Raw genomic sequence first — 72,089 nt, forward strand, 5'->3', positions numbered from 1 at the left:
AAACCAAGAGTTGGATTCCTTACCAACTGTGCCACCATGATGCCCCTATTTTCTCTCTTGAAAAGGTCTGGGTTCTGGTATCACTACATAAAGGTAAATTCATGACTTCTGTTTCATAATTATTCCCCAACTGCCCCTGACCTTTCCCTGGTAGTATGCAATTCCCTCTCTCTCCATTACGGAAAAGCAAGAGAGTTACATTTCAGGTAAATTATGTACTAATTATGTGAGTTGTTGTTGCAACCATTCTCAGTGACAAATTACTAATAATAAACCTTGCATTTTTCCTACTCACTGCCCAACCATGGAGAATCTCAGCAGGGACTCAGCATCTGTTTTGATGGTCTTGTTTTTCTATGCTTTATGCATAAACAGTTTTTGGATGAGTCAGGAAATACTGGCTTTCATAGTAGTGGGTTGAACATGGGTAACTGTCAGAAATGTTCTAGAACTCTTATAGTTTATGAATTAGATTTATAATTATGAAAACTTAGGAATATATCACATGAAATAATTTTAACATGTGCCATGTTGGAGAAAAATGTTGAAACAATGGTTTCTGGACTTGTAAATATAATAAATGCCCATTTATTCTTTTTTTGTATTCATTTCATTATACTTGTTATCTATGACTTGGAATGGTCTTTCCCAAATTTAGAATAAAGCTATGCAGACTTGTAGAAATATCCATGACATAGCATCTGCTCTCTCATCAGAATTAGAATAGCATAACCAGTATCTCCTAGGATGCAATGGGAATCACAAGTCGAATGAGGCATCAATCTTATGCTCATGCTTCAGTGATCAGCCATACTGGCTGAACAAAGCAAACATTCCAAATTAAACATCATAGACATTGATTTGTGACTTAATGCAAAAATTTCCCTTGGAAAGGTTATGTTTTGTTTTGTTTTGTTTGTTTGTGTTTAGCAATTCCTTTTGACATAGGAATTCTCATTATGAACAAGGAAAATTTAAACAACAAAATTCATTTTCCTTCCCATAATGTACAAATTTGGGGAGCTGTTCCTCTAGTATATTTCCTTTCACTTGCCATGTTTGGTTCCTGGTTTCTCCACCATGATAAAAATATGTGCCATCTTTTGAAAGAGTTGGGACATTCCTATAAGAAGTAAACAATAATTACTGCCCCTTATCTTAAAAAGAATTTTGGCTATTACAACAATTAAAAATGAAAGCCAACTTCTAAATACAGAAGTTTTACAATTTTTTCCTGGTTATAATTGCAATGATATGCCTTGGAAAATCTTGAGAAAATCTATTCTTCAGCAATTTAGATTGTTTACAAAAGCTCCATGATTTCAACTGTGAACATACATCTGGCTGACAAAGATTTTGTCATATTTTTAGATCCCTTTACTCAAAGTAGGTCAATAGGATATTTTCAGAAACCTTTACTTCTGACTTAATATAAATTGCAAGAGATCTTTCCAGAAAATGCAATAACAGGCACAGAAGATGATTTTTCTTTTCTTACCAAATATCATTGATGCCAAAGTATTAGTATTGGCAAGCCTGGCACTCTTGCTATACACAGTTTTGAGCTGGGCAGTAAGTTAGTCTCTGCAAGGAGGCCACACAATCCCCAAATACTGAGGTCACAAACTATACAGGAAGGCAAGGTAATACTTGAAAACAATGCTATTTCAGGAATGTTAGATTTTGTCTTGCAAGCACTATGAGGAATTGAAGTAATCATCTCAAGGACAAAGCTCAAATGACAAACCCTTTTCTTTTCCTTGTATCTGTTTCTAAATGGCAGGAGTCATAGAAACTGAAATAAATTTAGCAATTTAAAATTTGAAATGTTTTGTTGAATTGTATGGAAAGGGATTGTTAATTTTTGACACTATCTGAAATGTTCTTAATTACAAAACAAGAGAGAGAATTTTAATATTTGGAAAATAGATTACACTGCAAATTCTATAATACCAGAAAACTGGTTGGGTTCCAAAATACTCTGAGAAATCACAGATTGGAGCTATGGCTTAAAACAATCAGTATAAACAGTGACACTGTAAATAATGTTCTCTCCAAAAATATCCCCCAAATACACATAAATTTAATCTCATGCAAAAGAACCCTAATCTTAAATTTTATTTAATAAAAAACAAATAGTTTATTGCAGAATTTTTTGGAACAATCAGGGATGGGGCATATTGGAACAGAGGAATGTGGAATGATGATCTATTTTATAAGCAGAAGACTGAATAATGTGAATTATGTACAAGTACACTTTTCTACCTCCCAAATAAAGAATAAATGTGAAGATTTTCATGTAACAATGTTTTATTTTTAAAATCCTTACCATAATCAAATTATTTCACATGACTTTTAAAAATAGCCTTCTAACTGGTATTATGTTTTGGCTCTTTTTTTCCTCCAACCAATCCTCTTTTGGGTGGCCAGAGTCATCTGTCCAAAAACATAAACATCTGCCATGTTTGTGTACTTCAAAACTTTCAATGGATGACTACTTCTGAGAGGACTAAGTTCAATATTTAGGGCACAAAAAAGAGGCCCATGGTATAGTCTCTGCTCACCCTTCTACTTTATCTTTTACCATAACCTACACTTAGACAATCTCAGCCATATCTTTCAAGATAATACCTACATTGCTTATCCTCAAATGCAAGTTCTTCCATAGTAAACAAACTTCCGCATTTCTCATACCTCTCCATTCTTTGGTCTTTACACTTTAGCCATAGCAAATAAGAGCTGTTTTTCCATCACCATGCTATTTCATTCCTCTGGGACTTTGTTCATGTTCTCCCTGTATATGTTCAACCTATCCTGTTTTCCACCTGGCTACCTCATAATCTTGTCACCCCCCAGGAACTTCTATCTTCCTCTACCATTTAACTTTTTAATTCATGCACTCCCACAACACCCAGGCCCAACTGATGACAGAAAGCTTGCTTTCATTATATCAAACGTATCCTTTCAAGTCTACTTCCCTTACTAGAATAAAAGCTAGATGAAGGCAAGGACTTATTCATCTACCTTTGTATTCCTAGCTTCTAGCAAAATGCCTGGCAAGTTAAAAGGTCTCCATTTTTATATCTTGGAATGAATGTTATCTTTTACAAGGAGGAAAATCATTTGGGACCATACATTGGACAAACAATATTTTTAGAAAAAAGTAATCTGGCAGAGCTTCATAATGGTTTATAATGTCTGCAATTTTTATTTCTATACAAAGATATAAATTCTGGCCACAGTTCCTGTAAATTGCTAAAACGTTAAAATTATCTAACCATTTGGAATTCTATTACCTTGACAAACAAATAGCATTACAAATCATCTGAAAACTTGGTTTTGCATTTGAAATGTTGTAAAAATGTTGTGTAAGGCTGGTGTCCTACAACAAGTTCAACACTGAAATTTGAAGTGTAGGGAAGGCAAACGTGATTCTTGAACCAAGTCTGCTTGTAGAAATTTAAAGGGATGTAGTTGGGCTGGACTCAGATTAAAAGGAAAAGATCAATGTCTCTTAGAGAGAAACACAAATGGGTAGATCTCTCCAACCTCATCCTCCAGCTCCAAGAACAACCCAATTGAAAACAGAGGAGAGTAAATCAAAGCCCTGCTGGGGAAGTGCGGATGAGCCATCCTGGTGGTCTAGGAATCACCTCCTAGAGACAAACAACACCATGGTAAAGAGAACCCATCAACAGGTAGTACGAGTAGAATGGAGTGATCTACCCCTGCAGATAGACAACTCTGACGGTTCATTCATGCAACAAATATCTCTGTGTACCAGGAGCTGTGCCAACCTTTGGTCATATGGATGTGAAGACAGAGAGATCCTTTTCTTTTATAGAACTCACTGGGGAACATAGAGAAGCAGGAGCATATAGTGATCATAAATGACCTGCAGTGGAAGTTGCACTACTTTCCTCTTCACTGTATTGACCAAGTGATACTGACTTGTGAAATCCTGGTAACACAAATTGTACATTAATTTTCCCATAACCATGTGATGGCTCTTTGGGCCCCTAAGAATGGGAAATAATCCAGAAAAATAATGCTGAGATAAAACCAATGAGTAAACCCTTTATTGAGAGATGCAAACCCAAGACAGCCAGAGTGGGGAGAAAGGAGAGTAAGATGAGATCAGGAAGGGGAAAATCAAGTACAGGTGGCCCCTTATCAAAGTGGCCCCAGCCTTCCAATAGAAAACAACTATGACTGGTTATTTGGTTCTGTAAGATGACTCCAGAGAGGTGCCTCAGAACTTCCTCTATATATCTGGTGACTTTCCTTTCTTTTTTCCTTCCTTCCTTTCTTCCTTCTTTCTTTCCTTCCTCTTTCTTCTCCTCCTTTCTTCTTCTTCTTCTTCTTCTTCTTCTTCTTCTTCTTCTTCTTCTTCTTCTTCTTCTTCTTCTTCTCTCTTCCTCTCTCTCCTTCCTTCCTTCCTCCTCCACCTTTCTTGGCAGCTACCTCTCAATGTTCGAAGTCTTCCCAATGGGTGTTAACTCTCAGAGTTCCTAGACCCACTCCCTCGTGGCAGGCACTAGGAAAGCACAGCTACTGCAGGTCCAGCTAGTTCAGCCTTCAGCCTCAGACAAGGTTTATGCCATTGGTAGCCTCTGAAGACAAGTCAGGAGGGGCTGGGAATTCACCACCACAGGAGTAGACAGGGGGTGGTGCATAAACAGCCCAACACGGGTGGGATATGTCCCACTGTTAGAACAGGTGGTACTCAGTGGTCTGTGAACAAGGTGTCAGGTAACATGCAACATAGTGTATTTTACCTTTGTAATCCTTCCCACTACATTAGGAAGAAAATCTCAGCTGGTGCTATTCTAAAACACTTCTCCAACACTTACCTTTAAAAAAAAACAAGCAAGAACAATTTTATTCAAGATTATTGCAATAGGGGAAAAAGATTGAACTCACATTGGAATATAGTTGAGACAGCTGGGGATTTGTAGCCAATGGCAGGGTGAAAGGAAAGAGTAGAAAATCATTAAGAGGAACTCAGTTGATGTGGGGAAAGAGAAGCTTGACTGGCTACCAAGGTCAGAGGGATTGCCTCTAAACTGACTTACCAGGATTCTCCTTAAAACTAGGCTCAGCACTCAACCTTTTTGCAAATGAAAAGAGGGCAGGTGAGTAGAATCTAGCTGGAGTTTAATTACATTACTATACTTTGATAATATTTCTAGCATATTTTGTATGTTAATGTGTGTATTTCACCTGTTTCAGCTCTGTTGCTCTTATGGAAAGTAGGATGGGTGTATATTAATATCATGAAGGAAGATTTCCTTTCAAAATGAAATATTTGGATATAAACCCCACCAGGCTAAAGAAAAAAATGTCCAAATCATCATATTGATGGTGATAGATAGATGAGAAAAAAAGATCCAAAAGGAACAAAACAAACAAGAAACTGTTAGAAAACGCTACCTTCCTGTGTTTGGACCTGATGTATGCCTGAGCATACATATGAGAACTTGGTCCCAATGAGTTTTCTAATTAATTTTCTTGCTCTTAAATTAAATCTGTGTGCAAAAATATCAGGACTCATAGACCTACAAATGGAATCGACTTTATAAAACAACTAGTGTGCTTCCAAGTGTATAGTTGGCATTCTATAAATACTTTTGTCATTTGGCTTTTACTAGCAATAGAAGTGTCCTTAATTTAGGAAATAAAGAAGAAAAGGATGAGCAAACAATCTGGTACTGCGACAACAGCATTTTTCTTCCAGGAGCCCTGAGAAATGTGTCACTTTAGATTTGCAGGTTTTCAGAACCAAAAAGACATTGAGAGACCATCAAACCAATCCTCTCTTTGGACAAAGGAAGCACCAATAGACCAAGGGGTTTCCCAAGTCCACACAGTTAGTGTAAAAAGTTTGAACTAAAACCTTATCTCCTGAGGTCTAGTTGGGATTTTTTTGGAACATACACAGGGGTATGGCATAGTAAGATCACCTCTTAACTAGGCTTCTAAGCCCAGATGTTCTAGGAAGCAGACACATTTAATCCACTTTACTTTCCTACACAAGCGGAAGGCTGCAAGGGAGTTAGTCCTTCTGAAACATTTAATGGTATTTGTCATTTCCCTCTTCTCCAATACTTAATTCCTTGTATTCTAGGACACCATTGCTTTCTGGTTTCCCTCTCATTTCTCTGGTCTCCAATTATTTGTCTACTTTATTACTCCCTCTTTTTCTTCCTGACCTTTAGATTTGTTTTTCGATTTTTTTCTGACCTTATTCTAAATATTTGAGGACTTCAGCTATATAGCGGGGATAATACCCTTTAAAATACTTAGTGATTTATCCATCTTTACCTATTTATCTATCTTGTGATTTATCCATCTTTATCTATGTATCTATCAATTATTATATATCTTATGCTATTACCTATTTATCACTTTCTTTTGCGTTTTATTTTTTAAAGATTTTATTTATTTATTTATTTATTTATTTATTTATTTATTTATGAGAAAGAGTGAGTGAGCAAGACACAGACACTATATGCAGGGAAGTGGGAGAAATAGACTCCCCATTACAAGGGAGCCCAATGCAAGGCTTGATCCTAGGACCCTGGGAAGTGGAATCAGATGCTTAACTGACTGAGCCAGCCAGGCACTCCTCCTTTGTTTTATTTTATGCATGCAGGCATCACTATTATGAAACCATGAGTTTAGTAATAAGTTAGTAACATGAGGAAGGGGAGGATTGTATCTCACAAAACAAAGCCAGTCAGTGAAGAAGGGAGAAAGCTGCAAACCAGTGGTTCTCACTGTTCAGGAAGGGAAAGTAGCTTTTTTTGGTGGGGGTGGAGGCCAGAGTCTTGAGGAAAGATAATAGTTTCAAGATGTTGTAAGGGTTTTTCTGGTCTCTAGTTCCCTCATCTCTTTGAGCCCTGTTCTAGACTGGATGTGGTTGGAAGATGGTGTGAGTGTATGGTGGGTGAGGAAGTGGGGGTATCTTTGGGAAGATTAAAAACCTCAAGTAAGTTGAGAGGGAATCCAAATGATGAGGGTGTTTTTCAGTTATATCTCTGGGAATTTTTCAGCATGGTTCTGTAAGAGACTGAACTATTTGAAGAAGATGAACCCATGACTGTCCCAGAGGAAAGCCTCCCAGAGTCTTAGATATTCTCCAGTGGTGCAGAGAAAGCAGCTAAGATTCACCAGGCCTCCACAGAGATCCTAAAAGAACCAGTAACCTTAAGAGATGTGCAGTCATGACTGCCATATCCAGGAACATCCCAAAGTTAAAAATAAGGTTGAAACCAAAGATTTCACTACTGTCCAATGGGATACTCCAAATGATAATATTTTACCAATAGTACCAGAATGGGCAAAGTACAGAAAAACTAGAAATCAAGCCTGAACAACTCCATGACACTAGAAACCAGAGGGACCCCCAAAGAATGCATGTAAAGTGGGGGTTCCTCCTAACTACCTATGTAATGAAGAATGGAAATTTCTTTCTGCACACAACTATAAGTCTAAAGAAATCTTAATAGAAAATATAATCTTTAAACTGGTTGTATAAACAACCCAATTAATCTATTCACTCAAAAGTAACTTAAACCTGAAACATTACTCTTGCCCTTAATTGGTGTCTCCCTCCCTCCTCCTCTCTCATAAGCATTGGCAACCTTTGCCAATTGATGGGAGTCTAGACTATAAGAAGCATATAATACAGACAATGCTAAAAATTACTTTTTTGGAGTATTGTGTACATTTAGTTACCACGATTCATCTAATGTTCATTATCTAAAGACACATTTTAAAACTGTAAGTGGCATGATGGAAATTCAGAAAAGTAAACCATGCCAACCATATGTTCCATAAGCCTTGTGTTAGGCCCCGGTGGGTTTCCTTTGCATGGTTGTTCCACAAGAACCTCACATTCAAAGTGTCCAATGCTAAACTTATCTCCATCCCTTCTTTATTTTCTCATGCTAATGACATCCAAAATTGGGATAGAATCCTCAGAACAATGTTTCTTGTTGATGTTAGATCAAAAAATGGTGAATAAATAAACACTGCCCCAACAACTGTCAAGGTACCATTATTGGAGTTCAAATAGCCCAGCTCTAACGCAGTGTGACATTGGGGAAGTTTCAATGAGACCCAGCTTCTTCATATATATAAAGTGAAGCAAATAAAAACAATTACAGAGATCCTATGAAAAAGAAATAAGACAGTGTAGTTCGATGTTTCCTAGCATTTAAATTTTTTAAATTCTTTTTTAGAGAAAGCTTGTTTAGCTAACGATTCAAGATAATGCTCTTCCAACTGATTTGTCCAATTTATCCTTTATTTATATGAATTCAATTTAAGCAGGATAAGAGGGGAATTTGAGGTAGCAAACATAGGGATGATTCAGTTCATCAATTTATATAATTAGCGAAATATTGCTGAGACTTTGTAAAATGCCATCACATAGACTTTAAAAATAAATGTGCTTGAGACATTGTTATTTAAATAGGAAAAAATTTGATACTCCCTCACAAAGTATATCCAAATAAATTTCAAATGGCTCAGAGATTTAAATTGAGAAAGAAGAAAAAAAAAGCTATGCAAACACTAAAATAAAATGTGAGTGAATTTCTTTATGCTCTGGGAAGAGGGAAGGTTTCCTAACTATGACTTCAGTTCCAGAAGAAATAAAAGAAAAAATAAACGCTTTTTACTATATTTTTTAAGTGCATGATGAAAGATAAGTGACAAAGCAAGTAAAAATTATTTGCAACTTACATCAAAGGGATGATATCTTAATATACAAAAATTTCTAAAAATCAGGAAGAAAAAGATAGTACGCCAATAAAAAATGGGCAAATGATACAATGGTGGGGGGGGAGCCTTGTTTTGAATATTGCTATTTTGTACACCGTCATGGGCTAATGAATTTAGGCACTAAGCATCAGGTAATCTTTTTTTTTTTTTAAATTTTATTTATTTATTAACGAGACACATACAAAGAGAGAGAGGCAGAGATACAGGCAGAGGGAGAAGCAGGCTCCATGCAGGGAGCCCGACGCGGGACTCGATCCAGAGACTCCAGGATCACGCCCCAGGCCTAAGGCGGCGCTAAACCGCTGAGCCACCAGAGCTGCCCAGCATCAGGGAATCTTAACATAACAAAAAAAAGAAATGAGACAACCTATGTCTTCAAACAGAAGTATACAATGCTACCAATGAAATGTTCTTTCCAAAACAAAAGCAAAGCAAAACAAATACCTCTCTGCCAAACCCTGCCAAGGTATTTGCCAGTCATAATCACGGTGGTTGCTAGTGTAGAAGAACCTGGAATGGCTTGAGCAGAAGCCACACCTCCCTGGAAAGCACTTCTCAGATCCTTATTATCTCGGATGTTCAAACTGTGATCCTTTTCTCTGGGAATCACCAGATCCATTATCACGAGAAAATAAAGAAGGGATGGAAATGAGTTGAGCATTGGACATGTCATGATAATGACATCCCAAATCAGGATAGACCCGGGAACCCAAAATGCCCAGCAGTTTTGGAAATAGAAGCCTTCCTTTCTGAAATTACTCTGCTTATAATACTTAAGATGTACTCATTTAAGTGTATCTTTAATAGGTTTCTTTTTTAATTAAAGATTATTTATTTATTTATTTATTTGAGAGAGAGGGAGAGAGCACAAATAGGGGGAGGAGCAGAGGGAGAAGGAGAAGCAGGCTCCCCACTGAGCAGGGACCGCCCCCCCCCCCACAATGATCATGACCTGAGCTGAAGATAGACACTTAACCGACTGAGCCACCTAGTGCCCTTCAGCAGGTTTTAAAAGGAATTTTGAGAAATCTTTTCTATTTCTTTCCTTTGGAATGTTGGCTATTTGATTTTAAAGCCATCTTAGACCACCTATCTCTATTTGATTTACTCATCCTTTTTGATAGAGTTAAGATTTTTGTTATATCCGCTGGAGGTTGAGGTGGTGCAGCTGAGCCCCTCCCTCTAGCTTCATTTCATTTTAATAAGTCAAAGAAAACCATAATGTTCTCTTTTCTCCTCAGTAATTCAGGTTCACATCATTTCAGCTACATTTCTATGCCCTTTTAATCATCCTCGATCTCTCTAAGTCTATTGATCTATCTGTTGCTTTGTTGCCTTTTAAAAGTTTTTCAAGACCATTTCTCTTCTCACCTTATATAAATCAATCTGAAAATGTGCATATCGGAAAAGCAAAATGGAGGAATGTCTATGACTCTTAGGTTCTAACTTGAGCTTGAATTTCAATTTCTCTAACTTTTCAAAAGGTATGCTTGTAAGAAAATGTTCATATTCTGTTTGCTCCATTTCTTAAGACTTTTCTACCCATGAATCATCATTCTTTGGACGATCTTAGCTGGATCACTAATCAGACTTTTTTATTGGCAATATTATCACCAGTACACATAATAATAATAATAATAATAATAATAATAACAGTCCTGATGTACTGAGTGCATTGAAGTGCCAGGTACTCTCTTGGAGCTCTACAATCAATAACTTAGTCAAGTTTTCATCACCACTCTCCAAGTGGAACAAGAGAGGCCCACATTGTAGAGGTGAAGATCTGAGACTTGGAAAATTTATGGAGCATAATTCCTTCACACTGCCTGAAAAACTCAAAATCAAATCCAGGTCTATCTGAATAAAAGCTGTGCTTTTAAGGACTGTACTTTTAGTTGCTTCTCATGATTAGTCTTAAAAATTGCTTTTTGCTTTGTTTGGGGTTTTTTGTTTCTTTTTTTTTTTCTTTTGTTTTTTCAGATTGTCAGCTCAATTAGAATATGAAGCATGATTAAAGAAAGTTGTATGAAGAGCATATGAAAATACTGCCACATAGGGGAGAAAGCAAAGATTCTAAGGAGGGCACAGCATGCATTTCCAAGCACTAGAAAAGTCATCAACTATGTATCCTTTTCATTTTTTTAAGATTTTATTTATTTATTCATGAGAGACACAGAGAGAGAGAGAGAGAGAGAGGCAGAAACACAGGCAGAGGGAGAAGCAGGCTCCATGCAGGGAGCCAAACGTGGGACTCGGTCCCAGGACTCCAGGATCACACCCTGGGTCAAAGGCAGGCACTAAACCGCTGAACCACCCAGGGATCCCCTCATCAACTATATACCCTATTTGTGTCACTTCAGAGAAGACATTTGGGACAGGTCAGTCCCTGTGGGAAATGGATAATAGGGAGAAGAAAGGAGCTATGACTTTAAGGCTATTTTTTGAAGTCAATGTACACTACTAGGCAACAAAGACAAAGAAATTAGAAGGCAGGGTTTATATTAGCTAGATGCCGCTTTCAGCCTGTAGCAAGAGATACCTTTTTGCAATACTTTAAACAGGCAAGACTTTAGTCTCTCATGTCAGAGCATTCTGAGAGAGGAAGTCCAAGGCTGTTTTGGTGGCTCCACAGAGTCCCTTAAGGGCTTAGACTTCTTACAGTTTTCCACTTCTACACCCATGCTTTCTGTTATCCAAATTGCCTCATAGTCCACAATGGCTGCAGAGACTCCAGCCATTGTGTTTGCAATCCAGTCAGCAGGAAAATAGAAGGTAGAGAGTATAAAGGAGTACTCTTCCTAGGTCTGGTGGCCTTCCAAGAAGGATCAAGAGGCTTCCACTTAGATTTCATCAACAAGACTCTTAGTCACATGGACAAAATTGTTGAAAGAGAATCTGAGAAATGTATTCTTTTAGCTGGGCTCACTGTCCCTTTAAAGAAAATGGAGGGTTGCCTGCAGGGAAAAAAAAGTAAAAGGAGGAAAATTAATATTATTAGCGTTTAGCAATCTCTGTCATAAGCCAGGCCTGGGTGGAGAAAAAGAAAAAAATGAAAAACAGTTTTCAGCCAGCAGGGCAAAGTCCAAACAATGTGAATCTCACTGAAGCAAATGAGAAGAAGGCAGGACAGTCCAGTTGGCAAGCCTGTCTTGGGTTCAGGACTCATTCTTAACCACATATTTTTTAAATGTGGTTGTTTTCAAGCTTCTAATATATAGTTTATATTTGCCCTTATGGATTTAATTATCTGCCTTTTCCTACCACTAACAACAAATAACTCAGTATGAGATAGACAAATGTTCCAAATAAGTCAATACTGGCCCATGATGAGGATGAATTAACTTTTTTAAAAAATAAAAATCTCTGCCTCCAGGGGCACCTGGCTGGGTCAGTCAGTGAAGCACCCTACTCTTGATTTCCACTCAGGTCATGGTCTCAGGGTTGTGAGATCCAGCTCCATGCTTTGGCGTGGAGCCTGCTTAAGAGTCTCTCTCTCTCTCTCTCTCTCTCTTAAAAAAAAAAAAAAAAATCTGACTCCAAATTTCAATATCCCAGGGCATTTTGTGTCTTCAACCAAACTTTTTTTTCTCCTATTTTGAACTTCTTTTCTTGGCTAGTTTTCCTGCTTTCTTTCCACATAGTGAACTGATTGGACACAGTGCCATAATACACCCACCTGGACTCTGGTAGGTATTTTGGTTAAGATCTAGATTAAATGAACCCTACTACATGTAGTTACCTAAGCCAACAGATGCATATTATCTAGAGATGGTATACTGAGGCCCAAATAGGGGCAGCATTAACTATTCAGTACCCCTAACAGAACCCTTGGGTAGGAAGACTCAAAACACCGTAATTCATTTGCAGGCTTTTGTTCCTATGAACTTTATGCATTATTTCAACATTATACATAAAAGTTATGACTTGCATTTTTATTACTGCTTTTGGCCCCCAAAATTTTCATCTTTACTTAGAGTAGCTAAAATTTTAGGGGAATGACTTTATACTTGTTGACAAGTATGAAGCAGAAGGAGTCCAAAAAGAAGCCAGAAGCAAGGGAACATGAGAAGTGTACTGAAGATGGAAAAGGTCAAGGAGAATCCTTTTGAGGAGCTCAGAAAACAGTAGCTTAATCTGTAATTAAAGTTTAGTCTTTAACTTTGGGAAAAATTAGGTCATCTACAATGTTTGGGCTCAAAAAATAAGCAAAAGAAGAGCAACTCCACTATGACTGTCTCTTCCTTACTTCTAGCTGCCTTACCCAATACTTAACTCTACTCTAAGTCTGGCCCTAGAGAAATAAGGTTCATTTTGTTGGGTATGAGCTGTAGAGCTCACGTTTTGCCAACAGTATGATCGTAGGAGTTTCATTTTGCTTTCCAAAGCAACCTGAATCCTCCTCCTCACCCATGTGAACCTTCCTCAGGAACAAAGAGACCTGCTTTTTGGTACTTAGGAGAACGGGTCAGATGATGAATATTTCAACTACCCTAAGAAAACACAGTGAGGCCAAAACACAGAATTGAGATGCTTCAGGAAAAAGCAAACTACTTGATATGCAAACACAAGCATTTCTCAGATCCAGAAGTGGGAAGTGAATTTTCCTGCCTCAAAGTCATTCTTCAGGAGGAAAACAGTTGGAAGAAAAGAGAAGCCAACATATGGCAGGTGTGACCAACAGAGATGTGAGTGTTGCCAATCCAAAAGTCCAAAATAGAGTGTCCTTGCTTCTTCTCGTCTCTTAAAATATTTCTACATGTAAATCACCCATAACTATGTCAGATCCCAAGACAGTTGAAATTACATTTAATTATATTTAGGTACAACCATGATGAACAGTATTTAGAAAGACATGTCAGCGATAAAGTACATTTTGTTCACAACCACATTTCTTGTCAAAGCATGGAGCTCTTAATAGCATTCAAACTAAGAAAAATTAGTTCTTTACTAGAGAATATGTTTTTACCTAGAGAATAAGTATTATTACAAAATACAATGTTGGAAAACTATAGTTTAGGGAAAAATGCAAAAATTTTATTGTCAAACAAGATATCTTATGCACTGTTCTTTAATAACTAATAGAAATGAAGCAGATTCCAGTAACATACTACTAAATTACCATCAAGATTCATATTTCATATATATATGTGGCATTTTCTACGAGAGTAAGGGCTAGAAACTCAAAATAAGTAAGGGGTTCAGTCTCTATCATGTTAAAATATGTTTTATTATTATGTAAGTATGGAAAGACCAACAGATCAAGAGACAATTGCCCTTGAAAACATAGTTCGTTATACTCACAGATTCCCAAGAGAAGGGGCATACTGTGTCATGCAGGGCCCCGAGGGGAGGCATAGAGGTCTGCTGGGACACAGAGGGAGTAGAAAGAAAATTGCATGAGAGACTTTATTGTGGTTTCTTTGGGAAGGAACTAGAATAGGGGAAGCAAGGTAAGTAGATTTCGGATTGGTTAGTTTAAAAAAAACCTTTAGTAGAGGGTACCTGGGTGATGGTTAAGGGTCTGCTTTTGGCTCATGTTATAGAATCAGAGTTCTCGGGGCCCTGGGTGGCTCAGTTAATGAAGCATCTGCCTTTGGATCAGGCCATGATCCCAGGGATCCAGCCCCACATCAAGCTCCCTACTCAGTAAGAAACCTGCTTTTCCCTCTCCTTCTGCTGCTCCCTCTGCTTCTGCTATCTCTCTCTGTCAAATAAATAAATAAAATCTTAAAAAAGAAAAAAAAGAATTGCCTTTCAATTGCTGCCCTGGCATGCTGCGCTGTATATCATGTTGTCCAGAGTTAAGGAAAATAAACAAACAAACCTCATCTCTGGAATCTTCCAGAGCAATTCACAACAGCCATTGAGGAAATGCATTAGGTCACAACACACCTCCTGGGTTTACCACCCTTCTAACATTCAATTTAGTTGGCTCTTTCTAGTAGCAAGCATGTCACGTGGGCCTTTGCAAGCATAATTTGGTTTCCCCTATGAGCTTCTGTCCATTCTATCTAGATGAATCGGTCTATTTACTACTACTTCTGGGGAAAGCCAAGCAACATGAGCCCACGGAGGCTTCCCAACATGGTTAATGCTCTATGTGACACTGTAGGGCTCATCACACTTCTTGATTTCTGTTGGAAGAAAACGAAAGTATATTTTAAAGATTTATTTTCAGGCACTCCAATGACCCTCATTCTTCAATTCCAATGCCCTTGGTAGGGTGACAAATAGCCAAATCAGAGTAAGAGAAATTAAAACCCAAGGGAAATAAATAATCCCTGCTCTAAGATATCATCTGATATGCCAGGGCACTAAAATATAAAGGTACCAATAAGTAGCCATCCATGTTGTTTACTTCTCAAAGTACATTTTTCTTTGTTTATTATAGTCATTTCATAAATTACAAGGAAATGGACAAATTATGAGAAAAAAACGAAGATAAAGAATAAAAGATTATCCAATGCAACCCATTTTTGAAAATAATTTATCTATAGAGTTTATAAATAAAAGCATTATTAGTTCATGTTACTTTAGGAGAAAAAAATAATATTACCTAAAGTCAACAATCATATTAAATAAAAAGATACTCATTTGAAAGAGAACAGATAATATTCTCCTACTCAAAATTCCTCTTCTGTTATATACAGACACATGGCCTAACAGTTTATACTGTGTAATTCTGTAGGTCATAGTCTAGAATGCATCACTTAAAATGTAATGGTAACCAATTAGACCATGAATCAGACTCTTCTTATGCACCAACCACTTCAGATTTTGTCCCTCTTGTTCATGTTGTTCCAACTACTGCCATGGGCCCTATTCTATATGAGTTCCAACTCTTGTCAGGAAAGTACAACTTGACCTCACATCACCTCCTGTTCATGCTACATAAATAACCCCAACCCCTCTAACCTCCCTACTGATGCCAAAGAGTGGGTAGCAGCAAGTTAGACCCTATTGACACCCGCACCACCTCAACTTGAAAGTGGTACAGACTATGTCCAGTGGGATGAAACTTTGACCAGTGGAAGATAGGAACAAGAGGTTACGCCTTTGCTTCACCTGTTCCATTAAACTGAGAAGAGACTTTTTAGACAATGATCCTTAAGAATCAGCAACCATCCACATTCTCTAATTGCTCCTCTCTTCTTCCTTGCCTCACTCTCTATGTCCCTCACTATTGTTCCCTAAGATTATGCTCCTTAGTCAAGCAGTAGAAAAAAAACACTTGCCCTCAGGCTCTGCTTTCTGGAGAATCTAGACTAAAAGAGACATTTCCATGAATATCTTAGTATAGTTATCTCTGCTTATGTAGTGTTTGATGGTTCACCAAAGCACTTTCAGAATAATATCTCATCGAAACTTTTAATATGAGCTTTTGGAAACAAAGAAAATGAGAATAACTAATTCATTCTCTTGATAAAGTATGAACCAATTATGCAAAACAGATAACTTCAAACTTTTCAAAGCTATATCTTTATGTCTCTAATCCAGACAGTTTTCACTGGGCTTTAATCACTAAGACTTTATTTTTTAGGGATTTAATTGAGGTCTCATCCAACTTGTGATTAAACAAGAATTTCCGTCCATTCCTCATCCTGTTGTTTTCATATGTTCTCTTCTCTGCATTTGTGTCAAGGAGCTTGACATTACCTGTTTTTATACTCAGGTATCCTGGACATAATTCTTATCTTAAGGGTATATATGGTGGTTATGGCTATGGGCATAAAGACAGACTATCTGGGCTCATAATTCCAGCTCTGTGACTTAGGAACTTTGTGGACATCTGCAAGTTGCTTGATTTACCTGGACTTTTGCTCATATATAAAATTAGGATAAAAATAATACCTACATCATAAGATTATATAAAAGATTAAATGAATAAATTTAATTTGAGCAATGCCTGGCAAATATTAAGCATATAACCATAAATTTGTTTACTTCTTTTTCTTCTGCTACTGTAATTCTTTGGAGGGAAGGAAGAATCACAAAGTTAAAGTCAGAAAGACTTGAATTTAAGTCTTGGGTTTACAATGGAAGAGTTGCTTGACCTGAGTAAGTCACTTGGCTAACTCTGCAAGTCTACTTGTTGTCTTAGTCCCTTTGTGAACTTCCTTATGTCCATAATTCCTTCTCTTAAGCCCTCAGAATTAGGATATGTTCACACACTAAAAATTTGTCATATTTTAGAAATGTAATAAGGTACCTACAGTGTATTTTAATAACACCCCCTGCTGGAGATTGGTACAGCACTAGTAATCAAACACATTAACATTTTTACCGAAAAACTTAGAAAAATTTATAGGAGATGGAGTAAATCTAAAAACCTAAAAAACCAGTGGAATCAGATCAGGTTTTACCACTAAACAAGCCCGACATATGTTTACAGTCCCTTTGTTTTTCTGAATTGCATAAAATGGCAGTGCAAAACTGAATTTTCAATGGTCACCAAGACACAAGCACCTTTGAAGGACATGATTTTCATCCAAAGCCCTTTCTTTCCTTCCTGTATTTCCCATCATGCTCCAGAGGTAGGATTCTGGCCCTGTATTTGCACTACTGCTCCACCAAGAAATTCCCCCTTTTCTTAACTCATATTCTTCATCTTGTCCATATAAAAATATTTATGAAGTACCTATACCAGGTAGATGATAACCAAAAGAGGAACATCATTTCATAAGACCTAGTTTATTGTCTAGGAAGCAGAAACATATAAAAATGTTGAAAGAATCCAGATATTCTATAGAGATCCTCTGATACCAATAGGTAGGTGTTTTATATGTCTTCTCTACTCTCATATAATTAGACTAAGCCATTTGAGAAATGGGATGGTCTTACTTATAAATAGGCACTAAATAATTGTCACAAAACTGCAGACAGTTCCTTCTTTTAAAATGCTATAAATATTCAAGTAAGGTTCCTTTTAAAATGTCTCTAGGGTTCTACATTTTAACAAATAAAAAATATTACCTATTAAATTACTTGCTAAAACTTACTTTTCAATTGCCATGAAAATCTGTGTTTCTCTAAGCATGAATCTGAAGTTAGATTCTGTTGACAATGGAAAATCCTTTATATCTGAAAAGACAAATTGTTCATGGTCAAATTTCTCTCTAGAATATTTTTGCATTATCTCATTATATGACATATTTCATGAATGTTCTTAAGGACAAAATTAAAACTCCATTTGACCCCCTAAAAAAGATTAGTCAAATCCATTACTTGGCATCTGTTAGAGGTGATGACCACTCTCTGAGGCTATCATATTTAGTCTCCTCTCCATCTCTCCACCAAGTTTTCTATGGTGCTAAAACCTATTCTTTGGATTTGATTTTTCTTTTTTTGCATCAATAAACATTTACCTCTCTGTATGACTCTCACCTCAGAGGTGTTCAAATATTTGCTCCATCATTATCGCCCTTAGTCATTATTTATTGAGCACATCACCCTGTCCCTGCAGTGTCCCCTAGTTCCAGGCATGCCTCACAGCTGGGCAATGTATCTCTCAATGCAATCCTATTTGTTTCCTTCTTTCAATACTCATACATTGGACAACACAAATAATCTTTGAAATCCGAGGCTAGTGTCATTATTGAAATAGAAAAGATGGACATCTTTTCAATAATCTTTTTTTCCCATTTTTTTCTCCCATCTCATGTGAACCAGTTCAAAACCATTTAAGTTTGTTAAGTTGAGTAAATAAAAAGGGAATAGAGTCCTATCCGTGAAGCAGCTCAATTCCATTTTTTTTTTCAAATTGAAAAGTCAACCCTGCTATTGCAGCATTTCTTTCCAGCCTTTCCTTCTGAAACTCCATGGAAAAAAAAAAAAAAACAGAGTAGCATAGACACATATTGCACATTTATCTTGTTTTAGACCCTGAACGTCAAGGTGATGCCTGGAGCAAATATTTAGCCAGGCAAATGGTAATCTTATCAAAAGAAGGATTTATAAGAGAAATACTAGCACAAAGCTCCCTGCAATGGGTGAATGGCTTTGGGTAATCATCACTATTCTTTGCACTGATATTTGACAACATCCTTCTCGGCAACAGCTGCTTTATCACTGCCTTTAATGACCATAAACCAGAAAATCTTGCATAATTCAGCGAGAGTATTCTGAAGGCCCTCCGTCTGCCTGAGGATGTCTGCTTTGCTGAACAGTTTCTTTCTTGGGGATTTCTTGACTAACAGGTGCATCATTATACACACCAACAATTGGCAGAGTGAGGAGTGCAGTAATTCAGTGTGCAGTGCCTTCTGATAACTACATAAAGAAATGAACTTCCTTAAGGAAGAAAAAAATGGAGAACCATTTAACTTGTCCAAATGCATTTAAGCTGATGTTTTAGGGAAGACAATTTAGATTCTGAACAAGTATTTGTGGCTCAATCTCAATCTTCTTTCCACACAGCTCTGAGTTTTGCTCACAAACAGAACTACTTTGGGCAATGTTATTTTCCCTTTGTAGGCTTGCACTATTTCTGAGTTCATACAGACTAAGAGTGCTCAAAATACTGATCAAGTTAAAATAGGGTCTTGAGAAATTCCATTCAGCCAGAAAGGAAATAAAATAAAAGTTTCACCTATGGAAAAGTTACCACAGCTACAATGAGGACAAATTCCAACCTTGATTTAAAATCCAGTTAAGTGTCCAGTCCATGACCTTTGGAATGCATCTTCATATCTCTGAACTTTTATTACTGAAACTAAAAGCTGGAATTGCCAAATGCTTCCTTAGACATGGGCTTTGGAGAAATTGGGGAAGGTTGTATGGACATATATTAAGCTTTTAATACACACAGAATGCGAAAGAGTACAGAGTGCACAGATTGTTAGAGTATCCAGAAAATGTGAAGTGTTAGGTTGGAAAGCCTCATAACAATCAAGAGGTCTAGGGTTCTGACCCACAACAGACTACGTGACCTCAGACTCATCCCCTGGATTCAATAACAATGATAATGGTCAACTTAAGGAACTTAGGAAAGAATAATGTGCTATACAATTATGGAGTAAAGCCACTATTGATGAAGTTGATATTTTATTGAGGAGCAAAGTTGCCATGATGGCTAAGGATCTTTCACATAAAGTCCTTCTTTGAGTAGAAAGCCACCACCAGCATTAGACCTCATTATCCTTTGTGCTGACTCTTGTGATAGTCCCTCCTGGGTTCTCTCTCTCTCTGATCCTCTAATACTTTAAGTCTTTCTAAATTATAATCACTGGATATTATAGTCACATCACTCTTTTTCTTAAAACACTTCTGAAGATTCCCCATTGCCAGGTCCAGCTGCTTACCTTAGAACCCACACTAAGAGAAAGCATGAAAATTCCATCAATCAGGAGTAAATGACATGCTCACAGATCAGGAACTAATCACTGGGCACCAGACAACCCTAGCAAAGCCCTCAGCTGCTTTTCTATCTTGTGCTCATTTTTCCCCCTCAGACACCTGCAGCTTCCAGCTGCTTAAAGATCTGGTTGCTTCTTAACCTGTTAACTCATAACCCTCAAGCAGTTAGCCATTGTCTCCTTTATTTCTCTAGAAGGCAATGTGTCTCCATCTCAGCACTTGAATTTTAATTCTTTATCTCTGAGACTGCCCTCCATGCAAAGTCACAGGGCAAAATTTCCCCCCTCTGTCAGTGTGATTAGTTTGAAAAGGACTGGCACAAAATAATTAGTGTTTGTTGAATGAATGGACCTGCCATCCACCATTAGCTTCTGCTGCTTACAGTGCCCAGAAGTTACTATAGATACAGATGATACCTTAATTCCAGTCATGCTCTTTTCTCACTGGATGCTCAAAGTCAAAGTAAGACTCAAATAAGTCTTTTTAAAACTCCATATCAGGGGATCCCTGGGTGGCTCAGGGGTTTAGCGCCTGCCTTTGGCCCAGGGCGCTGTCCTGGAGTCCCGGAATTGAGTCCCACGTCGGGCTCCCGGCATGGAGCCTGCTTCTCGCTCTGCCTGTGTCTCTGCCTCTCTCTGTGTCTCTCATGAATAAATAAATAAAATCTTAAAAAAAACTCCATATCATAGATTTTCCATGATTATATATAAATTAATGAATAAAAATGGCTCTAAACAACTGACCTTCTTTCTTTCCCAATTTAATTTAATTTCTAAAAAAAATTTATTCTGCTCCTACTTTCAAAATATTTTATGTTTTCACATTTTAAAACCTTTCAAAGTTTATTAGTTCTGTTAACAACAACCAAGCATTTCCTTTGTCCTGCAGCTCATTCTCTTGCTTAGATGTTGTATTTGAGCATTAACCTTACAACCTGCTCTGGTCTACCCTATTTTTTTTTTTTTTTTCCTTTTCCAAATGGGGCAACAGGACCTGAGTAAACACTATATCTACTTTTTCTTTGTTGGACAATTTTACAGCATAAGATACCAGAGAAAAATATTGACCTTGCTTTTGGAACACCTGATTTCATTCCTCTTTACAGAACCAGCTACATAATTTTCAGGATCCAATCCAAAATAAAAATGAAAATTTTTTCATTCTTTGATCAAAACACAGGGGGAAAAAAGCTTTTCCTTTTTTTCAGTGGTCTCTCTGCTTTTCATTCTCTAATAGATCTATGGGATAGATCGATTTAATGCTGCACTACCTCAGATGTGAAGCCACTCCCCGAGTGAGTGCAGAATCTTACAGATATCTCAGCTCCACAGTTCACTACTGACACACACCCAATCCTGACCCTCCCCAGTACCAATGCCCAGAGCCCTGCTTGTGGGCCAAGACTCCAGTGACTATTGGGTTGGGGAGAAGGGAAACAGAAAGCTGAAATCCAATCCTAGAGAGGTGACGAGGAGGCAGGATGGGGAATCACATATGAACACAAGTTCCAAGCCCCCTGCATTGTACCATCGGACTAAATTTACAAAATAGAACTTCAAATAGAAAATTATTATGGGGTTCAAGATGGCAACTGCAGAGCAGAAGGTCCTGTGGGACTGTCCTAATTGCACACAAGATAGCCTTGCCTCTTCACTTTCAATACTGTCTACTCTCAGGGAGAAAATACTCCCTGTGCCTCCGTCTATAAGACTTCTCTCACAATTTTCTTGTAGGGTTAAATCGAATAATGTTTGTAACTTGCTGCATCAGTTGTGAATAATCATCCATAACAAATGCTTAATGTGCCAATAGTTTGGAGCACAGCCTGGCTTCTTGAGTTCCAGTCCCGAATTTGTTTCTTGCTTGTGAGAGAGACTTGAGAACATGATACTTGACATTTACTTTAGAATACACCAGTCTGTACATTGAGATAGCACGTGCATGTCACTTAAGTTAGTACAGTGCCCAGGTGCTACCCTAAAAAGTGCATTTGAGAAATGATCAGCCAATACGTGAATGCACAGTCCAGAAGGCAGCCAGCTATCCTTCAGAAAAGACACATTCCTGGTACCACTACAAACATCCCTATACCTGATGATTTGCTGATTTTTCTACTGATGGTCAAAATATATGACTTTTTAAAATTATTAAAAATAAAGGTATGTCAATCAACAATTCCTTGGTAGAATTAAATGCATATAAGATAGTTGAACTGTCTAAAGTAATTTAGGAATACTCCTTACTCTTGATTGTCAAGATACTGAAGTCTAGTGCAACTTGCACACTTAGAAATAGCACATTAGGCTGAATCCCTCAACTGTCTGGTGTCCAGCAACAAACTCTGGAATTGTGAGCTATATGCGTGGGCTCTTGGAATCTGCTTCAGGAAACCTTTCCTGCAAAGTCAGAATTGGATCATGCAGAAGGACAGAGAGTTGGGATATCTTTTAGCCAACAGAACAGATCCTATGAATTGACTTTTTTTTAGTGCATGTGAATAATTGTTGAATTAATACGTGACATGTGTATCAACATTTGATCTAAGACTTGTGCCTTCATTGGCCAGGGCTGCCCTAACAAAGTACTCACAGACTGAGTGGGTTACAGGAATGTATTTTCTCACAATTTTGGAGTCCAGAAATCTGAAATCACGTGTTGGTAGGTTTGGATTCTTCTGAAGCTTCTCTCTTTGGCTTATATGTAGATGCCTGTCTTTTATTGTGTTCTTACATCATTTTCCTTTTGTGCAAGTCTGTGTCCAAATTTCCCTTTTTTATAAGGACACTGGTTAGATTGGATTAGGGCCCCACCCTATTGACCCCATTTTAACTAAAGTACCTCTTTTAAGTTCCTATCTCAAAATACAGTCACATACTGACATACTAGGAGTTGGAACATCAACATAAAGTTTTGAGGAACATAACTCAGCCTGTAATGACTTATTTTCATTACAAAGTAGCAAGAGGCTCGAAAAATAGGTAATTTTCAGTACTCCAAATTTTTGGCCACTACTATGATATACCAAAAACAACCTAAGAAATATGCAAGTCTAAACTGGCATCAGTCATTTCACAGTCCTTAGAAAATCTACTTTCTGTCTCTATTCCTCAGTATCCTCTTGGGATAATAAAAGTATGTGCTTCATAGATTGCTTTAACGATTAAATATGTTAAGGAATAGAAGATATTTAAAACAAGTGCCTGGTGAATAGTGTTTACCATTATTAATATTATTATGAATTATCAAATCAATGATGAAATTAACAAAAATGAGGGAAAAAAATGAATGAGTCAATCAGTAAGACTAGTTTTACAGAAGAGTAAGTTAAAAGCCAGCAAGTTTCAATAACATTCTCATTGCCACCCAGCTTTTCAGAGATACAACCTGCATAAGAACTTAGACCTGACTCAAAATTCAATTTTCTTTCCCTTCACTGTTTCACATGAATCCTCTTAGGGGTCAACTTCACAAATGTCCATTGAGGTACGATTTCCACTTAGTCATACCAAAAGAATATCTCTCTGACATTTTTTGAGCTAAAATGAACTAAGAAGATTCTATTTCAATTGTTGACATCTGTGTATATCTGTATATGATTTTAATTTAGTTTGAACTATTATTTGATTTAATTAAGTATTTAACAAATATTAATTGGGCCAAGCATGCTATTGAAAGAATGTCACATAACTGTCCCTGAAAAGAACTTATCATGAGCTACTTTAAGCCAATTTGGTCACACACATCTATCAGGCCCCATTTGGTGGACTTTAGTAGCTGCCAATAATTACAGGTTAGTTACCTCTTTACATAACCTGTACCTATTACTTTTGTAAACTCCACGGAGTCCCAGATCTCTTGTGTCTATAGTTCCCAAAATTGCCCAAGAATCACAATACAAGATTAAGCTAAACCATTCTCAGAGTCAGGCAACTAAGAGTCTTCCACACCTTTGGTAGGACACAGGACTATTCAGGGGTTAAGGCCAAGGGACCATTTTTAAGGACAAAGGGCAAAAGGTCTACTAGATTTTATACCTTCCCTGTTAATGCAAAGCAGAAATTTCTCTAAGATATTTTGACAATCAAAATATTTTTAATACAGCTAATTTCAATTATGTGGCCTCTTTCAACATTCATTGTACTGATTATTAAAGTCTCTAGTGATCCAGTAAAGGAGTTCCAAAAAGCTCCATCAGAGTAGCTGCTTCTGAGTACATCCATTCTCATTAACAGGAGAGAGGGCCTTTCGTGGGATATGAATGCTGCATAAGGATAGCTGACTAACCTCAGGGTGTAGATTGAAACCAGTACACACACATTTTATAACACTTCCCACGTTAAAATGTTCTAAAGTAAATTACAGACATAATAACTACCATGCTATTAGCTGGCCTATCTGAAAGCACAGAGGTGGCCTTTCTAGAAAAAGCACAAAATGCAGCCATGCTGAATGATTCTCCTACAGAAGAGGTTCACTAACAAATTTGCTCCATGCAGAGCAGATGAAAACATATTTTAAGATACAAAATTTCTCCCAAAGATGATATATATACATTTACACACACAAACACATGTATATGTATATACATACATACGCAATATGTATCCACACACATGTGATTTTCTGTATAGAACTGAATATCATTAATTGCAACTAATTTTTTTTTCAGCTTCATTGGTTTGTAGAACGCTGGGCTTCAAGGTATGTACTCCCTTCACACAAAATATATTTAGAAATCTAGAAAAAGATAGTTACTCCCAAAGATCTAGGTGCAGTATTTATTAACTAATTATACAATTCTAGATCTATTATATGCTAGATATGAGGGATTGCCTAGTATATTATTTAAATGCTCATAGATACTTAGATACCCAACAAGGGATTAAAAAGTATTTGACTTTAAAAAAAAAAAAAAAACAACAGTCCATTTAACAAAGAAAACTTGCATAATCCTTTCAGTTATATAATAAGCACATCAAAACCTCCCACTCTTGTAGGAGGAATGCATTATGGGCATATTCTAAAAACAGGGGAGGCATTGTTAATGCATAGCTCTATGATACCTCTTTGAAATATCACAAGAACACTGTTATTATTGCAAATAAGGGATGGAGATGACTCAAGTTCTACCAGAATATGGCTCTTTTAGACTGGAACCATTTTAGACAGATGCACATATACCCAATAGGGTCCAGCACAATGCCTCCCACATAAGAATTACAGATTCTTGTTTAATAACTTGATGATAACATTACATTCTAATGTCCCACAAGGTTTCTGTAGAGGTATGAAAAACCCAAAGAGAAGGATATATGTGTGATTATATGAGCTGAAGTAAGGCACTGTAGGGAACCCATGATTATGGTTATGTTGTCATTTTCTTGTTCCCAACAAGGATGTGGATTTTCAAACACTACAATGGAAGAGTATTTAAAATTGTCCAGTCAACTATTTTATCATTTGCCTTATTTTATTTTATTTTATTTTATTTTATTTTATTTTATTTTATTGGCCATGAAAATCTTTTAAATAAAGCAGAAGCTCCATAATAGTAATTAAATATTTAAATCAGTATTCTGGTGGCTCCTGGAGGGCTGATCAAAGGGGAGAGATTGGAGGAAGATAGTTCACTAGAGAGATACGATGAGAACCATAACTCAAGTAGTGAGAATGAATAAAAGAATACAAATTCAAGAGATATTTAGAAGTTAGACTCAGCATGTGGGGATAAAGGAGAGAAAGTTGTTGAGTTTGAATTCTAGGCTTCCAGCATGGGTACCTGAGGTAATAGAGAAGTAAATTTCCACAAGAAGGAAATCCATTTGGAAGAAGAAATTTGAGGGGAAAGATCAGGTGTTGGATCCATCTATGTTGATTGTGAAAAATGTAATGACAGTAAATGAAGCAATCTCTGTCTTCACACATGCATCTTTTGTTCTGATTTGCAGACATTCATTGATTTCACCTCATAGTAAGTACCTTGTTATGAGAAACTGTCAATTGGAAAAATTAAGAACCAGAATAGGTGATTTCTCTCCAAAACTCTCTCCTGAGTAACATGCAGTCTGGTTTCCCAACATTTCCATAGCTGTATGATCCCAGAAAATTGGGGGACATGATTGATTGACATGACTGCCTCTTTTGTGAGATTGTGTGTATATGTATGTGTTCTAAATTTTTCTCACTTTTCTCATTCCCAGGAGTAAGTCTTAGATTTTTACACACTTCCTAGGATTATCTGAAATCTACTCCTTAGCTAATAACAAACTCTTTCCACTCACTAACAGCCGAAGAATCGACCATAAACACCTATCCTAAACCCTGTCCAAATGTGTACTATCATTTTGCGTAAGAGCTCCAAATTCTATAAAAACTAGAAAAATAAGTTGACCAATGTTTTTTTTTTTTTTTCTTTTGAAGTCATCAAAGCAGGAAATTCTATTCACACTATTTGGCCAGCAAGGCCACAGCCCCTAATCCCTTCTGCAAGCTATACTTTCAGTCTGAAGAGGCACTATGCAGGCATGAGAGAAGAAGATTGCTAAACCCATATGGTTGGTTGAATTACTGGGATGTCACTCCTTGACCCTGGTCAAAGCAGTGGTAATTTTTTGTAAAGCATTATTTTGTGTTCCTTTATTTATATGTTAGGTGACTAGAATTGTTGCTTTTGTCATTTTTTTTATCACTCGTGGTCAGAAAAATATTACTTACATTTGCCTGAAGAAAAAGAAGTAGGTCAGATATCCAGGCTGGGTCATAAGCCCATTGCAGTATGACAAGATTCAAGAAAAATGGGCTTGGGGAAGGGAATCTGTGCTTTTCTTAAAGATTTTTAAATGGCCAGAAAGAAAGGATGAAATGTAGAAGACAGTGAGAATTTCAGGAACAGTCTTGGCCTACAGCTATGTAGATTGTTCTTTTCAAGGTAAAAATAGTTGCAAAATTAAAGGAAAGGGCAAGATCACCCAGAGATATATTGTAAGGTCTGGAGAGAAGAAAACTCAAGATAAAACCTTAGGTGATACCAACATTTTAAAGTGTGGCATAAGGCCACCAGAAAAAGGAAACCAGGAAAAAGTGGCAAGAGGTAAAAGTGAACTGGAAAAGAATAGTATTATGAAAACCAAAAGAGAGAGAGTTTCAGGATCTAGAGAACAATAAACAAACCAAAGTTTGTATAAAAGTCATGTAAGATGAAAACTAAGAATTGTTTATTGAATTTGTCATTTAGAGAGTCACTACTTGACTTTGTGTGATTTAAGGAAGTGGTATAGCCACAATCATGACTGCAAAGCATTGTAGACAGATCAGGATTGGGTAACTGAGGACATCAAGTGTAGTCTGCCAGACAAACATTTGATTAAGAAGGGTCAGAAAAAGATAGGGTGATAGGGAAGGGTACAAAGTTAAGGAGCGGGTCATGTTTTATATGTACATATTTATGCACAATTGTTTTATTTTTAGGGTAGAGTAAAAAACCAAATGTATAAGTTGGGGAAAATCCGTAAGTGGACAGGAAAGCAGAATAGTCAGAAATGAGAGAAGGGTAATTGATTGTATTAGTTTGCTAGGGCTGCTGGATTAGCACCCAGCCTAAAACAAACAAAAACAAAACTTCATCTTAATTTAATCACCTGTTGGCTCTATCTCCAAATATAGTCACGTTTTGAGGTACTAAAGGTTAAGATCTCAACATATGAATTGAGGGGAGGGCACACAAATTAACCTATAATACTCATGGAGAGAGTGCTAGGATGGAGTTGTGGGGAAAGGGAGGCACTGTTCAGGTTTAGCTTCTTATATTGTCAACAATAGATGGCCGGTAACGATAATAGAAACAATCACTTGGACCTCCTACCATTCCAACAGAACATACTTCATCTAATACTGCAAACATATATATCTAAAAGGTTTTATTTTTTTCCATTCTGTAACATATTCTAAAGTCTTTTCACTCCTATGCTATGATTCTATAAAAATTATTCTTTACTTCAGTCAAAAAATATTGTTGGGCAACTATCTTAGTGCCAAGCACCATACTTTTTATGGAAATAGAATCTTGATTTATTTTTTGATATCAAAAGCATGTCATTTAACTAAACTTTCTGGCTTTAATTGATGCAACCTCTAATTTACTCTGTTGTTCTACTTTAATCATCTTGATACTTATATGTTAGTGTGAAAATACTGAAATAAATGAAAAATAAAGTATATGTTACAATAGAATGAATATAGAAATCAGTAACAGAAAGAAAAACAGAAAAATCTCTAAATACATGATAAATAACACATCTGTAACACATGAGAAAAAGAATAGAATTCAAGAGGAATTTTGAAATAGTTTGAAATAAAATAAAATGAAAACAAAACTTATGAAAATTTGTGCAGTACAGCAAAAGTACTTCAAGGGAAAATTATAACATTGAAATATTACAAAAGAAGAAATATCTAAAATCAATAATCTGAGTTTCCACTGTAGGAAACTAGAAAAAGAATAGTAAATTCTTTTTTTTTTTTTTTTAGAATAGTAAATTCTTTGAAAAAATTCTTCTCAGTGTAAGAAGAAGAAGAGAAGTAAGAATTAGAGCAGAAATCAGTGAAATTTAAACCAGGAAATCAATAGAGAAAACAAAACCAAAAGTATATTGCTAATATCCAAAATGAAATGGGGAACATCACTACAGATTCTGTATTCTACATTAAATAAAAAATTTTAAAATACTATAAACAAGTCTATACCCATAAATTTAAAAGCTAGATGAAATGAACCAATTCTTTGAAAGACACAAGCTGCTAAAACTCACACAAAAAGAAATAGTTGATATGAATAGGGCTATATCTTTCTTAAGAAATTGATTCAATAATAAATAATCTCCCCAAACAAAAAGCAGCAGGCGTAGGTAAATTCTCTAGTGAATTATACCAAACCTTTAAGGAATTACACCAATTTTTTCAATATGTATTGGAGGGTAGAAGCAAAGAGAACTCATTCTATGTGACCAGCATTGTCTTAACAACAAAACCAGACAAAGATATTATAAGAAAAGAAAACTACACACCAGAATGAATATAAATACAAAAGCCCTCATTAAAACATCAGCAAATGGACACTAACAATGTATAAAAAGAATTATGAATTACTGAACTCTACACCTGAAACTAATGATGTACTATATGTTGGTTAATTGAATTTAAATTATATATAAAAATTATAGGGGCACCTGGGTGGCTCCATAGGTTGAGGGTCTATCTTTGGTTCAGGTCATGATTTCAGGGTGCTGGGATCAAACCCTGCATCAAGCTCCCCATTCAGCGGGGAATCTGCTTTTCCCTCTGCTTCTCCCCACCCTCCCCTCTTGAAATAAATAAATAAATAATCTTTTAAAAACAAGAATTATACACCATGACCAAGTGTGATTTATCCCAGGTATATAAGGCTGGTTCAACATTAAAAAGTCAATTAATTCAATCCATTTTATCAGTAGGATAAAAAAAATCACACAACCGTATCAATAGATGCAGAAAAATGATTGGACACCCATTTATTATAAAAACTCTCAGTGAATTAATGGCTGGGATTTTTTTCAACCTGATAACAAATACCTTCCAAATAATCCTACAGCTAACATCATGCTTAATGGAGATAATCTTGAAGCTTTGTTATTGAGATCATGTATAGGCAAAGATGTCTGCTGTTACCTCTCCTTTTCAACTTCATCTTGGAAATTCTAGCTAATGAAATAAGACAGGGAAAGGAAATAAAAGATATAGATACTGGAAAGGAAGAAATAAAATTGTCTTTCTTCACAGATGACTGATTTTCTACATAGAAAATCCAAAATAATCAACAAAAAAACTCCTAGAACTAATAAGTAATTAAGGCAAGGTTGCAAGGTACAAGGTTAATATACAAAAGTCAATCAGTTCCTTATTATATCAGCAATGAACCAGGGGAATTTGTAATTAAAAGCAGTATCATTTACATTAGCACCCAAAAAAGATTAAATACTTAGATATAAATCCAACAACATACATAAAGCAAATTACAAAATTCTGATAAACAAAATTAAAGAAGAACCAAATAAATGGAGAGATATTCCATGTTCATGGATAGGAAGATTGACTATTGTCAAGATTGCAATTCATCCAAACTTGATCTATAGATTCTTTGCAATCCCAATCAAAATCCCAGAAAATTCTTTTGTGAATATCAATAAAATAATTCTAAAACTTATATGAAGAAACAAAAGAGCAGATTAACCAAAATAATATTAAAGGAAAAGAAAGTTCCTTTCTAGCACTATTTGATTTCAAGACTTACACTCAGTTGGGGTAATCAAGACAGTGTGTTATAGGCAAAAGGAGAGAAAAACTAATAGAATAGAATGGAGAGCCCAGAAACAAAGCCATGTAAATATATTCAACTGATCTTTGACAAAGGAACAAAGGCAATACAAGAAACACAATGACAATCTTTTCCACAAATGGTGCCAGAACAACTGAACATCCACATACAAAAAAAAACAAACCAAACCAAAACACACACACACACACACACACACACACACACACACAAACCCAAAAACCAAAACCAAAACAAAACAAAACAAACAAACAAACAAAAAAAGAACTTAATTAAGACATAGACCTTACACTTTTCACAAAACTTAACTCAAAGAAGACCATGGACCTAAATGGAAAGTTCAAAACTACAAAACCAGAAAATAAAATAAGAAAAAAAACCCTAAATGACCTTCGGTATGGTGATGACTTTTAGATACAATACCAAAGGCACACTCCATGACAGAAATCATTGTTAAGTTATACAAATTTTAAAATATTTCATTCTGTGAAATAGAATGACAAAATAATGGGAAGACAAAGCATAGACTGAGAGAAGATATTTGCAAAAGACATATCTGATAAAGAACTGTTAAACAAAACTGCTTAAAACTCAACAAGAAAAGAAACACAATTTAAAAAATGGACCAAAGACCTTAACAGACACTTTACCAAAGGAGATATACAAATGCCAAATAAGCATATGAAAAAAATGTTCTATGTCATATGTCATCAGGAAAATGCAAATTAAAACAACAAGGTACCACTACACATCCATTAGAATGACCAAAATCTAGAATGCAGACAACATTAAATGCCTGCAAGTACACGGGGCAACAGGAGCTATCATACATTGCTGGTGGAAATGCAAAATGATATATAGTCTCTTTGGAAGGCAAAATGCTGGGTTTTTTCTAAAGCTAAACATACTCTTAACAAAAATCAACCTGCTATTGTGCTCCTCAGTGTTTATTCAAAGGCTTTGAGAATTTATGTCCACGCAAAAACCCACATACAGATGTTTATAGCAGCTTTAATCCTAAGGCTATACATTCACACCAAATATCAAACCTTAATGAAAATTTTCTAAATAGTTATATAATTCAGTTTTAACCAGTTAGATTTGAGGGAATTTTTCAATGTGGTCAGCTTGATCTTCAAGCCTGAACATTAGTAACATTAAGATATACTTGAAATATGTATAACAAGGTGAAAATCTGAGATTATTAACTTTATCCTCTATCATGAATCTTATATACTTTGTGAATAAAAAGCACAGAAATCAGATCTCCTCAGTAACCAAGAGTCATTAATTCTTTGTTAATGCAACATACTTTTGCTCTTTTGGCATTATTATAATGAAGAACAGTATTTTACAAAAGGAAGTCAAGCAAATACATTAAATCATGACCTCTTTACTTTGCACTACTCTAGTTTAAGTGCCCTGAAATGAACTTTTTAGTTAATTAGCATTCTTCTGTTTGTCACTTTAAGTAATTACTCTTCTCAATTTAATTGAAGTGTTATATGTGAGGCGCTAAGAGCTTGGAAACAGACCCACCTGATGAATTAAGTTCACTCAGGAACAAAGCAGATAGTTGCATTCAAGAGTCAAAGGAGCAGCCTATTGGGAGGTTTGGAGCAAAGTAATGGGAATAATTAACATCTCTTGCTCCAATAATTGTATTGGAAGAATGGATTTCAAATATCCATTAATTTAAGTGGTCTTTATTCCATCATTAAGCAAACTGCAGATTTGGCTCTGACTTTTGCATACGCTTAGCACAAATAGACCATGTTGTGGGTATATGCCCTTGGGAGTGATTGTCATAGGAAGCTTCAGAGGCTCTCCATGTCTGTGCCTCTTGTGCTGGATGCTGTAGGCAGGGAAGGGCTGACAACTGTGCAAGGTCTTAAGGGCACTGCTACTTCTCTGGAGAGCAGAAATTAAGTTTTTCACCTCAGAGATAAAACCTCAAGGTCTGTTTGTTCAAGGATAATTTGTCCCTGAGAAAATTGCTCTGTAGCATCTCAGCTCATATAAGGCTTAAAATTCAACTTAATAATTCATAAATAAAAATGCCATACTGGTTTGTGTTGAACCAGGGTGGTTTTTTTCATGTTTTAATAATTCTGAAATTGGAATGCCCCTTACAGTTTTCTTTTCTAGCCCTTGCAAATGTATGTTTAAAAAGCTAATGGATTAATCACAGAGATAAAGAAAGATAGTATCTCAACTACAGGAAGCTTATGTAATGAGATGGTTAGTTTGTTCTAGTCCTTACAAGCCTTATTACATGTTAACTGAGGTACCACATGCCTTCATATCCAATCTCAACAATCTTCCACACAAATGGATCATTAGGTACTATTTTTCTCATTTGTCTGAATATCACAGTGCTGGGGAATGTTAAAGTTTGAATTCATTCATTCATTCATTCACTATTCGTTTATTAATGTAGTCAGTCAACAGTTGTTTTGAGCACCTGCAATATAAATAGCAATGATAATGACAATGATAAAACATAAATGTCGTGAGTACTCATTCTAGGCCAACCACTAAATGAGTTCTATGGAGAGAATGGTTAGTAATGTGGGTCACAGATTCAAATTATATTGAATTGACTAAAAATGTGGGCTCTGAAGCCATGCTACCTTTAGGAAGCAACCTAAAAGGAAGGTATATAGCTGCTGTGGCTGAGATATTCACCACTGAAATAATTAGCAGGATAATATCTGCTGACCTGATCTGATATACAAACCTCCCCCAATCAGAATTCTGAAGACAATCTACTTTTGAGTCCTACCTTGCCTCTTTTTAAGATTTTATTTATGTATTCATGAAAGACACAGAGAGAGAGAAGCAGAGACATAGGCAGAGGGAGAAGCAGGCTTCCTGCAGGCTGCCAGGACCCTGGGATCACTACGTGTGCCAAAGGCTGATGCTCAACCACTGAGCCACCCACGTGCCCCTAACCTTGCCTTTTATCGACTACCAAACGTTGAGTATATTAATGTACCTTTCTAAGATTGTATCCCCTTCTGTAAAATACTCCCATGGCCAGGTGTTTAAGTGAGGTTCACTATTTTTCATAAGATAGTATAAGCTCTCTCTTCCTTTTGAGAATGCCATAGCACCATAGAAATATCTTGACTTTATATTTTTGGTTTTGTTTCACAAGAAAATACAACCTCAACTTCAGTAATTATTATCAAATTTCATTATAAGGAATGATATTGATGTGTATTTTCTGAAACATAAGCAGTCTATTTATTCAGTGTATACATATTACTCTTTAATAGCTAAAAATAAAAGCATAGATAATAGTGTCTGTATTTTTTATTTAAATGCTAACACTTCCTTGCATTGAAATATAGTAATAAGAGCTAACATTTATTGATTTCTAAATTCTAACCATCATTAATTAACATTTTTCATTTTATTTTTATTTTTAGATTGTATTTAAATTAGATTAATTAACATATCATGTATTCTTGGTTTCAGAGGTAAAGGTCAGTGATTCATCAGTGTTACATAATACCCAGTGCTCATTACATCACACACCTTCCTTGCTGTTCATCACCCAGTTACCCCACCCCCCAATCCTCTCCTCTTCAGTGATCCTCGGTTTGTTTCCTATGATTAAGAGTTTCTTATGGTTTGTCTCCTTCTCTTATTTTGTCTTGTTTTGTTTTTTTCCTCTCTCTAATAAAAGCATCATAAATTTTCACATTTGATAAGCCAAATTTAAAGAGCTACAGGAGTGAACTCAATTGTATATATTGAATTCTGCTTAGTTATTATACATTTAAATTATAGGAAAGAATTTAGATAGGAAGTTTTTTTTTAATTTTTATTTATTTATGATAGTCACAGAGAGAGAGAGAGAGAGAGAGAGAGAGGCAGAGGGAGAAGCAGGCGCCATGCACCGGGAGCCCGACGTGGGATTCGATCCCAGGTCTCCAGGATCGTGCCCTGGGCCAAAGGCAGGCGCCTAACCGCTGCGCCACCCAGGGATCCCTAGATGGGAAGTTAAATAAATAATATATAGATAGATGATAGAGATAGATAGATAGATAGATAGATGATAGATAGATAGATAGATAGATAGATAGATAAGAGATAGAAATATGTTAAAATGTGGGCCACTACATTGTATCATCCTTCTTATAGGACCAATATAAGAAATTTTGGCAGGCAAGCACAAAGACAAAACTTATGAACAAAAACAAGTCTCCTAACACATCGTATTTCCATTTCTGTGCTCTGGCTCCAAAGAAATTTAGAGCTAATTTGCAATCTATCTCTAGTGATGGTACAGCATGTTCTGGTGGGCATTTCTGTACACTTACTTTGCCTCTGCTTCATCTTACTTCCTTGTCCTCATATTCTCATTCCACCTACTTGCCTTGCCTACTTTTGTCCTATTGTACTGCACATACTGCACATATTTATGTAAGTGTACTTCAGTTTATTTGAGGAATTTATAAAATTAATCATTAAAAATCAATGTCTGAGTAACTTTACAATGGAGAAACATGACAAGGGCTAGCTAGCCAGGTGATTAAGGTAATACCATCAGTGATAAATCCTGTTCCCTTGTTATGATGTAAAGAGAATGGCATCTTGCTGTGGTCATCTTTCTCAAAATCCATCATCCCAGTCTAATCATGAAAAAAAATCAGGCAAATCACAATCGAAGAACATTCTATAAAATACTTTATCAGCATCTCTCAAAACTGTTAAGGACATAAGAAACAAAGATAGTCTGAGAAATTGTTACAGCCAAGAGAAGCCTAAAGAGATTAAATAACTAAATATAATGTGGTATTCTAGATGGGGTTCTGGAACAGATAAAGGACAGTAAGCAAAATTAATCAATAGTAGTTTGTTAATTATGACGAAGTTCAGTAAATGTTCTCAGTTATGGTGATAATGATAGGAGAAACTGCGTCTGGGGTATATGGGAACTACAAAAATTGTTTATAAATCTAAAACTATTCTAAAATTTAAACATTTATAAAAATAAAAAAAATTAATGACTGGAGATGTGGAATGACTGAGATACCATGTATGTTATGGTTTTGCACACTACCAAGTACAAGAAAAAGATACTTCCTGTGTATCTGCGTGGCTGTGTGACTGGTATAAGTAGGGGACAGGTGACATTTCCTGACAGAGAGTACATACTCTATGACTAAGTCACTTCAGAAAGTTGTTTCAGAGATGACACGGAATCAAAGCTCAGTATCATTGTAGAACCTACAGGACCAGTATGCCTGGTAGTAAAGCCCTCTTTAAATGAGATAAGCAACTTGGGAATAAGAAGGAAACAAAAACTAATGGACAATGAATTTTCCCCAAACCTCTCTAATTTTCTCTATAGCTTTTTTACCCAACATAGGTAGAGCCATAGCACCCTATGGAAAAAGGGTCCTATGGTTAATACGGGTATGTCTTTATGAATCTCCAAGTATCTCCCCAGAGTGAAAAACATACACACTTGACCAACATTTGACCACAGTGCCTTCACACAGGCCAGGTTTGATGGCTCTCAGGCACCCCTGAATTTGGTAAATTATCTGAATGTGCTTCTTTACCAAGGAAGTCAAGTTAGCCATCTGTTCTTGATCCTGTTTGGCCAGCCACTCTGATCTTCAGATTCAAATTTTGTTACGTCAGGAACAAAATCTCCAGTAGGTGCTAAATTGCCTAGAGTACGGTTAGTTACATTTGAGTCACCAATACAATGGCAGCATAAATTTGATCAAAGATTTTTGTGGAGCTTTTTTGTTGTTGTTGTTTGTTTTCCTCACAGAGAAATTTAGAATTGGGAAGTCTGGGTCTGGTGTGGAGCCTCACCAATTGTCTGGAACTCAGATGTTCTCTTTAACCACCCCTAGAATGTGACCTTCAAGGGCATGACCCAAGATGGAGATACTGTCATCATCACATTTCTGTTTCAGAAAGAATAGAAAAGGACAAGGAAATGAGGAGCAAGGCTGGGTGAGGGTCAGCTACATTATAAGGAAGGCTCTCAGAAGCTAATTGATCACAGCTGAGTGGAGGCAGGATGATATTTTCACTATTCTAAAAGGTCATGTGCTTTGGCAAAGGAAGTTCTCTCTTTAAGAGAAAAGGAGAGGATTGATATTGGGAGACACCTATAAGAGCCATCTTTCTCCTTAGCACTTAATTTCATTTATTTCCAGTGTTACAAAATTGCCCTGAGAAGATCTAAGCTCTGTTCTCAGCTCTATGATGTACTAAATAAACTAAATAATATAACCTTGGTTAAATCTGTTCTCAGCTCTATGATGTACTAAATAAACTAAATATATAACCTTGGTTAAATATAACCTTGATAATATAACCTTGTACTAAATAATATAACCTTGTACTAATAATATAACCTTGGTTAAATCACTTAACCTCTTGGAGATGTAGTTTGCTCATCTCTAAAATGAGGCTAATACTGTCTCCTCTTTCATCCTCAAATGATTTAATTAGACGAATGTATGTGAAAGGGCCCCACAAACTATCAATGATCACCCCCTACAACCATGGGATGATGCCACCATCATCATCTTTCCAGTTGTCTCTGTTATCATAGTATATCCCCTACCCATGCACCTTCCTTTCAGTATGCACATACAAATCCATGAATGATACTTTTATCCAAGCATGTATTTATTTAACCTCAAAGTACTATCATATTAATAACAGATTTTCAGAAATCATAAGGAAGGAATAATAAAAGCATTAAATATTCACATCACTTGTTATACTTACCCTGATTTAAGAAATCATTATGTGGTTAATAGACATCAGTGTTTATTATTTATTTTATTTTATTTATTTAAGATTATTTATTTATTTATTTATTTATTTATTTATTTATTTGCGTGTGTGTGTGTGTGTGTGTGTGTGTGAGTGAAAGAGAGAGAGAGAGCATATGAGCAGGGGGAGGAGCAGAGGGAGAAGCAGACTCCCTACTGAGCAGGGAGCCCAACTTGGAACATGGGGCTCCATCCCAGGACACCTTCTGAGGTTCGACTCCAGCACCTCCTCCCCGCCCACCTTGAGATCATCCACTGAGCCAAAAAGCAGACATTTAGCCCACTAAGCCACCTAGGCACCTGGTTCAGTGTTTTAAAAATCAAAGATAGGGGCATCTGCGTGGCTCAGTCAGTTAAGTGTCAGTCTTCAGTGTAGGCCATGACTCCAGGTTCCTGGAATCAAGCTCTGTGTCAGTATGTTAGGCTCCCTGCTCAGCAGGGAGTCTGCTTCTCCCTTTCCCTCTGCCCCTCTTCTGCTTGTGCTCTCTGACTCTTTCTATCTCTCAGTCAAATAAATAAATAAAATCTTTAAAAAAAAAAAGATAATTGGTAGGAGGCAGGGGGCAGGTTTAATATTTAAAACCAAACAAATAAATAAGAGCTGATACATGGTAGTCAGAGCATATTGTATTAATGGAACTTTGGTGTCAGATAAACATGGGTTCTAATCTCAGCTTCTACATGAATTATCTGTGAAAGCTTGACCAATTTTGTAGACTTAGACTGAGATTTCTTATTTTGTTGCTAAGTATTCTTTAAAAACTATGTGAGGTAATGTACTTATAACTCTAAACACAATACCCTGCACACAACAGGCACACACACCAAAAATGGGTCTAACTCCCATGCCCTCCTTTGTTCCCAAAGAGCGAGTCATGGTGATCTGAAACTTACAAGATAATAATTTATACTGTTTTAGCCCTTAGTATATATTTCACTGTGTTCAACCCATGGTGTGGGTTATTTCATTGACCCACACAACCTTATGTAAAGATACTTTCATAATTTCCATTTTATGGATGTGAAGATTGAAGGTCAGGAATGTTGACTTGCCAAGGTTACCCTGCTGGCAAGTGGGGAAAAGAGAACAGAACCCAGAAGTCAATGTCAAATTCCAATTCTTGGATCAAAACCTAATTCACTGAAAGCCAGTTTGGCAAATATTAATTCAAGGTATGATAAATTGGCCAAAACTCACAAACAAAGGAGGTGTACGTTTAGGACTAGTATGGAGACACAGCTTTTGGGCCGGGTGTAAATCTGCAAGAGGGTGGACAGCCATTAAGAGTTAGCTCATCCATTCCTAAATAAAATTATGCACATTGGAAAAGGCAACCATGCTAGTCTGAAAAAAAGCCTTGGCAGCAGCAAAACCCCAGTGAAATCAAACATTGGAGAACATCTCTCATTTGGTTAATTGGTCACTTTATAAATTGATCATTTTCTGAATTAAATTTTAGTTGACTGGCCAGTATCCCAACCTCTCAACCACCAGGCACTACTGCCAGATCGGGTTTGCTTTAAATGGTAAATGGCAGGCTAATTTTCCCCAACTCAAATACTTATGTGTCCATTATTAATGTTCTAAGCATGTTATTTACCCAAAAGACATATCAGGGCAAAGGAGTGGAATCTAGAATTGATTAGCTGACAGCTGTGGACCAACACAAGTGGTGAGATATTGCGTGAAAACAAACAAACAAGACAAACCTCTCGTTCCTCCCCCTGAAAAAGATAATCAAAAAAGCTGTTCCAGTAGAATCATGAAAACAGGTCAGGGTATGCCAGCTTGTGATCACCAGACTGAAAGGGAGAGGGCACTGCCATTGTCTACCAAAGAGTCAGGATTTGAACGAAATAATCCCAATAACCAGAGCACTAGGGGAAATGGGGAGAAGATAGGAGTTAGCAGGCTGTGCCTTCACTATACACGAAATAATACCTGTTTGATTATTACAATATTGTAAGGACATTTTTGTTCTCATTTTATAATTGGTAAAACCAAAACAAATTGCTTTGCCTTTTTTTTTTTTTTAGTGTGATTATCTCTTTCCCTAGGTAAACTCTTCTCGCCTCCACCTCTATAAATGGGCAGTTCCTATTTATATAAACACATGGATCCCTCAAAGGTAGTAACAATAATAATAATGTCCACCATTACTCAATATTCCATAGCTCTGTGAGCTGGGATTCACGCCTCTACATGCTGACTCCACAGTTTATGCTCATTACCAGTCGACCCATACTTTCTGGAGGAAAAATGGGTTCTTTGGGTAGCCACAGCATGTTTTCTAATTAGCCAATGATATTTCCCTTTTTTTTTAATTGAAGTATTTTTATAATACAATATATCACTTTCTTATCCCCACAAACCTGAATCTATATTCAAAGTTCTTACTAATGACTCACGATGATTATTATTAACATAAATTATTTTATGTTTTAATATGATGATAAACCAAGATAGCTTGATATATGTAGGTCTACTTTACAAAGCCTATAGTTTGCCTTTTAGATTTTCTTTGTTTCTCCCTCTTTTGACTAGGGAAATCACAGTTTTCACTTCTCCCTGCTGGCAATGTATTGAATGATTCTAATTTTGTCCCCGTATTTAAAAACAAGTTTTTGTAAGTGACCTCTTCCATCTACTTAAGTACATGGACATTTATTGATAGAGTTCATGATCTTTCTAATAATTATATTCCAACACGGTTAAATTTGTTTTAATTCATTTATTTCGGGTTCTAGGTTAGCTGTGGGGGTTTGAGAGATAGGAAGTCATAAAGGCAAATTACGGTATGAGTTGAGTTTTAAAAAGCTAATATTTTTTTTCATAATCTTCTTGAAAAAAATCTTTTTGTTAGTTTATAAAATCAGTATCTTAGTAATTGCCAGCTACCACCCTGTGCCCCCCCCAAAACTCAGCCAAATTCTCTCTTACACTTTGGCCCCAATTCAGATGAGCTGACATCTTTGCCAGACAGACAAAAGTATGGTCACAGTGTCCATGTCAGAAATGCTTATTTTGTACTTGTGCTCTCCAGCTCAACTTCAGTAGAGCAACTTTCCACGTCAAGCCTAATCACTGCATTAGTAAGATCAGGGCCAGGTATATTCAGCAAGGTCACTGCCAGCTCTAGTGGCTCCCACAGGACAAGGCTGGCATTAGTGATTAGAAAACAGATGGATCCCCAGTGGGAATTAAGAGAATTGGACCAGCTGCTATAGGAGGCTCTTTTTGCAATGGGCAGGCTGATCTTGTGAGTAGAGTCTTGTCACCAGGTTTGCAGGCACCTGCCCTTGGAGAAAATCTGTCAGACTGATGAGTTGACTCAGGAAGCATAGTGATTTTGTAAAGGGCCCTGGGTGGCATTATATGGCTTTCTTTCCTAAGTGTTCTTCAGCAAGTGCTCTTAGCTTATTTGTACTTATTAAAACTACTAACAATAATTCAGGCTGAAAATCAAATTCAGCTCCTGCCTTATCTTTGCCAATTTCCTCTGGCTCTGGAGTCTTTAATGGGCCAGGTACAAATATGTAAATATCATGCCTTGTGTTGGTAATTAATTTCCTTAAGGTCAAGACTGAGCGATAAGAATGCTACCTTCACTTTATGAATAATTCATTTCTGAAGAAGATCTTTATTCATTCAGACTTCATGGATGTAAAAAGTTTTGAATACACATATCTGTGACTGTATCCCACTTTTCCCTATAAACTGAGTGACTTTGGATAATTTGCTTAATCTTTCTAAGCTTCTTCTATGTCTCTATATAAAAGATGAGTCTAATAATGTATAGACTTACAGCTCATTAGGAGTTTAAATAAATACATACATACAAAATACTTAGGAAAGGTAGGTGTCCAATTGATGTCATCTCTTTCTTCCTTCCCAGCTTTGAGCATATTAAAAAGTTAAGTTAAACCAAGATGTTTTAATCTAACCAGAATGTTGCTTTAAAAAAAAAAAATGATGGAGAACTCAACCTTGACATGCAAATAAAATAAGCAAGTGAGCAAAACCAACAGAACATGTAATAGTATGTTTAAAATTTTAGGAATTTGGCATTGATCATGTGCTTAACACAATAATAAATGTTTTAAGTTCGTTATCTTGTCTGAACTTTTAATAGTCCAATAAAATAGACCAATTCTTCTATCATCTCCATTTCACAGTTGGGAAAACCTCCTAGATTAAGTTGCTTGACAAAAATCATCCAGGGCATAAGTGTTAGATGCAGGTGTGCATTTACCATGAAGTCAATAAAGCTTAGGATCCCCCTCTTTAATAAGGCTCCCCACGAAAGTTGGCTGAGGCCTCAGCAAAGAGATCCCATGGAAAAACATAATTGTAAATTTTGCAAAAATACTATATAAACTTTAGGCAACATAGTATATATGTCTCCTCCTGATCAAATATCTTCTCTGTGAGATATCCCTAAGCTTCTCTAAAATTTCAACCTACCTCTCCTTTACACTTTTTCCTCCTTAGCACTTAACACAATCTAATATAGTATATAATTTATTCATTTACCTTGTTTTTGCTAACTCCTCCATTGCAAAGCTAAATAAATAGGGCAATTTTTTTTTGCTACATACCAGTACCTAGAATAGTGCCTAGAATATAGTAGCAACTCAATAAATATTTGTTGAATAAATGAGTGAATGAATGGATTAGACTTCCCCTGACTCCAGAGCCTATGCCCTTTACCATAATATTGTACAGCCTCTCTGAGGGAGACCCTTCATTATAAACAATCCCCTTCCCCCAGATCTATGTGAGTGAAAATCCAACTTGTAAGGCTTTAAATTGCCCCTGAGATAATGATGAATTGGTGACCATTTAATCGGTATCCAAGAATTATGGGACAACATTTGAGACCTGACAGGTATATAGCAACAGACAAAGCCCAATTAAAGGGAAATACGTCTGTGAAAGCGGCTAGCAATGGGAAAGTGAAAAACAGAAGTAACACAGTTCTGCAGGCTGTGTTCCCCCAAACTCATGAGAAATCGGTTATGTGCAAGAATCTATTGCAAACAGGCATTCCTGGGGCTCTAGGGTTGTGCAGTGGTCAAGCATATGACTCTTGGTTTTGGCTCAGGTCATGATCTCAGGATATTGGGATCTGGCCCCACATCAAGCTCCACACTCAGCGAGGGCCTGCTTGGAATTCTCTCTCTCCCTCTCTCAAATAAATAAATCTTAAAAAAAAAGAAGAAGAAAGAAAGAAAGAGAGAAAGAAGGAGGGAAAGAAGGAAGGAAGGAAGGAAGGAAGGAAGGAAGGAAGGAAGGAAGGAAAGAGGCCCTCCCTTTTCACCTATGTTTCATTTTAAACTGTTTCCTCCATGAGAGGAATGGAGACAATTTAACGTAGAAGACCCTTCCTCTAAGTGACTTCCCCAGTTTGAATTTGCAATAAATATGTGTATTTAACAAAACCAAAAGGTAAGAACAATCACCTTTGTAAAAATCAGCCATGTCATGCCCCAATCCTCTTTGGTATGAATGTATTATGTCAAGTCACAGGGAGGTCAATTTCTGCTAGCACATCAAAATCCATCCAACAGTACCTGATTGCTATGTACGTACTCTAAAAATTAATAATTTTAATTATTTAACTGAATCAGGATATTTTGATGAACTGAAATCGCTGTATTCATATTGTTTTCAACTGTTGTAGTTCTGTTAGTGCTTTTCTCTGCTTTACTATATATTGGAGTTGTGAAAACATCCCATTAATAATAAGCTGGAAGATATTCAGGATTAAAGATAAATGTCTAATCCGGCAGAGATTTGAGTAGATATTGCCCCCAGAGCCACCCTGGAACTTGTTTATTGTGGAGAATAAATCCAAAATTCAAAGTGTTTCACTGTTGGTGTATGCAATCTTAAAAATTTAGACTTCAATCATTCTGAGAAGATTCTGAGACCCAGAGGGAATAAATACTTTTCCCAACATCCTACAGGCAGTTCACGGCTGAAACAAACCTTCAAACTCTGCTCGTATTCAACAAAAACTGTGTACGCCTCCTCAGATTCCCTTGGCCCTGACCACCTTCTGGACTTACTCAGCCACTTCTCTGCCTGGATGAGTCTTCTAGCCTTGCCATAAGAGTGCTCTGACCTCCTATTGGCCTGTTGCATGGCCAAGACTCAGCCAACACCACATATTTGGTTCCTTCCTATCACCTTTACACCTAAAAGAAAGTTTCATTATAGGGCATAGGTATGGCATCTGAGAACAGCTGCTGAGGGGGCCAGATGGCAGTGAGGGGCAGTAACTCCTTCTAGGGTATCCTTTGATCCATGAGATGCAGGAGATAGGACAGATCTGGGCAAATACAGTACCTCATTTCCTCTCTCCCATAGACTATCCCATGGTTTGTACATGCAGTCTAGTTGGAGACATTCCATCTGACAGCAAGTGCATCTGCTGAAGGACCTGCTATGTTTCTTCATGGCTTGTCACCAAGTAGTAGCCAACTTGATAACCCATCACTTTGCAGTACCTGACATCTTTATTTTGCTCCCTTCTTTCCCTTTTAAACCTCACTGCCCTCTATTTTCATTTCCTTAATAAAGCATTATCCCATTAGGCCTTGCCTCAGGTTTTATTTTGTAGAGAATCCCTGTTAAAGTCACTGCTAATTATACTTCAAGGTATATTTTGAGTAATGTTTTAAATCTAGAAGTTTTTCAAAAGATAAAAGTCATTAAATCCTTGAAGCATTTCAGGCAACCTGCTATGAACCCATTAGAAAGGAGATGTGTGAGATTCTCTCCATATAGAGTGCATTTGGGGAATGGTTGGCCCCAGTTATCTGCTGGGCCAGGTGGTTCTCTGTCAGGATCACCAGAACATGGAGAGTGAGGTTAAACTAAAAGTGTCATTCTGGGATGGCCAGAATGAAGCACATATTTGGTAAAAGATGTAGCTTGTCTTTTACCTTTAAAAACACATGCATAACTGGCACAAAAATGAAATAATTGGGAACTGGGTGCCTTGATTCTTCTACTAACAAGTTCTTCAAAAGTAGTGAAGTCATTTAATATTCCTGGTTTCACTTATATCATTGAACCCTGTTTTCCTTAATAGACAGACCCCTTTGAGAATATACATTTTTGGAACTGTGAATCCTTTCTATAGGAATATGCAGCCACAATCTTGTTGAAATAAAATGTGATAAATTATAGGGTTTTTCTGACTCCTTATAACTCATGCATTCCAAGTTACAAATTCCTCATCTAAGTGATCATGATTATAAATCTATAGAAAAAAAAAGGCAGAAAGCCGTTACTCAGAAAAGCTCAGACTGAGATAACACACACAAGCTTTGAATAGTTTCAGCCCCCAATTGATTGAAACGGTGCTTTTAGCGAGGAGATGGAAGGGAGGTTAAGTTTTTTAAGGCAACGAATAAACCAAAGAGAGCAAATTCTAATATTAAGGATGACTTCTCCAGGCTAGAAATAGTGCTTATTTCTCAAGGCTGTGATTTCTTCCTCCGTCTGCAGGGGGTTACCTCTGATTGATAAGAAAATTGGAAATCAATTGAGGGAACTTATATGCTTCAGTATTTGGTGGACAAAAGTTGAGTTTTTTGCCACTGAGCATCCATTTTCCTGGTCTGATTTCTATCACAGAATACTCTCACTGTATCCTCTACTAACACGAGAGATGACAATTCCAGTTTAGGAAGCTGACAAGTTCAGAACCTTTCACTCCTCTTCCTTGTACAGGTTGGGAGTGGGAATGTGATCTAATCCTGCTAAGTGGCCAGTCCTATGGGAGCATTTGAATCCTGACTTTCTCTTGCAAGGCACAGTGTTCAGCATCATCCACAGGGCCGGTGGAGGTAGGAATGGCTGTGGAATCCAATCAGGATATTTTAGATACAAGACTTTGCAGTACTTCCTGATCCTCAGTTCTTTGCATTTCGAGAGTCACTGGATGCTTTACATTCCCAAGTCTGGTCTGTCAGTTCCATGAATGCCCAGTAACCTTTCAGGAAATCATCTTGTATCTAAGATGGAGATTGTGGTTGAGTGCAAGCCAGAACCCTTCATAACACACTTTTATTTATGACGTGTGAAGGTCCTTCTTTCCACAAGGGTTTGCATTTCCTCCTTAAAAATAGAGTTTTAATGTAGAAGGCAGAAGACCAAAGCAAGACTTAGACTTTTAGCCTATCAAGTGCACATGCAACAAAGAGTGAAGCACCCAATAATAATACTGCTCACTCCATCTCTTTATAGATAAATATAGACAACCTTCCCAACCACCACAAGGATGGCTTCAAGGACAGGACACAATGAGACTTGAGATGTATTCTGTAGTTTGTGATGTCTTAAAAGAACTAGGAAGTAATACAACCTTTTGGTTAAGTAAAGGTAGGGATTTTCAGAGAAATGATATACCTAAGTTTGCTTTTGCTGACATTTCTGGATGAGGTAATCATTATCACTGACACTACCAACCCTGATATGTATTTGATAAAGTTTCCATATAAAATACAGAATGACTGGTTAAATTGGAATTTCAAATAAAAACAATTAAATACATGTTTAAAACATATGTCACAAATAGTGCAGGAAAGGTGCACTAAAAAATTACTTATTATTAATCTGAAATTCAAATTCAACTGGCATCCTCTGTTTTTATTTTCTAAATCTGTCAGCCATAATTTGAGAGTCCATGAGTCCAAGTCCAAGGATTCAAAGAAAGTGCAGTTAACTTAGGAGCAAACTATATTATTGCCTCAGGTAGACAAAAGGACCTGAAGGGATAATTAAATTTGCAAGATCCCTGGATAATCAGTAAGATTTCCCTTCTTTGATAAAAATGGAGAAAGTTATGGGCCACCTGGGTGGCTCAGTTGGTTAAGTGTCTGACTCTTGGTTTTGGCTCAGGTCATGATCTCAGGGTCATAGAATTGAGCCCTGAGTGAGGCTCCACACTCAGTGGGGAATCAACTTGAGATTCTCTTTTTTCTCTCTGCTCCTCCCAGCCACAATCTCTCTCTCTCAAATAAATAAATAAATCTTTAAAAAAATGGAGAAAATTATATTATAATTGGTTCACTACTAAGCTCAAATAGTTCATTCATAGGACTTATGGAGAGACACAGGGGAGACCATAATCAAAAGGATAAACAACATAGTCTATAGGAAAAGTAGAGACAACTGAGTCAGACAAACTGAAATTTGTTATGGTAAAATAAATTAATGTATACTCATAAATATTATTTTTAAAATAGATATTCTTAAAGATAAGGTTATTGGATCAAACAGCTTACATATTTTAATTCTAATAAAGATTGCCAAATTGCCCATCTAAACATACATATTTGCTAAGCAATATATGAAAAAAAAACAATATCTAGGGACACCTGGGTGGCTTAGTATTGAGCGTCTGCCTTTGGCCCAGGGCATGATCCCTGAGTCCTGGGATTGAGTCCCACATCGGGCTCTCTGCATGGAGCCTGCATCTCTTCCCTCTTCCTGCCTCTTTCTCTCTGTGTCTCTCATCAATAAATAAATAAAATCTTAAAAAAAAATAACACAATAACTATTGTATTTTTAATTTGCATTTGGGACACCAGGAAAGTGAAAAAGTATGTACTTTTGCATTCAGTCTGCCATCTTGAAAAAGGTAGTCAGAACTCAAGTCTCTATGGACCAGCATGTAACCTTCAGTGGTTTTCCCTTCTTTGTGCTACACTTTTCCCAGGCCACGGATGTTAGTAATTAAACACTCAATTTGTTATGAAGACTAAATAAGCACATATTTTACAGCTCCATATAAGTACTGCGTTTGAAACATAAAATGTCCTGTATAAATATACATCCTTTTTTCTTCTCTTAATTTTTTTTTTTACTTCTCTATCCCCCTTGTGATATCCTTCTACTCCAGGAGATATCTATTTTTGGTAGTTAGTTTATAGGCAACTAGGTGTTACATGTTTATAGCTTGTAAGCATTTTCATTATCATGAATAGCATTAAATATCTTATAATAATAGTAGTAATTATCATCATTTTATTTTATTTTTTATCATCATCATTTTAAAGATGAAAAATAGAGGTGATGAGAATTTTGAGTATAGAAATCCAAAAAGATATACCTCAGATCAAGAGTAATAATATACAGGACATATAACCTTCCACATTGTTTATTTGTTGGACAATCCATTCTTCAGTCAACTTCTGTTCAACACATAATAATATAAATTAAGTAAGGTGGATAATGAAAGCAAGGTCATGTTTAACCACATTTAGATTTTCTCAAACTAATCAGAAGGGATTTGGTGTTTTAATCACAAAACTTCTTGAGAAACCACTTTTCATCTTTTGCTAATGATTCCAAGAGAAATAATTTCTAAGAGAAAATGACTAGAATCATTTACAGTTTTGAGAACTAATGCCTTAAATAAAATAAAAATGTAAGTAGTCAAGTCTTAAGTATAGTGCTATTAGTAAATAATAATAATGACATTAGTAATTGTCACAAATGAAAGACTCAATAAAGGCTAAGATTGCACATGAAGCGCCTTCTATGGATTATTGCATGTAACCCTCACAATATCCTTGCAAGGTAGGGATTATTATTATTATTATTATTATTCCCTTTCTTTTTTTTATCAGGCAGGAAGGAACCAAAAGATTAGGAAAACTCACAGAGGTAATAATTATCAGAACTGAAATCTAACATAGCTCTCTCTGAGAGCTATATTAAACCATCTACATAGTGAAGCATGAAGATGAAATAATTATTTCTTGGGGTATTTCCAGAAACATGAATGAACACATAAACATTTATGGAATGCTTGCTGGATGTCAAGTTATTGTCATGACACCAACACTATTAATTAAGGATGATTATTTTTTTCCTTGATGTTACCTAGTAAGAAACTGACACTCAGTGGCATTTCTAAAATCAGATAAATAGCTTGAGGGTGACCCAAATGTAGGGGTTTCCATTTTGCTTCTGATATCTCCATGTCACACCCAAATATAATTCACATGCATTCACTCAATTCTCCCAGTTTTAATGGAAACCCCAGGCAAAAATCTGCCAAAAAATATTCTTTATGTTAGAGCAGCAATATTCTCAAACTGTTTTGATACTCCAATTTCTTGAACCTGATAAGAAGACTGTACTGTTTTTGTTTTTGTTTTTTTAGCATGGAAAGCACACAGTATCAGCAAGGACAGTGGAAGAGTCTTTGATCAATGAGAGTGGGGATGGAGGAGGGCTTGACTTCTAAACTCAGGACTTTTGAGTGTCCTATTCAAACAAGATTCTAAAAGTGAGCATGAATCTTAGCATTGAACTGAATGTGTAGGCTTCAAGCAATGGCATTTGCTTAATCTATGTTGATCATTGGGTTTTCTTTCTGTCCCTGACTTTAAATATGTGACCTTGGTCTCGTCACTTAACCTAATGGAAAATCAATCATTTCATCACATGAAAGAAAATTCTATTGCTGCTTCCTCAGGGATGTTTTCTGTTTGGAAGGAAAAATTTCTTCTGCTGTGATTTTGGTGGATATCACACCGACATCCTAATTTATTCCTCAAAATAATCTGTCTTTTTCTGTGGAAAAATTACAAAATTCAAACAAGAAAAGAATGTGGCTATAATCCCACCACATATTACCTTTCTCAAAATGTGACTTGCTATAGCCAGCCAACAGAGAAATAAAACAGAAATAATGTGAATGTAGAGACCACTTGGCTTTAAAGAAATGACTATGAATGGTAAAACCAGCAGAACGTGGGAGTTAATCTCTAGACTAGACTTCTGTTTAAAGGGCAATATGCAAGCATTATGGGGTAAACTGCATCCCCCAAGGAAGAAATGCTAAAATTCCAACCAACAACACCTCAGAATGTGGCCTTATTTGGAATAATGGTCTTTAGGAAACACAACTGAGTAGAAATGAGGTCATTAGAGTGGACTCCAATCTAATCTGACTGCTGTTACAAAAAGGAAAATTGGGACAGAGGCACAGTCACACAGGGGGGAGGGCAATGTGAAGATATGCAGGGAAAAAATGGGCCATGTGGCTGGAGTGATGCATGAACAATCCAAGGAATGCTAAAGCTTGCTGGCAAGTGCCCAAAGCTGGAAAAGGTAAGCAAAGATCATCCCGTAGAGCTGTCAGCATGGATCTCCTGCCATCTAGATGCCTGACTTATGGACCTCACAACTGTGAGAGAATAAATTTCTGGGTTTGGATTTTTTTAAAATACATTTTTAAGAATTTTTCATGGAAGTATGGAAGCTGACATAAATTTCTGCTGCTTTTAAAGCACCCATTCTGTACTACTTTGTTAGGGCAGTACTCGCAAAGTACTATGGCAAGTATGCCGGTATCCACAACGCACTACACACTGACAATCTCCACTTCTCATGGTCAAATGTATGCATGCTTTCTCTCTCTCTCTCTCTCTCTCTCTCTCTCTCTCTCTCTCTCTCTCTCTCTCACACACACACACACACACACACTTTTATTAAATACAAGCAAGTTAAATGATGTTGTTGAATGAACCAGCCTCCTGCTTTATTCTCCCCTTGAAATGACTTGTGAGCTCTGCTGTCTTCTATGTGTTCGTCTGTTTATTGCACAGAAATAACAGCTATAAGGTCCACTAAGGATTTCTAAAAAATAGCTAATAGAAGCTTCAACTTAAATTCATTCCAAAAAATTGAACACTCAAAACACATCATATCAAGGAAATGGAAAGCACGTCAGTGCACATTTAAAGTTGTATTGTTTGTGCAGACTTTGATATAGAAATATGTTGAAGGGCTGATGGAGATGATACGGAGGAAAGAACATCATTATGGGGGAGAGCTGGCTCTTGGGCCAGAGATCCCTCCTTGAAGACTTTCCCATCCTGCTGGCTCAATCACTTCCTAAAGACCCTCCCATTCTGCTTCTTTGGTGGTCCAGCTCTCCCCTTATAGCTTCACAAAGCATCTGAGACTCATTGCTGACATTACTATTGCCATGAAAAAGATCACGGTCTACTAAAGGCAGAATATTCTATGCACAGACACCAGTGGATATAGGGAACTAATGGAAGAAAAGTGAAGGCACTGGTAGCCACAGTACACAAATATAACCACCAATAAAATACATGGATGTTCTGATGATTGATACCACCCAAAATGAGATAATAAAGTCATCTATGAACACATAGTTCTTGAATGATCCATAAATTGTCCCAGTCCTTGATCTTTTTTTTCCCTCTGACTTCTCAGCTTCCCTATTCCATTTGGATGACCCCCCGAGGCCATTGCCTAATTCTGCACACTATACTGTTAAAAATTAGTGGAATTTTTTACAGCCAACTATTCAATATCTTGCAGATCCATGCTTTTTCCCCTCTATTAACTCATTTACACTTTGAGGGCAAGGACTTCGTATTATCCATATTTGTATAATTTGTATAATGTGTATAATTTCATCCATGCTTTGCAGTGAGTATCCAGTAGTGTTTATGATATGAACCATTCAGAGGGCGGAGGGTGGAAATAGGACCAATTAGATTCATCTCTGCTCTTTTTATTTTTTTAAGATTTTATTTATTTATTTTAGAGAATGAGAGATTGAGTGCAGGAGGAGGGTGTAAGTGACAGGAGGAGTGGAGGAGGAGGGGGAGGAACAAGAGACTCTCCGCTGAGCACAGAGCCTTATGTGGGGCTCAACCATATGACCCTGAGGTCACAACCTGAGCAGAAATCAAGAGTCAGACACTTGGGAAGCCTGGGTGGCTCAGGGGTTAAGCTTCTGCCTTTGGCTCTGGGCATGATCCTGGGGTCCCAGGATCGAGTCCCACATCAGGCTCCCTGCATGGAGCCTGTTTCTCTCTCAGCCTATGTCTCTGCCTCTCTCTATCTCTCTCTCCATTTCTCTCATTAACAAATAAAATCTTAAAAAAAATGAGACACTTAACTAACTGAACCACCGAGGCACCCCCATTTCCACTCTTCATATTTGTTTGGAGGGTGGATGGCGAACTCTGTCTTGACCATAAAATCATTCAATCCATGTTCTCCATCAAGTTGCTTCTGATATTTTTTCTGTTATAGAAATGGCAGGAACATTGAGAGAATGAAACATCCTAATAACCTTCCCAGTGCTAGGCACAGAGACTTCCTCATAAATGTCTCCTTATTGAATAATGGGCTTTTATTATAAAAGAGGAATCTGTGTTGTTTTTCCCTTAAGATCAAGTGGTAAGCCTTTCCCTCTGCTGACCACTGAATTTTAATTATTTTTTTTAGTATAGTTGACACACAATGGTCCATTAGTTTTGGGTGTGTCACTTAATGATTTAACAAGTTTATACATTATGGTATGCTCTAGACAAGTATAGCTACCATCTGTCACCACACAATACTATTACAATATCATTGACTCTATTCCTTATGCTTTGCCTTTCATCCCTGTGAATTATGCCTCTATCTCCCACTCTCCTTCACACTCTTCACTAATTATTAATTTTTAAAGAGAACTTTCAGTATCCAAGCATTATCTTGAGTAGTGATGGCTTGCTACTACTTTTTTTTAAAATGCATTAATGACAAAAATTATTATATATTTGGGTCTGTAGACTTTAATTCTTTCTCCATTTTAAAATTGGAGCACCTTAATTTTCTTTAGGGACATTTTTCCAAGTCAGTTGGTTCCAAACATCACAATAGGGTTAAACATTTGGAAGCCATGACAGACCCTTGACAGTTGGACATTAGATTGATGGGAAGATGGAAACTGCATACAAAACCATCATTAATAATGAGCATATGCAGGAAGGATCTCTCACAGCACACCGTGTTGAAATGATAAATGTGGAATATTAATTTAGGAAATAGCAAGGTAGAGCCATTTTTAAACCAAAAACCAAGGTTAGAATCAACCATGCCATGCCTCTGAAAAGTAAAGTTGAAAAAAGAGGGTGAGAGGCCTTTGATATTCTAGTCACTTGCTCACTAGCTCACCTGGCTGTAGTCCTACCTAAAGTCACCCTCTTCCCAAATACAGTGATGGTATGCAGATATCAATACATTGGTAACCTTTCTAGCCCAAACAGGGTCAGGGAATTCAGATAATTAGTCATGTAGCCTGCCGCAGGCTCTACTGCTGATTTCAGTGCATGGGGACAAATGGGTGTAAACAGGCATTAGATAAGAGTGTAGCTTATGGATGTAAGCTTATGGAATATCCTCCCCCTTGGAGGGAAGAAGGAAGTCAGTCACATATATAGCTGTTTCCTTGCTCTGGCTAAAAGTGTTAAAGAAGAAACCTTCACTTAGGATTTATTAATCATAATTTTATAGGTCAAAATATTTCAAACTGAGTAGCTCGTTATATAGATATAACAGAGTACCTTCTTTTTTTAAGATTTAATTTATTTATTCATGAGAGAGAGAGAGAGAGAGAGAGAGACAGGCAGAGGGAGAAGCAGGCTTCATTCCACGCAGGGAGCCTGACGTGGGACTCGATCCCAGGTCTCCAGGACCACACCCTGGGCTGAAGGCAGCGCTAAACCACTGAGCCACCTGGGCTGCTCCAGAATAACTTTTCTTAATGATCACATATTTTAATTAAATTTTAGTAGTTATATTTGTTTTCCTGTTTTTATCAAAAACCAGAGATGACTAAAGTGTTTGACAGACTTGAAACTGGTAGAATTTTAAGTTTTTCTGGAGTGTGTTCTGTTGCTTATATGGGTATATAAATATTCAATACACTGGCTGGTTTTACAAATAACGACATTTTTTTTCTGTTGAGAAATGACTTACTTAAAGACCTCAGAGCTGTTGACTAATCAAAACTAGAGATATGTTGCAATAAGGAAAAACACCACCTTGATAAAGTGAAAGGGGAAAAAGAAAAGAAGATTTTATAAAAGCCTCAGACTGGGTGATTTTAAGGTGAGGGAGAATTTATGGCATCATACCTTTGGATTGGTGGGATTAAGAATGTGAAAGTCTGGAAGCAAGTTTTGACAAGCTAGGTATTAGCCTTGATAAGCAAGGTGTTTTAGTTGGTTGATAGTATTACCTTCCAAGAACAAATATCTTCCAGGAACTGAGTTATTCTTGCTTGGTGTCAGTACGCATTAATATTATAAGAACCAAAAAATATGCCCCATCTCGGTAGTATCAGAATTATGTTTGAGTCCGTTTTCTCTTTCCTTCCTCTTTCTTTTTCTTTCTTTTTTAAAATACATTTTCCTTTCCTTTCTTCTCTTCCTTCCTTCTTTGCTCATTTACTTTTAAAAACAGATCAAGGCAGCCTTCCAAGAAAGTTATCATAGTAAAACTAAAAACCATCTGGTCCAACACAAACGTCACAAAGAGAAAAGAGGAATTCTAATAAGATAGTCATGGCTGAGAAAGGCTACAGCAATTAGTGTCAGATCTATCCATGAGCACCCGGAAAGTCCAAACAAAGAGGTGAATAAGATATTGACACAGCAAAAAATATATATATATAAAGATACATATTTATTTCATTATTAGGGAAAAAAATCCCTGGTCCTTAGCTTTGTGGAGCAAAACATGCTGGAGAGAAATAAAGATTTTGAATAAATACATGCATGTGGAAGACCTCAGCACTCACTAATATACTGAAACCTCAGGTAACCCCAAAGACTCAATTAAAAATACAACGTGGAAGGATGGGGGCACCTGAATGGTGCAGTTGGTTAAGTGTCTGATTCTTTTGTCTCAGGTCCTGATCTCAGGGTCATGGGACAGAGCTTTGTGTGTGGCTCCGCACTGAGTGCTGAGTCTACTTAAGATTCTCTCTCCCTCTCCCTCTGCTCCTCCCACTCATTCTTTCTCTGTCTCTGAAATAGATAAATAAGGCTTTTTTTTTTAAGTGAAAGGATGTAAATGTACTATAATAAGACCATTTTTATATGACAGTAGGGTAGATCCTTACATGGTGACCCAATTTCTTACCTTACTTCATCTACTGGCCTAAAACTTTATAGAGAACTATTGGTCTCTAGTTTGGGGCTTTTCTGACCAGGCAGTTTGCTCACACCACCTGGGCTACAGAACCCAGCCTTGCAGGTATGCCTCTGTGATGGCCTGAATCATTGGTTCCAGTCTTTTACTTCCTTGTTTATCCATCCTTTTATAATTCATCCATATTGTCGCCATGACAGAATGTGTTCTCCTGGCCCCAACCTTGGATTGGCCACGTGACTGTTTTCGATAATAAGAAGTCAGTAAAACTGAAATGGATAGAGGTGTGAAATGTATGTGCTGGATCAGCTTTATTTTCTTGCCCTTTTGCTTTCACCATGGGAGAAACTTCCCATGTCACCACTTAGTTACTAAAGAATAAGAGAACCGGACCTTAATCTGCAGCCTAGAATCCAAGGTAGGTGGAACCCAGGCCACATCAGCCAAACACCCCAGTGTGCTCAGAGACACACCAGTCAAACTAAATTTAAGCCATCCAGTTGGAGAGTTAGGGATGGAGGGAGTGGCCACACAGAAGACCACAGAGCTGACTTTTTCTAAAGTCTTCTGAGACATTTCAGAGTTCAATCCCTCACATGTATCCTTGATCCTGTGACTATTCTCTTCTTTTCTGATTTGGTAACAAACAAGTCAGAGTTGCCATTTATAACAATCTAAAAACCTGGCTCACTCTTGTAATCTGGCCAGCATCGAAGAATGAGCTCCCTCCTAACTCAGATATAGCATTCTTGAATATATTTGCCAGACTCATCAAATTTCCACTGGAGGCTACAATACAGGAAAAACTGTTGTGAGAAATTACCCGAACCTAGCCCCACAGTTTAGAAATATCTGCAGACATTCAACACAACACACTCATTCACACGCACACACACACACACACACACACACACACATTTTAGCACAGTTTTTCTTCTGTCTTACATAATGCTGCTCTAGGATCTGCTTACCTATCCCTGCAATGGAGTGGGAAAAGCTAAGTGCCTCATCTATTATACAGGGTCAAAGTGGAGTAGAGGAAGAAAGGAGGTAGAACAGATATGTGGCCATTTGGGCAGTCACTGATTAAGGGAGACAGCCCTCAGGAGACAAGATAGTCTGCTTCAATTGCTGGTTCTGGGTGAAAAAGGAGGTGCTAAGGCTCACGCAGGCACATATCCATCTGTCCCAAATTGCTAGCATTAATGCAAGTGAATTAAGATTGCCCCTCCTCTTCCATAATCACCATCAGGGGTCATGTCTGGTTTTCCCATCATCACCAGCCCCTGAAAGTGATGATTATTGAAGTCAAATCCTCCCTAAAATAACACTCCCCAGGGAGGGGGTAGTCAAGCCTATGATTTGGCTGGGCATCTTGCAGTGGATGAATTGCTGCGTTCTGTCCTTCCCTAGAGACATCCCAGGTAAGAGTCTTACACTTGTGCCAAATTTGGTACTTAATGAAGCAATCAGCTTATCTCCCACCTCTAGCCACATCGACTCCAATTTTACTTATCTGGATAGGTTTGGCTTTAAATTCATTACTAATAGTCTCAGTTTGTATTTTGATTAATGTTTAAGCTCCTTCAAATCCCTTTGGAGAAAGCTGAGAGCTGAAGCTTGAATAAACAATGAGATATTCTCAGACTTCAAAGAAGCATTACCTTAAGGGGCCTAGCCAGGCTGTGGAATGCTGAGCTTCTTTCTGCCTGGTCCTAATTAGCCCTGGGGTCTGGCAAACCTGCACAGTCCAAAGGCATTCAGCCGAGGCCCCTGGCACGCTTTCTCAACTACCCTCACATCTGGGCTCACCACATCCTTGGATCATCATCTGAAGAAAATATTTTCTTCTGTTCTTGTTCTGCCTGGGGAATATCAATCCTTCTCCTCCTCTTCCGTCTCTCTCCTTTGAGTAGGGACAAAAATCAGTTAGCCAACTAAGTCTTTTTCTCCCCAAGTGTAGGGTCTTGAGGCTAATGATTGCGAACTTTAAGGGAAGTAAAAGAGAAACACCACCATTGAAACAATGGGGTTTGTGAGCTCTGGTCTCAATTCTCTCCCCTGGGGGTTCCTCTCTAGACCTTCAACTGGGAAAACACTTCACATTTCAGATGAAAGGCTTGCAAAATAACTCTCTAGTGCCTCCCCTTGGGCACTGCAAGGCCCACAGCACTGAAGCTGAATTCCCCTCCATTGAAGAAAAGTGAGTCCGACAAGGAAAAAAGGAAAGTTGGCTCACTCTCCATCTTCCTCCCCAGGTCCTCACGTAGGTGCTAACCCTGGGATGTCAACTGTTCCAAGCCTTTGCTGATGCACCACCAAGGCTATGGTGCAGGTAGGTCAGGGGTCAGCACACTGTAGTCCAGGGGCCCAATGCAGCCCACAACATGTTTTTGTAAATGAAGTTTCTCGAGCACAGTCTCCCCCATTTGTTTATGGATCTTCTATGGCTCCCTTCCCTTCCAACCACCGAGTGGCACAGTTGAGTAGTTGAAACTGAGACTGGATAGTTTGTAAAGCCTAAAATACTTATTACCTAGATCTTTACAGGAAAAGTTTGCCAAGAGAGGAAAGAGAAAGACAAAAGAAAATCAAAGATAAATCTGGTGTCAAGATGCAATATAATTTCAGTTCCCGTTCATCCAGTCAGAATCATTTTTTTTCCTGGATTTGCAGATGTGGAGCAAAATACTCTCAAGAATTAGACTCCGACATCAACAAGGGTCCAACTGACATGCATTTTCTAAGAAAATTTCTCCATGGATATTATTTGGCATCATGCAGAGGGAGGGCTGAGATAAGTTGCAACCTCGATTAAGGTTAAACCCATATTCTTTTTGTCTTGTATGCAGGTTCCCAGACCAAAATGAAGTCTTCAGCTACTGCAAAGGACTCCCCAAAACATCCTTGAGATTGTGCTCAATGATGCAAGGGCTGTTCTGAACCCTCACAGAGAAAACACAACTGCAAAAAGGCTGTGGAGAGTAACGAAGAGTGAAATCAATCCAGACGCCCCTATAAGATGTGGGTTCTTCAGAGAGAAATAAAAACCTGTTGGGTTGCTTGTCCTTACTGCCTGCTTGTAAAGCGTATTCAATTATTCATTTTATTCACTTGACTGACCACTTAAAAACTATGTAGTCAGTGCTTTGGCAATAATTTCATTTCTAAGTGTTCCGCCTGGTTATTTTTCTGTGTGTGCACACTATTAATTAGTGACTATGGAGAAGTCCATACATTTCAGCATTCTGTAGCAGTGGTGCCTGAATCTATTACCCATGAAAGCAAGAGTCTACAGTCACTGAGTAGGCACAAAGAGATAAGTATTGATTTTATTTTTGAGTTTTAATTTCTTCTCATTGAATCTATGTGAGTGGATTGCATCCAAACAACCCTCACAGCTCAGTGAAGTACAATGCAAGATGCACACAGCTGTCTGCCCGCGGGGTGGGCTCAGCCTACCAGCTCACGTTTTTGGGAGGCTTTATGTGTGTCACTGATGGAGAATCAATGAGAAAACATTTGGGGCTCTTCAAAAATGCAGCCAAATCCTCTCTGAGCCTTAGTGTCTTATTAAATTGGGACAAGGGTATTAAGGACCTCCTGTGTTCAGAACTTCTGATGTGGTTGCATTCGGTTGATTCAGGCTCCCAGAGCATCATGAAGCTGGCCTTAATAAGACAGCAGAAAGTCTCCAACCGGTGAGTGGGGACATCTGGGCACTAATGTGGCCTTGGCTTAATGGATGCAATGTAATAGGATGAAGCAAGTGTTGCTGTACCTCCGTGTTCATCTGCTTAATGGAGATGAGACAAAGCAGGTCACAAACCTGTCTGGACCAAGATCCACATAAATAAAGAAGGAGAAAGCAGAGTCTTATTCCTTTTGAGAAAGAATGAAGCCTTTAGTTAGCCACTACACATTCTTGGTGTCAGATACAGAGAAAAATGTTTTAAGTGAAATGCAGAGAAAGGAGACTTGTATTAGGACAGTTGAGGCTTGAACAATCTGGAATTCTTTGTACTCCTGTAGTACTTAAAATATGCTAAGCAGTGTTGTAGTTTATAAAAAAAAAAAAAAAAAAAAGCTAAACCTCGTAACAATAATCTGATCAAGGTACTATTATTGCCTGCAGTATATGACAGATGAGGAGACCCGGGTGCAACGTTTTTGAGCACACAAAGCCATGCAGCCAGCAGGAGGCTCCAAGCTCTCAGCTTCTAGGTCCCTAACCTTGATGTAGACCTGTTTCTCACCCCTTGGGCTGCCTTAGGTGGACCAGAGTCCAATGCATCATTTCCTCCTGGAGGACTTCAAGGTAAGGGCCCAAGTGGGCAAATGCTGGTTCTGGTCACGATTTTTAGGCAAAGGAGCTGTTATCCAGAGAACACAGTTCATCATGTGCGAGCAATCAATCACATGGAGAGTTGTTTTGGTTTTGTTTAGGATATTTTCAAAACAGATCCCAAGACACCTAGAGATTGAGCAGTGCCAACAAAGAGATGCTAAAATCCAGCTTTTCACTGCAAATACTAATCTAAATTATGTTCTGATTAAATTGTGCTTGAAATAGTCAACCTCTAGGAGCATAGGAGCATAGATCCAAGTGTTTAACATCTTAATAGTTTTGAATTTAAAAAATTAAAATTAAAAAATAATATCTTACATGGACAGGCTGCTGTTGATGTTCATCAGACTCTACCCAGCAGACAGCCTTACTCAAACGGCACCCTTTTGAAGCCTCCCCGTCTGTGCCCCACTTTGCTTTTGAATTTGGGGTTCCTTCTCATCACACAAAGGGTAAATTCCTGGAGGGAAACATTCTCATTTTTCACTTCCATGTTTTTATTGTCTGTTTCTTTCTGAACACTACCTTCAGTCATGCCTCTCCCAATAACAAGCAGACAAGACTGAAGATTCCCCTTAGCCCACCTCTATCTCAGGGGTACAGAAAGAAGCAAAAGGTTTATATGTCTTTATGACCTTTATAAACAACACAAATTCAAGGAAAAAATTGTAAGATCCGCTCATTGAGATGACCCAGCTCTGGGCTGCTAAGTAATACCAGAGACTCTCCAGGTTAAAGCGGGCTGATACACATGCATGTAAGTAGCTGTGCGTGTGGGTGTGCATATGTGTGCAGGCATGCAAACGTGCATATATGCATTATATGCATATTTAAATTTTCAGGATTGATAAAACCAAGTAATGGGGCACCTGGGTGGCTCAATGTTTGAGCATCTGCCTTCGGCTCAGGTCATGATCCCAGTGTCCTGGGGTAGAGTCCCACATCAGGCTTCCCACAGAGAACCCACTTCTCCCTCTGCCTATGTCTCTGCCTCTCTTTCTCTGTGTCTCTCATGAATAATTTTTTTTAAATCTTAAAAAAAAAAAAGGAATTGCCCGACCTTTCATGATGTCACAAAATTGATATTAGATGATGTGTTAATGAAAACAAACAAACAAACAAAAACAAAAAACTGAGCAGCCGGGGTGGCTCAGCGGTTTAGCGCCACCTTCAGCCCAGGGCATAATCCTGGAGACCAGGGATCAAATCCCACATCGGGCTCCCTGCATGGAGCCTGCTTCTCCTTCTGCCTGTGTCTCTGCCTCTCTCTCTCTCTCTCTCTGTGCCTTTCATGGATAAATAAATAAAATCTTAAAAAAAAAAAAAAAAAGAAAAAAGGAAAACTAATGCTCTGAACCACAGCTAGGAGGACACAGATAAACATTTTATCTGACACGGGATCAAAGAAACCCCAAAAAGCAACAGATGAAATCACACGTGGCCTATTGGTTGGTATATTTTTTTCAGCACATAAAGGATATTATAAACAAATATCAACCAGAAACTTAGACAATCATATGGGCTTAAACTCTCTAGGAGTTAAGACTTGTAGAAATCTGCACTTTTTCAAGCTTTCAGGAGATTCTGAGGCCCCCAGAAGACTGTCCAGCCGTCAGGGAAGTTCGACTCCCCCAGGCAGTTGCTGCATAGCGTCCTACCTCCAAATAAATCCTGTTCCTGTGGTTTCCTCGTAATCATGGCCTCAGATCCTTATCTGTAAAATGAGAGTCTTGTAGAAATACAAAAACCTCGAGTTTCTCATCTCTTAGGCCAGGGGCTTTTGTAACCCTGGTTACATTTCCTAGAAGGAGCAGAAAGTCTGGGTTTTGTGGAATGGGTCAGCAGTGAGGTGACCTCACCTGAGGGAAGACCACTCTGACCCTTCTTTCTACTGCCCCCAAATCTGAGCTGTTAAAAATAACTCCATGCATGCATCTGGGAGGCTCATGCTCACAGACAGGAATGAACCTGGTAGGGGCTCCATTCTGCCAGCTGGCTTGTTGAACTGATTTGTTCACCAAAAGGACCCAAAAAGTTGATGGAAAATAGCAGTTGGGAGTCTATCCTGCCTACACTTCTATCGACAAAAATAACTGAAGAGACAGAACTTTCTAAAAGCAATAAAATGTTTGCTGGAGCACGGTTAGATTTATTACAAATAAAATGCCACAGGTACAATTGAGGCAGTGATGGATGGCAGGACCTAGGCAGGACCAGGTGACAGAAAGAATGAGGGCTGTGGGGTCTTCTACTCAGGGGATGCGGCTGGCCTCTCTGATCCTTAGTTTTCCTCGTCTGCAAATGAAAGTCATACCTGCTGGAAGATTGTAAATGACCTTTAAAAACAGAAGGCGGCTAATATGTATAGTTCCCTATTTTATTTTGGGAACAGAATCCACTGCCTTCTTCCTGGGAGGATCATGGTTGTCCAACTTTTGTGTCCCATTCCTGCCTCCTATAATGGCCCTTCTTGTAAAAATGGGCCCATTTATTCATTTTAGACATATTCTTTAGCCCAAATCATTGTCCAAGTTTCTAGTTGGTAATTGTTTATAATATCCCTTCTGTGCTGAAAAAAATTATATTGACAAATAGGCCACGTGTGATTTCATCTGCTACTTTTGGGAGTTTCTTTGATCCCATGTCAGATAAAATGTTTGTCTGTGTCCTTCTAGCTGTGGTACAGAGTGTTAGTATGTTTTGTTATTAACACATCGATCTAATATCAATTTTGTGACATCATGAAAGGTCAGGCTATTACTTGGTTTTATCAATCCTGAAAATTTAAATATGCATATAATGCATATATGCACGTCTACATGCTTGCACACATGCACACCCACACGCACAGCTACTTACATGCATGTGTATCAGCCCACTTTAACCTAGAGAGTCTCTGGTATTACTTAGCAGCTCAGGGCTGGGTCATCTCAATGAGCGGATCTTACAATTTTTTTTCCTTGAATTTGTGTTGTTCATAAAGGTCATAAAGACATATAAACCCTTTGCTCCTTTCTGTACCCCTGAGATAGAGGTGGGCTGAGGGGAATCTGCAATCTTGTCTGCTTGTTATTGGGAGAGGCATGACTGAAGGTAGTGTTCAAAAAGAGATAGATAATAAAAATGTGGAAGTGAGAAATGAGAGTGTTGCCCTCTAAGAATGTACCCTTTGTGTGATGAAGAGGAACCCAAAATTCAAGAGAAAAGGGGGGCATGGATGGGAAGCCTTCAAAGGGGTGCCTCTTGAGTGAACCTGTCTGCTGGGTAGAGTCTGATGAACATCAACAGCAATCTGTGTTTGCTCAGAGGTAAACAGGGTGGATTAAAGAAATCCACGTAAGATGTTATTTTCTTTAATCTTAATTTTTTCACTTAAAATATATTAAGATGCTATTTAAACACATGGGTAGACACATGTTCCTATGCTCCTAGAGATTGAGCAGTGACAACAAAGAGATACTAAAATCCAGCATTTCACGCAAATACTAATATAAATTATAATCTGATTAAATTGTGCTGGAAATGGCATTGTTTGCATTTTAGAACAGCCTCTATTTCTGTTAGACATTTATGTTACATTTTCATTAGCCTGGATTACCCTTTAGTAGGTATTTTCAGTAATGGCATTTAAAATAATTAGGACATGATGCTATGAACCCTACTAGTACCTCTGGAATAATAGTGGGGAAACCTTCACAATTTTTCTTCCTTTGAAAATATTTAAAGCTTTTGTCCTAAGATAAAGTGACTTGATTTCAGTAAGCTAACATGCCACATTGTTGGCCTGTGGACTAAAGCACACATATTTTTGTACGGATTATGTTGCTCCCCCTTTCCTCTCTACCAGGGGAGAAGGCAGAGGTGTGAGATACACTTTGGATGTCTGACAGCATGCAGCCTACTAGAAGGGACATGACAAAGCCAGAGGAGCCTTTCTGGGGAAGGATGAATCTGAGTAAGTATCTCAAATAATGATATAGAACCTGTGAGGTGTGGACTGAAGGTGGCATGGACATTCAGAATTGAGGACTAAAGGGCAGTATTTCAAGAACACCTGAAGACATGAAAATCACCAGGCAGTACCCATAGGAGTATTTTATACACCAAGAGGCACGATTTGCATGTAACACGGAAACACCTTCTCATCCCCCAGGACATGAGGAATCAGAAGACCGTCATTCAATCCCATCACTGTCTTTTCCCCATTGCACAACGGGGGAAACTTACTTATGTAAGTCTTGTTTCTTCTGAAGAACTGTTTCCTTTCCTGGAAAATTGGCTTATTACCACTACTCATTAAAACTCATTGAAAAAAGGTACATTGGGGCACCTGGGTGGCTCAATCTGTTGAGCATCTGACTCTCAGTTTCAGCGATGGTCATGATCTGAGGGTCATGGGATCAAGCCCGGAGACTGGCTTCCATGCTGAGTGTGGAACCAGCTTACGATTCTCTTTCTCTCTCTCCCCCTCTGCCCCTCTCCCCTTGCATTCTCTCTCTCTCTTTTTCTCTCATTAAAAAACAAACAACAATGTACATCATAATATTTTCAGTTGTAAAAAAAAAGGACCCTCTATAAATATTAATGTTATCATCAACTTCATGAGGATATTGGGAGAATTCATGTGAAAACTGGAATAAAAGACACAAGAGTCCTTCATAAAAGGGAAAGTGCTCTTTGTTTATCTGTAAAATGAAAATTGACCTTTTTTTCATACTCTTTTCTTTTGATCATTCTTTCTTCTTTTTCTTCCTTCCTTTCTTCCTACCTTCCTTTCTTTCTCTTTATCCTCCTTTTTCTTCTTCTCTGTTCTTTCATTTGCTAAAAGAAAAATGCTATCGCTTTTGAGTGCCCACTGGCCTTTACTAATTGCATATGAGGCTGCAGAAGGGCTAGGAAACTAGAAGATGTAATAATTGTGCAATTCTGACTTTTATTGTGATGGTTATTTGAGAAAGTCTGAAGGTCACCTGAGCATTCCCTTATTAAGAGTATATCTCCAATCAGACCTGAAGCTCAAACCAGAATTAAGCCACGGAAATAATTTAGGCTTGAAATGGACACTCCTGTATTCACACACCTCTCCCAGAACCAATCAGCATGAGTGCATTTCCATTTCAGAGGTTGCATTTGATTTCGATCCACTCTCCCATGCCACTCTAAATGAGAAATTGAAATAAACGCCTATGCAACTTTTACAATTCTGGAAATAGTAGCATTTGGGCAGCAAGTTTCATGTCATTTTCCTATTAATGCCAATTTCCAAGGTAAACCAACCCATAATATTTTTGACAGGTCAGTGGCTAGAGTAATAGAGAAATTTCAATATATCAGTTTTCATTTCATATTTGGGGGGAGAAAAAGCTGAATGTCATTCCAGCAATTCAAATTTTCTAACAAAACCCACTGATATGTAAAACTCTCATTTATCAAGTTTCCTTTCTCAGGGGAAAATACATTTTAATGTTTTAATTCCATTTATTTATAATTATAATTTCATGTCCTGAGGAATTGTGTTCAATGAACTTTTAAAATTTTTCCCCATATTTTATATGACTAGTTTTCAGTTATAGGCTTAGCAGTATTGTGTAGACATTAAGACAACCACTTAATTGCAGAGACTCATAGAGTTGAATTTACAAATATTCTTCTCATCAAAGTGAGAAAAACCTTGGTAGAAGAAATTCACCAACAGTCTGGGACAAGCCCTCTTCCAGGTCATCGGATGAATACAAACTTGTAGTTACAAACTTGGTTTTCCTTACTTGAAAATAAAATGCAAATGATTCATACAGCATGACCCAAGAAATCAAACTGAATAAATGAAAAGAAACTTCATCGTGATCAAATGTAAGTTATACTTTTCCTCTCTCGTTCTCTTTGAAAATTATTTTTGGGAGGGTGGAGAGAAACAAAGAGCAGAAAGGAGATGAAAGCCTGGGTGGCTCAGCAGCTGATCGTCTGTCTTTCGCTCAGGTCGTGATCCCAGGATCCTGGGATCGAGTCCCACATCAGGCTCCCTGTGAGGAGCCTGCTTCTCCCTCTGCCTGTGTTTCTGCCTCTCACTGTGTGTCTATCATGAATAAATAAATAAAATAGTTTTTAAAAAGAAAGAGAGAAAGGTCCTTGGAAATATTTCTCATACAGAAAAAAAGCGAAGAACAAAAAAACAAATAAACCAAAACAGTTCCAGATACACTTTGAACCTAAAAGATGAAGCTACTTTGTATAGAACAGCACTTCAATGGCTGGGCTTGGAGACAAAGAGACATAAAGTTCAATTCCAATTCTGCTTCTTACAGGCAATTTGACGTATTTCTTAATTCCACTTACTTTGGGTTCCTCAATTATAAAAAATTAAATCAAAACCACAATGAGATACCACCTCACACCAGTGAGAATGGGGAAAATTAACAAGGAGGAAACCACAAATGTTGGAGAGGATGTGGAGAAAAGGGAACCCTCTTACACTGTTGGTGGGAATGTGAAATGGTACAGCCACTCTTGAAAACTATTTTTCAAGAATTCTCAATGAATTATCAATTTTGTCTAACGGCTCTAAAGTCAGAAGATTCTCCTTCTCTCTGACAAAATTTGAACCAATTATATACTTTTTCATAGAATAAAATTGTTTTCTATCCATTCCCATCTAGTTCTTTGAAAAAATTTGTATGTTCCTAGTTTAACATACTTCACAAGTTCCCAAGGGTTACCTCATCATGAGAGGAGATTTTCCTCACTTTCTTAAACTAGATGATTATGTGTACTACGATAGGCTTTAAAAGGAACAAAAAGTTATAGGTCCATGAAAGTCTACCTTTTTAAAAGCAATATATTATTTCTATATTATAATGCTTATTTTTTTATGTAGGCTAGCAAAGGGGTTAAATGTGATTATAGATTTTTTTTAACCTTAAAATGAAGAATAGTCGGTTGTTGGAATATAAAAGAAGTAACATGTGCAGCATATTGCAAATGAAATGATACACTACCGTTAAAATGATACACTACCGTTAAAAAAAAAAAAAAGACCATAGACTTAAAATGGAGTCACTAATGTTATGGCCCCACATTAGCAAACCAAGACTTAATATCTAACCTAACTTCAGTTTCAACCCCCTTCACCACCACCACCACCACCACCACCACCAAGGAATTTAACCAGTCAACATGGCATTTCCTGGTCAGCACTAGAAAATTTGCTGATAGACCTCTTCCATTCCCCTTGGAAAGGTGGCCTTTCCTAAAACAATGCATTCTGTGCTAATAATTTTCTTTTTTTTTCACTCCCTCTTTGCCTATAAAATACCCTTTCCTTTTCCACAGCTCTATGCAGCTCCTTTCTATTTGCTAGATGGGATACTGTCAGATTCATGAATCATTTAATAAAGCCAATCAGATCTTAAACTTATTTAGTTGATTTTTTGTGTGACTTAACCCTACCTAGCACCATTAGCTTAGTGTCTAAACAACAACAAAACTCCTAAGTATAAAAAAAAAAAAAAAAAACTCCTAAGTATGAACACTTTCAAAACCCACCATTTCTTCAAGAGCCGATGAGCTCAGTTTTGGAGATTCCATAAATTACCTGGAGCAGACAATACTTGAAACATGGTGTAGGGGAACCCCGGGTGGCTTGGTGGTTTAGCGCTGCCTTCAGCCCAGGGCCTGACCCTGGAGACCCGGGATCGAGTCCCACGTTGGGCTCCCTGCATAGAGCCTGCTTCTTCTTCTGCCTGTATCTCTACCTCTCTCTCTTTCTCTGTGTCTCTCATGAATAAATAAATAGAATCTTAAAAATAAAAAGAAAGAAAGAAAAGAAAAGAAACATGGTGTAAACTGCTCCAAGTAGAAACAGAGCTATTTTATGTATTTTCATGCTATACATGTTAAAGAAGAGTTTTTGAGATAAGATAGGCTTTGTCATTCATTCCATATCTGCCATTTTTGAAATAGGGTTGAGGGAATGTTTGAAGCTTAGGGATTTGTCCATCTTAGTTTAACCTAGGTTTGACACCAAGGATGCAGCTGCAGATGGCATAGTGGGTAAAAGATGCAATTCCTGATTAACTGTCCTTTACCCTTCTTGCCCAGATCAGCTAATTTCTAACAATATTGGCAGTCAAGGGCATGGGCTCTGGAGAAAGAACTGAAGATACAATCAACCTTTGCTACTTACTAGTGATATGATCCCAGCAAAAGAGTTAACTGCTTAGTTTGCTTGCCATTTACATGAGATATTGGAGTCATATGAAACAGTTAGTGGGGGGAGGGGGTAAGTAAGGAAATGCACAAAATGGGTAGCAAAAACAATCGATGATGACTGTTGTTAACATTACCCCTTTCGTGTGGTCCCTTCTCATTGGTAAAATAGGCTAATGTAATTTTTGGATATCTGCTTTTGGAGTTTGTTCTACCCAGGTAGTACCAGCAAAAGCCCTACTCATGTTTAGTATGTGTCGTTTTAGGACTTGTCTCGCATGTGACTGTAGAATCTTTTCAAGACTTCTATCTCCTTCTCTGTTCCTTTCTTCCACGTTGACAGAAAAGACTTCAAGGTGCCCCTCTGAGACAGGCAGAAGTCATAAAATAAGCAAGAAAACAAAGAAACAAGTAAATAAACTGTGTTTCAGATGTTCAAGATAACGGTAACTGCAAACAGCCTTTGCCAAAACGTTCTAAGAGGAAACAAACTGTCAGGCTAAGATCCATGGGGGCAATCTGATGCCAATCTATTGTGTAGTTTATTATTAATCTAATAAGATTAGAATTTTAAGAGATTTTGAAAATTAGTTTTTATCATTTTTAAAGATTTAGGGGAAATGATAGTTATTGGCTTTAGCTTAAAGTTAGTTATACTTTCCTGAGAAAATTCCCCTCTCTTCTTTTTTTTTTTTTTTTTTGGAGTTAAATCACTGAGATTTGGGGGTCATTTATCATAGAAACTAGAATTACCTACCCTAACTAGCACAGCTTCAGAGTAAAGAATTAGGAAATGTCAAATTCAAGTACTAGTCCAAATGACTCCAACAAAACATTTTGTCTACTAGTCAACCCAAGGCTGGCTATGTGAACAATCATGTCGCTGGTTTAAAGGACTCTTTGAGATTGAGTATTTTATGCTGGTGACATAAGTAGTAGAGTGGGCTGTATTAAAGTAAAGGGAACAGTTGCTAGAACAGACAATCCCCCTCCCAATCCCATTTAGCCAGCATGATGGCTAATTTCTGCTGTCACAGGCAAACATGAATATTCATAATTGATAAGCATAGTGTTGGCTTTGTATACTCCATGCAGTTGAGGAGTTGTTCAAAGACCCAGGCTGAAGAAGACACTGTCATCTCAAACACATGGCTTCCTAGAACATCCCAGTATCTGCAAATCATCAATTGACTCCTTATTACTCTCTTCAGCCCAGAAGGGATACACATCACTTTCATTCATCCTCTACTGGCATGGACCAGTCATATGACCATACCTTGGCTGAACAGGAGTCTGGAAAATATAGAGTTCTGTCTGGCAACAACTTTACACAGTGCAAAGGAGCATAAATTTTTATTGGATAGCTACCTTCTTCTGACACAGGCTAGGAATGTGTTTGGAATGTAAGGGCAAAAATAAATTTCAAATGGTCATGCAGTTGGCCTGCTTTCATTCTACTGTCAGCTAAAGAGGGAGCAGGAGGTGGCCAGAACCTGCTGTGTGCACTCACAGAAGTCTACTAGGCAGGAGGAAGCCTTTCCATTTCTGCCCGCGGGTCAGTGGGATCAGCTGTCCTCCAGACCACCGCCAGGAGGTGCTGCATCACAGACCAGTTTACTGCTGGTTCATTCCAGAGTGTCATGGTGGGTTCATGTAACTCGCAAAAAAGGGCCTAGGAACAAAGATTGGGGAACAAGTCCTCTAACCAGAAGTTTACCAAGTAGGAAACAGGCCATGAACTGAAACTCCAGGATGACTACAAAAACTATTACTTCTAGAAACTATTCTCCAGGAACTACTAGAGCAAGTGGTAACATTTCGTATCTCAGAGATAACTCAATCATGGGGGGCGCTTAAAATTGCCCCTTTAATTCTTCCTAGAAAAATGCTAGCACAGACCACAGAGGTACTCTATGCTTTGCTTCCCTTCCTAGAGAGTGCCATATTATTTCATCCTATTTTAAATTATTGATTATTCTTTCTGGTCGGGTGGCCTAAAACATAACCTGTTGGTGGGAAAATAGTTGAAGTTAACTAAGTCTATGCATTTATAAATCCATTTATTCATTCATCACATGTTTATTGAGTACCAAATGCTGGGTACTGACCCAAGACAGATAGAAACATCTGCTGTATCACATACTTCCAAGTTTGAAGATGAGGAGGAAAAAGATGTCATGTGAATCTCACTGGCTCTGAAAGCTTCTGCATGGAAGTGGCACTTCAATTCCCATTCATTTCATGTGCTATAGCAAGTGGTATGGCCCTGCCACATTCTGCAAGCTGGGCAAGTAGACTTTTCCCAGCAGAAGAGAGAGCCCAATATGGGGCAGATAGTGACACACGTTGCTTTTCACAATTGGTTATCTTCTAGCAATTACAGCAAGGCGAAAATCACATATCTCCTCTTCCAGACCCTGGCTACCAGGGGGTATATTTCAGTCAAAAGAGGTTTTTGACCAGATTCTGCCAAATGACACTTATTAGAAAACAGGCCCCCAAAACTGTCAAAAAGACTTTTCATTATAAGTTTGAGAAATTCCCGTTCTCCAGCTTCAGACATTCTGAAAAGCAAGCACCTGGAATGAAAATTGCACTCCAAGACAGATGCTATGATGTGTCCACTAGAAAAGTAACCAACAGACCCTCTGTTGTTGGGTCCAGCTGAACAGAAGGCCATTCGAACCATGGGGGTCTGGATCCTAGTGCTGTTCTGAGGATACGTTGCAGCTGAGCCACTTGCATACCTGTACTTCATTTTCATGCAGGGACTGTGAACTGCAACGATGTCCTAGTCAAAGCCCCATCTTTCACATCACTTATACTTCATGAATAAAATTATTTTTAAGTACCCCCTTAGTTAAATATAAGCCTTCTTCTGTAGAATTCTATAAGAATATTTGTGGCTCCCACATAAATGAAGATTCATAATTAGGATGCTTTAAATGCTAACAGATCACCTCCAAGAAGGAGAATCAAATAAACGGAAATGCAACCACATGCATTCCACCTGTTACACTGACGTATAAAGTCCTATACAGAAATATTTCACCTTTAAATACTTATATGTATTTCTAATAATATCTTCTTATAGAGCCAAAATAATAGTATCCTAACATGATTAATGATTCCTTAATATACTTCAATACCCAATCAATAGTCAGATTTTTCTGAGAGTCCCAGGAATGTCTTTTGCCTCTACTGTGTGCAAAACAAGACACAAATAGAAATTACAATTCATGTTTCTTCCAATATTCAACAGTCCCTGTGATGACAACACTCTGCTTTGATGAAGAATACCTACCTTCCTAATCGGCCTAAATGCTTCCTCATGGTGCTATTTGCTTTATGTGATAGTTATCTGTTGCTGTGTAACAAATTATCCTAAAACTTAGCACCTGAAACAAACAAAAAACATTTATTACCTTGCAGTTGTTTTGCTTGCGATTCAGCATTATCAGAGTAATCAATAAAATTATCAGCAGGGACTTCAGTTAAGTCAAGGCTGGTCTGAGGAAAGATCTTCTTCCAAGTTCACTCCCATGTTGGGCTCAGATCCTGGGTGACTACTGGCAGGGGATTGCCCTCAATTCCTTGTGTAGGTTTCTTTCCAGGGCAAGCTATTTCACCACATAGCAGCTATTTCCATCAGAGAGAGTGAAAGAGGAACAATCAAGGGCAAGAAATAACGAAGCTAGGCTGTTTCTGTAGCCTAGCCTCAGAAGTGACAGCCCATCACCACTGTTGATTTCTATTCATTAGAAGTGAGTCACTAAGCCCAGGCCACATTCAAAAGGATATGAAACAAGATATGAATACCAGGGAAGTGGGGATATTGAGAGCTTGTTCCTGTATCCTCTGTTATTCCTAGAAATGATAGAAAAATATAGAAACTTACTTAGATAGATGATAAATATTTTTAATATGAACATGTGAAGGGTAATGTTCTATATCTTATGTTGCACAATACCTGGAATAAATATATAATCATCCCACTAGTACTGGAGGTAAGATTGATTGCTGGATAAAAGTAACGGCAGCCTGATTTTTTTATGGTAACATGATGTTTCCCCCCTTCAACCAGAATGTGAGCTTCCCTTCTTGACAAGGGCTACTCAGTTACCGAAAAATGTAGCACCCATAAGAAAGGCAGGAAAATTTTCCAGTTCATATTTTTTTTAAATTAACTCAAAACTTAGATTTCAATATTCAGTTTCCTAAAGTCTGACTGCACATCTCTAATCAACTCTGTCTCATTTAAAATCCTCACTGTGTCTGTTTTGTGATAACTCTCTGAGAAAACAATTATGTTTGATCACTTCTCTTATTTGTCTCATGTTGTTATTGAAATCCTCCTAATATCTATATTCTCCAGTCACTTTTCTTACCAAATCCCATACGGCCCAGTGTAACAATGTGCTCAGCTCATTTAATGCCACCTTTCTGCCATTGTATCCCCAAGCTGTGTCTTCAAACTTTCAATTATATCATTTATTGGATATTGGATCAATTCCCACATATTTTTTTAATTCCCACATATTTATAACAGTCTAATCCTAATATGCAGCTCCAATTTGTTCTATCACTCATAGTGTCTTCCCTGAACATCTGAACCAACCAATTCATCCTCTTCTGTATAGCCTCAAAAATAATTAAGACACCAATATTCGTTAAAGTATGAGCACCAGTGATACAGCATACCTGCCAAGAAACAATCCCCATAAAACTGTAGGATGATCTGTTATAAAATTGCCCTAAAATTGATAATTTCTCTCTTTTTTGGGGGGGTCTTGTCATTTTGCTGTTGTTGTTGAATACCTAAATAATATGATCCCCCTCTTAAACTAACATAACACTTGAGACAGACTGTGATGTGATAGGCCGGAAGTGAGTGTAAGAAAATTATTACAAATTCTCTATAAGTCAACAAATCTCTATTGCTTGTACCCTGGATACCAAGTATGGAACTTCCCAGGGCACTGGGATTTCTAGGAAGTCTCGAGAACATCATAGTCCACCCCACTATGCACGTGTCATGATGCCATTAAACACCACCTATAAAATGTGGATTAGATGTATGATTGTGTCTTTGATTGCTAGGAGACTCAGAGACCTGTAAATGAAATGAAAGAGCCATTACTTTGTTCCTGAACTAAAATTATATAACTGCAAATCTTAGCTGAAGCAATCCCATCCACGTATGTGTTTTAATGCAGA

The 72,089-nt window shown here is 37.6% G+C and overlaps 1 long non-coding RNA gene across 1 annotated transcript; it reads left to right on the forward strand.

The window, feature by feature from the left end:
- Positions 1 to 5,054: 5,054 nt before the first annotated feature.
- On the forward strand, positions 5,055 to 57,365 carry LOC140599235 (uncharacterized). The gene is made up of 3 exons (XR_012001918.1): positions 5,055 to 5,135; positions 24,815 to 24,846; positions 57,175 to 57,365. It is a non-coding gene; the product is annotated as an uncharacterized lncRNA (long non-coding RNA).
- Positions 57,366 to 72,089: the final 14,724 nt, after the last annotated feature.

Source organism: Vulpes vulpes, chromosome 6, assembly GCF_048418805.1.
Source record: "Vulpes vulpes isolate BD-2025 chromosome 6, VulVul3, whole genome shotgun sequence".
Lineage (NCBI taxonomy): Eukaryota > Metazoa > Chordata > Mammalia > Carnivora > Canidae > Vulpes > Vulpes vulpes.